At 42.0% G+C, this 72,089-nt stretch overlaps 2 protein-coding genes and 2 long non-coding RNA genes across 10 annotated transcripts; 2 read left to right on the top strand and 2 right to left on the bottom strand.

Annotated features, from left to right (window-relative positions):
* Window positions 1–3,925: 3,925 nt before the first annotated feature.
* LOC129857819 (regulator of chromosome condensation-like) lies at window positions 3,926–12,871 on the top strand. Of its 2 annotated transcripts, none has more exons than XM_055926428.1 (10): window positions 3,926–4,215; window positions 5,065–5,196; window positions 5,388–5,581; window positions 6,855–7,034; window positions 9,062–9,158; window positions 10,758–10,880; window positions 11,031–11,174; window positions 11,560–11,679; window positions 11,809–11,961; window positions 12,120–12,871. In XM_055926428.1, exons 2-10 carry the CDS (start codon window positions 5,121–5,123, stop codon window positions 12,293–12,295), a joined length of 1,263 nt encoding a protein of 420 aa, XP_055782403.1. In that variant the 5' UTR covers window positions 3,926–4,215; window positions 5,065–5,120; the 3' UTR covers window positions 12,296–12,871. The 2 variants fall into 2 exon arrangements, with proteins under 2 accessions (XP_055782403.1, XP_055782402.1); XM_055926427.1 differs by having other exon boundaries at window positions 3,927–4,211.
* A 4,572-nt stretch (window positions 12,872–17,443) lies between these two features.
* On the bottom strand, window positions 17,444–50,773 carry LOC129857816 (transcription elongation factor A protein 3-like). Of its 6 annotated transcripts, XM_055926420.1 has the most exons (21): window positions 50,514–50,773; window positions 36,810–36,872; window positions 36,472–36,577; window positions 36,256–36,364; window positions 35,637–36,140; window positions 35,411–35,554; window positions 32,601–32,687; window positions 32,217–32,306; window positions 30,960–31,091; window positions 30,711–30,779; window positions 29,117–29,173; window positions 28,667–28,777; window positions 26,530–26,598; window positions 23,836–23,898; window positions 23,601–23,675; window positions 23,327–23,487; window positions 23,050–23,105; window positions 22,694–22,849; window positions 21,159–21,305; window positions 20,838–20,909; window positions 17,444–20,710 (listed from the first exon to the last, which is right to left on the bottom strand). In XM_055926420.1, exons 1-21 carry the CDS (start codon window positions 50,580–50,582, stop codon window positions 20,702–20,704), a joined length of 2,349 nt encoding a protein of 782 aa, XP_055782395.1. In that variant the 5' UTR covers window positions 50,583–50,773; the 3' UTR covers window positions 17,444–20,701. The 6 variants fall into 6 exon arrangements, with proteins under 6 accessions (XP_055782395.1, XP_055782396.1, XP_055782398.1 ...); XM_055926421.1 differs by lacking the exon at window positions 35,411–35,554 and having other exon boundaries at window positions 50,514–50,770; XM_055926423.1 differs by lacking the exons at window positions 35,411–35,554; window positions 35,637–36,140 and having other exon boundaries at window positions 50,514–50,760.
* Window positions 50,774–51,548: 775 nt separating this feature from the next.
* Window positions 51,549–54,250, top strand: LOC129857820 (uncharacterized). The gene is made up of 3 exons (XR_008759944.1): window positions 51,549–51,956; window positions 52,398–53,711; window positions 53,905–54,250. It is a non-coding gene; the product is annotated as an uncharacterized LOC129857820 (long non-coding RNA).
* Window positions 54,251–54,606: 356 nt separating this feature from the next.
* Window positions 54,607–56,286, bottom strand: LOC129857821 (uncharacterized). Its single transcript, XR_008759945.1, has 2 exons — window positions 55,331–56,286; window positions 54,607–55,114 (listed from the first exon to the last, which is right to left on the bottom strand). It is a non-coding gene; the product is annotated as an uncharacterized LOC129857821 (long non-coding RNA).
* Window positions 56,287–72,089: the final 15,803 nt, after the last annotated feature.

Genomic DNA, 72,089 nt, shown 5'->3' with positions numbered 1-72,089 from the left:
CAAGGTAGGTTTTCTAATTCGATAACCGCTTCTCTGCTCCTAGCCTTCAGTGCGCACCTGCGTTCGCGTAGCAGGTATTGCGCGCAGACGACGGTCCTGACACCGCAAGCTCCAACTCCAGAAAGGTGAAGAAAAAAATAAAGGCCTTCTCAATCTGAAATATTTGTACAAGTAAAATAGAGACTGAGATCTAAAAATAATAGTTGTTATATACAGCATCTACCTTCACATAAAAAGTATTTGCTTCTGTAAACAGGATCAGGGTCATTAAAACATGGAAACTCTTAACTCTGATCTCAAGGATCACACATACAAACGGACAGACGGATTGGCTACCAAATCTGATAATACTTTTGGAATATAATAATACTTGCTTGGTATATGATTTCCAGTCTCTTGAAATACTTTGCAAATGCAACTTATTTCGATGTGAAACTGAAATGGTCCATTCATTCCTTTTCCATAGTCGCTCTTATCCTGAACAATTGCATACATTTTCGTATTGGTCTCATGTTGAATTGAACCCACAACCCTAGCATTGCAAGCGCCATGCTCTACCAACTGAGCCACATCATCACAATCCACTACTTGTCTCAATGTACTCAAATACTGTATTGGGCATTGTTTTTCTTCATGGTGATGGAAAGTCTACATGTACAAACCTAGATGACCAGCCTATGTACAATACAGTAATGTACATTTACATTAAGTGGGTTGTAAGAATGGTAAATTAATACCCTACTAAAGGTGTTTGTTTTCCATGTTATTTGATCAAGAAAAATATTTAATTTGATGTGGATGTTTTGTGTCTTTGCCCATAACTTTTCACCTTTTGATGTAAATGTTTGAGGACAGAGTTTTGTTCTTTCTGGATGCCATTAGAATGACAATTGCAGAGAAAGGAACAGGGCAACAACTTTTACAATTCCAACTATTGAATCCTGCAAGATACTGTTCTAAATTATACAACTACCCTTTTCGCCAAAGCTGAGATGCTGAATTTTTTGGGGGGCCAGCCTTGTTGCCCAAGTCTACATTGGTAGCTAATACTAGTAAAGGCCCAATGCACTACTTTTGTGAAAAAATAAAAAATAATAATATATAGCATTTATCAATATAGCTAATACAGTATATATACACTGCTCAAAAAAATAAAGGGAACACTTAAACAACACAATGTAACTCCAAGTCAATCACACTTCTATGAAATCAAACTGTCCACTTAGGAAGCAACACTGATTGACAATAAATTTCACATGCTGTTGTGCTAATGGAATAGACAAAAGGTGGAAATTATAGGCAATTAGCAAGACACCCCCAAAAAAGGAGTGATTCTGCAGGTGGTGACCACAGACCACTTCTCAGTTCCTATTCTTCCTGGCTGATGTTTTGGTCACTTTTGAATGCTGGCGGTGCTCTCACTCTAGTGGTAGCATGAGACGGAGTCTACAACCCACACAAGTGGCTCAGGTAGTGCAGTTCATCCAGGATGGCACATCAATGCGAGCTGTGGCAAAAAGGTTTCCTGTGTCTGTCAGCGTAGTGTCCAGAGCATGGATGCGCTACCAGGAGACAGGCCAGTACATCAGGAGACGTGGAAGAGGCCGTAGGAGGGCAACAACCCAGCAGCAGGACTGCTACCTCCGCCTTTGTGCAAGGAGGTGCACTGCCAGAGCCCTGCAAAATGACCTCCAGCAGGCTTCATGACATCCGGCTCAATCCTCAATCTGGCCCTGCCGATACGAGGAGATGTACCGCACCGGGCTATGCACACGTACAGGCAACACCATGCGCTCTACTGCGTAACACGGTGTCTGCTCGTACTCTCGCTCTCCACGGTAAGTACAGGGAATAGGCGCAGGTCTCCTACCTGACTTCGCCACACTCCCTTTTAGCCTCCCCCCAAGACATTTTTGGGGTTTCTTTTCGGGTTTCCAGCCACTTCTCCTTGCTGCCTCCTCATACCACCGCTCCTGGGCTTTAGCTGCCTCCCTCTCTTCAAAAGAGCGGCGATATTCCCCTGTCTGAGCCCAGGGTCCTTTTCCGTCCAATATTTCCTCCCAAGTCCACGAGTCCTGTTTTTTTGGCCGCTGCTGCTGGTTCCTCTCACGCTGCTTGATCCTTGTTTGGTGGGTGGTTCTGTAACGGTCATTCTTCTCCTCTTCGTCTGAAGAGGAGGAGTAGGGATTGGACCAAAGCGCAGCGTGGAATGTGGACATAAATGTTTATTAAAGTAAAGACGAAACACGAAAACACTTCAACAAACTACAAAACAAATAAACGATGTAGTAAACGATGTAGACAGACCTGGACTTGAGAACTTACAATATACGAAGAACGCACGAACAGGAACAGACTACATACACGAACGACAACGAAACAGTCCCGTGTGGTGCGACATAACAAACAATGTGAAACAACCTACCTATATATGGTTCTCAATCAGAGGAAAACGTCAACCACCTGCCTCTGATTGAGAGCCATACAAGGTCAATTAACACTGACACTTAACATAGAACAAACAACACAGACTGCCCACCCAGCTCACGTCCTGAACCACTAAACACAACTATACAAAAGGAAAACAAGGTCAGGAATGTGACACTATGCCTCAGTTGCCAGTCTGGGCCTAAGCCTGTGTTCCTGGTCTCGACCCAGTATCTCTTTTATGAATGACTTCGGATAATTCCAGAGTGTACCAGGCATTAGATTTACCTTTAACCCTTAATTTTTTTAAGGGATTATCATTATCCACAATAGTATTGAAGACATCTGCAAAGAAGCTCAAAGCTAAATCTGGTTCAGGGACAGCTGACATACAATCAAAGTCACTAAAATAAAGATTGTGTAAAAAAGCCTGTTCACGGAAGTTTTTGAAGTTTCTTTGTGATGACACAAGGCTTAGATTTGTGTATTCTCACATCTCTAACATGGTCACTAATGTCTTGGGGGCGAAGACACCAGTAGAAACATATTTCTCTTTTCTCCTTTTCCTCCTTTCGTAGCGTTCTTTCCTTTCCTACCTTCTTTCCCAATCTAAATGTTCTCTCCCCCTTCCCTATCCTTATCTCCTTACCTTTCCTAGCTCCTTTTCTCTGTTCTCTTTTCCTAGCTACCTTTCTTCCACTACATCCCTTTCCTCACCTCCATCCCTATCTACCTTTCCTATATTAATTTAATTATTCCTTTTATTTCCTCCTTTTCTTTCCTATATTCCTTTTCTCGCTCTCTTTCCTACCTTCCTTTCCTTTCCTAGCTTCCTTTAGAGAAGCACCTGCTATCAATATGCTTTGTATCCCACATTTACTCAAGTGTTTCCTTTTTTTGTGGCAGATATCAACCACGACCAGTAGGTGAAAGGAAAGGAAGAAGGAATGGAAGTTAGGAAAAGAGGAAATTAAAAGAAGCTATGAAAGAAGGAAATTAATACAGGAAAGAAAAGGAGGTCACGTGTATGTGGTAGAGATTAGCCACAGCCAGTAGATGGCGATAGTATTTGTTTTAGTGACAGGCTAGTTTAAAGCTGCAATATGTAACTTTTGGGGCAAACTGACCAAATTCACATAGAAATATTAGTTATAGATCTGTCATTCTCTCATTCAAAGCAAGTCTAAGAAGCGCTAGATCTATTTTATGTGCGCTATTTCTATGAGTTTTTGCTTCTTTTACTTTGAGTTTTGTACATCGGCTTCAAACAGCTGACAATACGATATTTTTTTGTTTGTTATGGAAAATATATTTCACAGCGGTTTAGCTCGTACAATGATTATCTACACTAGAAGTGCTTGTTTTGTCACATAAACGTATTAGAACTATTTTAATTTTAGCAACCAGGAAATGGCGGAGCGATTTCTGTGTAGCAGCTTTAAGACCTTGATCAGATTGACAGCCATTGCAGCATAATCGATTCTGCAGTCAAACTGTTTTTAATGGATATGTGTGCAACAAAAGTTCAATATTTACCCTTTGCTACTATTTCTGTCAAGTCTATGCATACGTTAAGACTGCATTCGTTTTTACTTAACGGTACGTTCTAAATAGTACATACAGTGTGCAGTAATAGGCAAGACAGATGTCTAACACGGCCGCTGTCTCTTTAAAAATTGATGGGGCGTGGTCTGTGTGGAACAGTTGTAGATTGGGATAGCATACAGTACACCGCACGAGTGTTGCTTCGTCTCTGTCAGCTACCAAAGTGATCCACGGTACAGGCAAGTATGTCGGTATTTCATATTTTTACTTGGGGGGAAACGCGTATATCCTGTTTATCTGCGAGATGTTTAGTTATTTTGATTCGTGTTGTCGGATATGTTCATCCATGTACCAATGAATCAGCTAGCAAGCTAACTTTCAGATAGCGTTAGCCAACTCCTGTTAAATGTTTGCTAGCCTTCCCTTTCAAAATGTAGCTAGATAGTGTTAGCCTTGTGTTAAAATAGCGAACATGATAACACACTTTATGGTTTAAACAAACACATTTTCCAAATGTTAGCCAGCTAACGTTAGCTAGATAAGTTAACGTTGTCATTGCAGTCACTGGCGCTTGTGTGCGAACATTAACTTAGTTCTAGCTGACTAAGTTCTGTATTTACTTTAACAATGTACGTTACACCAGTATAACAAATGTACCGACAATTGAGGTCAGTACTAGCTATAGCCATCACCATATTATTGGGACGTGTATCAACCACATGGCTAAATTTAACAGGGTGGTTGTTTGCAGCCGAGAACAACTAGCTATATTATTGTGCGCCTTTTCGGTTGTAACGTTGCATACCACCCTACTCTTGTCCAAGTCTCGCTGCACGTACATCTTGTGGAACAGCTGTCCGCACTGGTTAGGCTAGCCATTGAATGAATAATAGATAGTCCCTGACATCTGTTCAAGTCCAAAACCACACTGCCCTCTTTCATAGGTCACATTTATTTTGTAACTGATATCCTACTGCAGCAATATTATTGTACCCCAGTATTGGAACTGTTATCTGGAATAGTTCTTCCTCTAATTACCTTCCTAAAACAACTGTTTGCTATATTAAATGCAGTCATTTTCTGTCCCTACAGGCTTGTTTCCCCCTCAAGTCTTCTCACACTAGTTTTGTGCAGGGTCTGTTGCAGCCATGCCTGCAAAGAAGGCTCCTAAGAGACAAAAGGAAAGTAAACCAGAGGACGTAAAGGATCCTAAGAAAGTTAAAGGTAAGCCACGGACTAACTCCATTAAGCCAATGTGAAGTCTATTGTGAGATGTTTGATCTCTTTGTCAAGCCGACTACTTGAACACACCCTAGTATGAGTCCTTTTGAAATAAAATCTTCATCAGTGTCTCTGCTTGTTCATTTTGCCGTTTTCATAAAGATACTACAGTTTGGATTAAACAATACTGTTAGTGTCAGTTTCCCACAGCAGCCATGGGGAGGAGAAGGGTCTGGTTCTAGTGCTGGGCCAAGGGGACGTAGGACAGCTGGGTCTGGGAGAGGACATAATGGAGAGGAAGAGGCCAACCCTGGTGACACTGCCTGAGGGTGTGGTGCAGGTGGCGGCGGGGGGCATGCATACAGTCTGTCTCAGTGACACTGGAAATGTGAGTGAAGGCGGCAGATCCAACTACAACTGTCAAGATACTGCATCCAATTTCAGTAATCCAGATTAACCATGCTACTGGTCTTTAAAAGCATGCTCAATTGAGAATATTAAGTGCTTTTTAGTTCAGGCCCTGTATTCATGAATTGTCTCAGAGCCGTGTTTATTTCTTCAACAATTACAAAAAATACTCGTCAATGACTTATTTTTCCTGACAACCAAGTGACGATAACGAGATGCGATGCCCTGAAGAAAAACAATAACTGTTAAAATATTTTTCATTTTAGATGACATTTGTAACGAGATCAGAATTCCACGAAATCTTGTGATTGTGTCCAATCATGAGCATGCATGCCTTTGTGGAATTTAATGCAATTCTCTGAGGTCTTTCAGTTGCGTTGGCTGATTTAAGCTGATCTGTCTGTCTCTATCACACACATCTACCAGGAGGTCACTCCAGTCACTTCTCTTTTTTGAGAACCCTTCAATTGTAACTAACCTCAACTAGAACCACACTCTTACTTTCATATAGGCTATTTTTGCTTTGATTACATCAGAAGCTCTTATTTTGTGCTCTGTTATTCATCTGTGATGCTCTCGCGTGCGGCAAATGCGAGGACCGTTGCTTTTTCCTGATTGGAAATGCTAAGGCTATTTGCTAAAATGTTAGGAGTACATTAATCATTTTGGCATTGTTGGAAAGCTCAGGTTTTCACACTTAAAAAAAAAAGGGGGATTACTGTTATTTACCCACATCACAAGGTTGTGATGGGGAGAAAATGTGAGTTGTATGGGCCTACGTTGTTTAACCTGTAGGCAAGGCTTTGTAGCCAATATGATAAATAATGGCTGGCATTGTAACCAATCTGCCACAAGCAACGTTGCCAGCTATGTGGGAATAGTAGGCCTATTTGGACAAGGCTATCTTAATGTGAACATTTATTGAAGTTGGAGGTAAATATGAATTCTTTCATGGGGGAAGAAATGTAGAGTAAAATGTGACGAACTACGAAAGAGGATATTTCTAAACTGCCTGATGGCTAAGACTACAAAGCTAAATCTAAAAGGACTGTCAAAATTAACACTGGCTCATAGTGCTGATCTAGGAAAAGGTCACCTCACTTTTATTTAAAAGGCAAAACTGATCCTAGATCAGTACTCCTACTTGGGAGATACTTTGTGAATATACATGCTGTACTAAGATTAATCTGGGGCTGGGAAATCGTATCTTAATGAAATATGACTTAGTAACAAGATGCTTGTCACTGGTGTAGATCTACACGTTTGGCTGCAATGACGAGGGTGCTCTGGGTCGAGAGACTACAGATGAGGGCTCTGAGATGGTGCCAGGGAAGGTGGCCCTGGACAAGAGGGTGGTTCAGGTGTCTGCTGGGGACAGTCACACAGCTGCACTCACAGATGACGGTGCAGTATACATTTGGGGCTCCTTCAGGGTGAGTAGGGGACAGGGTTTACCGCTGTCAAACACCCTGGAAACTGTTGCACCATTCTGTTACTCAAATAATCTTAAATTGACTTGCATTTGCATCTGCCTTTAACTAATCAAATGGAATACAATTTTATTTGTCACATGCTTTGTACACAACAGGTGTGGACTAACAGTGAAATGCTTACCTATGGGCTTTTTTCAACAATGCAGAGAAATAAATGGAAAAAATAATAGAAATGAACATGTAAAAGTAACAAATACACTGAGTAATGATAACTTGACTATATGCACAGGGTATCTGTACCGAGTTGATGTGCAGGGGTACGAGGTAGGCATGTACAGTTGAAGTCGGGATGTTTACATACACCTTAGCCAAATGCATATAAACTCAGTTTTTCACAATTCCTGACATTTAATCCTAGTAAGAATTCCCGGGTCTTAGGTCAGTTATATCACCACTTTATTTTAAGAATGTGAAATATCAGAATAATAGTAGTGATTTATTTCAGCTTTTATTTCTTTCATCACATTCCCAGTGGGTCAGAAGTTTACGTACACTCAATTAGTATTTGGTAGCATTTCCTTTAAATTTAACTTGGGTTAAACGTTTCGGTTAGCCTTCCACAAGCTTCCACACAATAAGTTGGGTGAATGTTGGCTCATTCCTCCTGACAGAGTTGGTGTAACTGAGTCAGGTTTGTAGGCCTCCTTGCTCACACATGCTTTTTCAGTTCTGCCCACAAATTTTCTATGTGATTGAGGTCAGGGCTTTGTGATGGCCACTCCAATACCTTGACTTTGTTGTCCGTAAGCCATTTTGCCACAACTGGAAGTATGCTTGGGCTCATTGTCCATTTGGAAGACCCATTTGCAACCAAGTATTAACTTCCTGACTGATGTCTTGAGATGTTGCTTCAATATATCCATAGTTTTCCTGCCTCATGATGCCATCTATTTTGTGAAGTGCACCAGTCCCTCCTGCAGCAAAGCACCCCCACAACATGATGCTGCCACCCCTGTGCTTCACGGTTGGGATGGTGTTCTTCAGCTTGCAAGCATTCCCCCTTTTTCCTTCAAACATAACGATGGTCATTATGGCCAAACAGTTCTATTTTTGTTTCATCAGACCAGAGGACATTTCTCCCAAAAATACGATCTTTGTCCCCGTGTGCAGTTGCAAACTTTATGGTGGTTTTGGAGCAGTGGCTTCTTTCTTGATGGGCGGCCTTTCAGGTTACGTCAATATAGGACTCGTTTAACTGTGGATATAGATACTTTTTGTACCTGTTTCCTCCAGCATCTTCACAAGGTCCTTTGCTGTTCTGGGATTGATTTGCTCTTTTCGCACCTAAGTGCGTTCATCTCTAGGAGACAGAATGCGTCTCCTTCCGGAGCGGTATGACAGCTGCGTGGTCACATGGTGTTTTATACTTGCGTACTATTGTTTGTACAGATGAACGTGGTACCTTCAGGCGTTTGGAAATTGCTCCCAAGGATGAACCAGACTTGTGGTGGTCTACAATGTGTGTTCTGAGGTCTTGGCTGATTTCTTTTGATTTTCCCCTGATGTCAAGCAAAGAGATACTGAGTTTGAAGGTAGGCCTTGAAATTCATCCAATTGACTCATATTAGAAGCTTCTAAAGCCATGACACAATTTTCTGGAATTTTCCAAGCTGTTTAAAGGCACAGTCAACTTGGTGTATGTAAACTTCTGATCCACTGGAATTGTGATACAGTGAAATGTCTGTAAACAATTGTTGGAAAAATTAATTGTCATGCACAAAGATGTCCTAACCGACTTGCCAAAACTATAGTTTCTCAACAATACATTTGGAGTGGTTGAAAAACGAGTTTTAGTGACTCCAACCTAAGTGTATGTAAACTTCCGACTTCAGGAGTACATGCACTGTATAACTAGGAATAAGGTAACAGATAACAAACAAAAGCAGCAGCATATGCCACCTATCATATACCAATTTCAGGTAACCTGCAATTCTCACTAATTTCACACATTGTCCCATTTGCGTTAGGATAACAGCGGAGTCATTGGTCTACTAGAGCCCCTGAAGAAGGTTACTGTGCCTGTCAAGGTCCCCATGAAAGGGCCTGTGATGAAAATAGCATCAGGTGAGAAAAGGGAGATCTGTCCCTAAGCTTTAACCTTTCTAGGACACACATTCCGCTAGCGAACCCCCCCCCCCCACACACAACATTCCGCTGAAAAGGCAGTGCGGGAAATTCAAAAATATTTTTTTGAAATATGTAACTTTCACACATTAACAAGTCCAATACAGCAAATGAAAGATAAACATCTTGGCAATCTACCCATCGTGTCCGATTAAAAAAAATAAAATAATGCTTTACAGCGAAAACACAACATGATTACGTTAGATTACTGCGAAGTCCAAAAAAAACAGCCATTTTCCCAGCCAAAGAAAGCAGAAATAGAGAAAATGAATCACTAACCTTTGATCTTCATCAGATGACACTCATAGAACATCATGTTACACAATACATGTATTTCTTGTTCGATAATGTGCATATTTATATCCAAAAATCTTAGTTTACATTGGCGCCATGTTCAGAAATGCCTCCAAAATATCCGGAGAAATTGCAGAGCGCCACATCTAATAACAGAAATTACTCATCATACACTTTGATGAAAGATACATGTTTTACATAGAATTAAAGATACTTGTTCTTAATGCAACCGCTGTGTCAGATTGTTTTTTAAATTTACGGAAAAAGCACACCATGCAATAATCTGAGACGGTGCTCAGATATAAATAACATTTCTCCGCCATGTTGGAACCAACAGAAATACGAAATTACATCATAAATATTCCCTTAGCTTTGATCTTCATCAGAATGCACTCCCAGGAATCCTAGTTCGACAAAGTGTTTTGTTCGATAAGGTCAATTATTTATGTCAAAGTAGCTACTTTTGCTAGCGCGTTTAGTAAAGTCCCACAAACGTAGGACGAAAACTTCAAGAAGTTATATCACAGGTCGAATAAACTTGTCAAACTAAGTAGAGAATCAATCTTCAGGATGTTGTTAATGAACTTATCCAATAACGTTCCAACCGGAGCATTCCTTCGTGTCTGTAGAAGTAATGGAACGCAAGGCGACATCATGTGGAATGCGTGTGACCAGGAACTGGCAATACCACTGACTCATTCCCTCTCATCCGGCCCCACAACACAGTATAAACTTCATTCAACATTCTACAGACGGTTGACATCTAGTGGAAGGCGTAGGAAGTGCAAACAAATCCATATCTTCCTGGGATTTGAATAGGCGACGAGTTAAATCAACCAGCCTCAGAATTTCCATATCCTGTTTGGAAGTTTGCCTGCCATATGAGTTCTGTTGTACTCACAGACATAATTCAAACAGTTTTAGAAACTTCAGTGTTTTCTATCCAAAAGTAATAATAATATGCATATATTAGCATCTGGGACAGAGTAGGAGGCAGTTCAATTTGGGCACGCTTTTCATCCAAAGTGAAAATGCTGCCCCCTATCCCCTAAAAAGTTAAGGTTTCTCTGCAGAAGTTCTGCTTTCCCGGAGGTCTTGACCACATTCAATAAAAGTATAATGATTATAACTGACTTGATTCCTTATTCTGCAGGTCAGAGGCATGTTTGTCATACAGCTACCATATAGTTTCTTGCTCAATGCTGCCCTGGTTATAAGACAATATTCATAACCTCTGACCCCCAGGTAATGACCACTTGGTGATGCTGACCGCAAGCGGTGACCTCTACACATCTGGCTGCGGAGAGCAGGGGCAGCTGGGAAGGGTGCCGGAGCTCTTTGCCAACCGAGGGGGCAGGAAAGGGCTGTGTATGTACCAACTGAAACCATTTACTTCTGACAGTATTCATTCAGCTGTAGTTTGGGTGTGAGCACTTGTATGATAAATGGATATCTGCACAATTATTCTCTGTTTTGACTGCTGTGGGTGACAGGACATGTGTTTCTGTATGATTACAGTGCGGTTGCTGATACCTCAGATTGTGAAGGTCCAGTCTAGGGGCAAGGTTCACTTCACAGATGCCTTCTGTGGGGCTTATATGACCATTGCTGTGTCAAAAGGCCACGTCTATGGATTTGGACTGTCAAACTACCATCAGCTTGGTGAGGGTTAGATAAAAATGTATTTGATAACCTTCAGATATACTGTAACAGAACTTGGTTTATCCTTCAAATTTATCATCCAATTTGAGCTTATTTCATCTTCAACTATAGGTTTCCATCCACTTGGCAAGGTTTTCATGGGAAATTTAAAGATCTTTATAAAGAATATGCACATTTTTACTTTATGGTTATATCAGTATATGCGCATAAAGGAATTCCCATTGCCATTTTTTTTTTTATCCGACACGATACTTGCATAGAAAAAGGTTGGCTGGAAACCTGGTTATTTATGCACACTGAGTCTCTATGCTCTAGAATTGCAGTTGGGTGGGTTGGAGAGTGTCACACAGTAACTGTTGACCATAGACTTCTGTACTGTTTCCAGGGACCAAACTCATCAACACATGCTTTGTTCCAATAAAACTTACCTCCTTCAAAAACTCCACCATTAACTGGATTGGCTTCTCAGGGGGACAGCACCACACAGTCTGCCTCGACTCTGCCGGTAAGCGCATTGGGGCCCATCTTTTATTTTAAACACTCCTGATCAACTATGTCAGAACTTGGACTGTTCAAGAATCTGTCAACTGCATAGTGCAGCACAAATTGGGAAGATGTCTCTGTCCCCCTATAGGGAAGGTGTACAGCCTGGGTCGGGCGGAGTATGGGCGCCTGGGTCTGGGCCAGGGGGCAGAGGAGAAGAGCGAGCCAACACCTGTGGAAGGACTGGATCTAGCCCAGGTGGTGGCATGTGGGGCGTCGGTCAGCTATGCTGTCACCAAACAAGGTGAGGTCATAGCTAGTGTGTTTCTTCTCGTTTATGAAAAAATAAAAGAATTAACCGGCTGATGCTGTGCATGTCTACGTTATGGTGTGTAATTGGGATGGGAATGACTCCAAGGCCATTGTCTGTATATGGTCCACTGATGTGTGTATCTATTGCAGGGTCTGCATATGCCTGGGGTATGGGCACTAACCTCCAGCTTGGCACAGGTGAGGAGGATGACGAATGGAGCCCTGTAAAGATGACAGGCAAGCAGCTGGAGAACCGCATAGTACTGATGGTGGCCAGCGGCGGGCAGCACACAATCCTACTGGTCAAAGACAAGCAGGAGAGTTGATGTATCCTCAGGCAGGGGAAGGTTGCCCTTGTTGGTCTGTACCAGAAGGATCTGTGTTAAATACCTACATTTGTTTTTTTTGGCTGAATGTGACTTCCTGTGTTGAGCCAGGTAAGCCGGAGCGGGAACGTGGTGATGGGAAAGGGGCTAGTCTATGTTAGAGGGCTCTGATCCGTCCCGCTCAGTGCAAAAATCCTATAATGTATTTGGATGTGGTTCAGTAGATCGTGATCAAGCAAGATAAATCATTTATTTTTTATTTTTATCTAGTTTATGCTTAATTTTTTTAATGAGAATCTTTAGGATGCCAGTCTATGTTTGCGGGGGAAATAATGGACAAGCCTTTTAATGAAATCCAAGTCACAGCCTTTTAAGAATCCCATTTTTGTTCCAAGCAATAAACCCCTCCACGGCATCCGTAAGATGAGTACTAGTATTTCTTGTCAGCAAGGTCCTTTCATTTGAAAGTCTGGCCTAAGGTGTCTTGAACCATGTAGTTTAGACAGCTGTTTACTGTACCCCCTTGCACAATTATTTGCTGGTCCAATTTGGAAATAAAAGTACAATTTTACTGTTTTGATCTTTGTTTTGATTTGTGTACTGCAATGACAAACTTTGTTCAGGGGTTGGCGCTCACAATACAGTGAGGGCCCACTTAGTAGATGGCCATAGTGATGACTTGAGTACAACAGCCACACATTTATCAGTCCGCCAACATATCCAAGGCAGCCAACGTATAAGGCAGCCAACGTAAATTGAAATCACTTGAAGTTGCAAATGATTGTTCTGGGGCATAGATCAAAGCTACAGGCTACCTTTGTGCTAGTGAGAAGGGAAATGTTGCGTCCTTGGATTTTTCTACTGGCTTTCATCTGACTTAAGAATGTGGAATTTCTTAAAAAGCCCAGGTAGCTGCCAGTTCTCAAAGCTTTGAAATGCTAAAGAACCTCTTCTATGCACTTAATTGACGAGCATAGCCTCATCCCACTGTTTGTATCAAATGTATTTATATAGCCCTTCGTACATCAGCTGATATCTCAAAGTGCTGTACAGAAACCCAGCCTAAAACCCCAAACAGCAAGCAATGCAGGTGTAGAAGCACGGTAGCTAGGAAAAACTCCCTAGAAAGGCCAAAACCTAGGAAGAAACCTAGAGAGGAACCAGGCTATGAGGGGTGGCCAGTCCTCTTCTGGCTGTGCCGGGTGGAGATTATAACAGAACATGGCCAAGATGTTCAAATGTTCATAAATGACCAGCATGGTCAAATAATAATCACAGTAGTTGTAGTCATTGAAGAACAAATTCTTATTTGACATATTTTACTTTGTCAGCTCAGGGATTTGATCTTGCAACCTTTTGGTTACTAGTCCAAAACGCTAACCCCTAGGCTACCTGCCACCCATATTTAGCTTTCATATTCTAATTCCACTGATTTCAAAACTTGATCCTCCAGAAAGTGGAGAACAACACTTATGCAGCTTCACTACACAATACATTGTAAAAAAAGCCGTGTTCGACAGGATTACCAACACAGTCTGACGAGCTCAAATAGCCAGAAGACTTCTATATGGCAGACCAATCTGAACTCATCTCTCGGCATGTCCAGCCCACTCATTATCTCAGCCAATCATGGCTAGGGGGAAGGTTGCTCGCTTTTTCTGTGGCTTAAACAACAAAGCTCTTAATTTAACAATTTTATTCGTATTACTGATGGCATATTTGTTATTAAGGCACATGAAAGTTCACGTTTGAGAAGGCATTTCTGCCAAATAAAACGCATTTTGATTTAAAAAATGGGACTTGCGACATATGCCTGGGTTCATGAATCAGGTCACATGCTCTCAATGCAATTTGATAGGAGTGACGTCAAATCCAAAGTGGCTTCCCTTGATACTTTTTTGGTGAGCCAGGATCATTCGCTGTTGAGCACACTCAGTTTAGCTCAATGCTGATTGGCAATTATTTTATACTTTTTTTTATCAAGGGAGGCCAAATGCTTGCTGACTTCCTTTGCTTTCAATGCTACACGCGGCAACAATGTCATACTCTTTTGGACCAGACAGCATCAGATAGATGGCCTACACATACAGAGACAGAGGGGCACCGTTTTACTCGAATGCTTTCTCCTGTGAGATACAGTACATTCAGCCTCTTGTGAATTGAAGGAAAATTATGAAACACAGAGACGAAAGATATTAGTTTTTTTCTCTGTAAATGTTTTGTGGAAGCCTGGCTTCCCTTGGCATCCATGAATACACACCACTGAGGCTATGTGAGAGATTATAGACCTGCAGTCAGTGTCCAGATTTCAGTTTCCATTTAACACATCGGAACAGCAGGCTACAGTTCCCATGACGTGCCATCGGTCTATTTGAAGTCCCCATCTTGTGACTGTCAAATTTGTATAGCGCCTCACAATCATCACACATAACACTGCTATCTGTCTTTTACCACTTCACCAAATCTTTCCAAAACATTACTTTTCTGGCCCTCGTTTTATTTTCCACTCTCTGTATACACCCTGTATTACATGCCTGTATTTTGTTTGCCCACACTAGAGTTGAGCTTACCCCTCTATTCTGCCCTCAGTGATGTCCAGTCCCTAATACACACTCATCGACTTGGTTAGTTCCCACACAGACACTGTTAAAACACAACTGAGACTTTTGCGTTAATCATGCATTGATGTAATTTGGAAAGAATTTGAGCTACACGGATTTTAAATTGGGATTAAACCTTTAGACTTCATACTACTAATTCCATTTCCTGTCCTCTATAGATTGCGAGAGAGCAATTTGAGAAATTGAGAGTGAAAACTTGACAAAGACATGTAACTATTGTTGGTGGACAATTTGATGCTTTCAAATACATGTTTCTTAGCTTATGGTTCTATATTTTTTTATTCATTTTTATTTGTGGCAATGATATTCTGCTCGACCAAAGTCACACTTGCAAGCCCTCAAGTTTGGCCTGTCCGCTCGCGGGACACATCCTCTGCTCTCCGCAAAATTTCTGTGCTCCCGACTGGTCTGTATTCTGTCGGCTTTCATCCTCTGCTCTCTCGACTCAAGTGTTTGCTCAATAGCACCATCTCGCTCACAATAGACAGGCTGCTTTGAGGCTATACGTGTGATGTTTATAACTACAAGGGGCTGTAGAAAGAATCTATGAACAACATGATTTCTTATATTTGGTCTGTTGATATTTCATGTCTGTCTCCTAATCCTGTAATGTCCTGTCAGGCTACCTTCCAATGTCGTACTTAGAATGCATGACTTCATTCTTTTTTATTTATTTATTTTTTTATCCCATTTTCTCCCCAATTTTTCGTGGTATCCAATCGCTAGTAATTACTACCTTGTCTAATTGCTACAACTCCCGTACGGGCTCGGGAGAGACGAAGGTTGAAAGCCATGCGTCCTCCGAAGCACAACCCAACCAGCCGTACTGCTTCTTTAACACAGCGCGCCTCCAACCCGGAAGCCAGCCGCACCAATGTGTCGGAGGAAACACCGTGTACCTGGCCCCCTTGGTTGGCGCGCACTGCGCCCGGCCCGCCACAGGAGTCGCTGGAGCGCGATGAGACAAGGATATCCCTACCGGCCAAACCCTCCCTACCCCGGACGACGTTATGCCAATTGTGCGTCGCCCCACGGACCTCCCGGTCGCGGCCGGCTGCGACAGAGCCTGGGCGCGAACCCAGAGACTCTGGTGGCGCAGTTAGCACTGCGATGCAGTGCCCTAGACCACTGCGCCACCCGGGAGGCCCTTTCATTCTATGTAAATATTGAAACAGAGCCTCAGTGAATTTGAAAATATTGTTTTTCCTATTAATGATACGAGACATTACAAAGAGTCAATGATTTAAAAAGCCTAATTTCACATAGCTGGAAACGTGAAAAAGGCCAGATAAAAAGGGATGGATCAAAATGTACATAATGGGTACCTGGAGGAAAATGGGGAGGGTTTAGTAATTTTAAAAATTTCAGTCAATGGGAGGGTTTAGTATTTTTTAAATTATAGTCCAGGGGAGTGTCATGTAACTTGTAATACATGAATTTTCAATATTTCTCAGTGTTTAAGAATTAGTTGCTTATTAGGCTTTATATAGATGTGTGCCCGATGCCGCCCATTATCTCCGATTCTCAGCTTTGGTCAGCGATGCTATTTAGTATGGCTTCAATCAAATGACCCATAGCCTACAGGCTACAAAGTGCATGCTCGGAGAGGCACAAAGCAAAGTTATATTTCTAAGATTTCTGCTGGGATGGTGTAAATACAACTAGGCTGCATTACACACTGCAATGAATATTTCAACCCTGATTCCCAGCCTGCTCTGCTTTTGCTGATCAAAAACGTTGTATGCTGCCTAACCAATGGTTGTGCTGTGTAGACCTACGGCGGCAGTTCAGGAGGCGAGTCAAAGGTTCTATACATTTGTTCATTTTATTAGGCCTATTCCAAAAAATGCACGCAGACTAGCCTATAGCCTGTTCAGTTTGAGAAGGAGAGCGCAAAGAGAAGGAGGACCAGAGGTCAACTTTGCCAGCTTGCTACTAGTATAATTGATTTTATTAAAAACAATAGGTTTCTCACCCATGATGTATTTATCAGACATATTGACCTCACAATAAGCCAGATTCAAGTCATTTAAAATGTGGTGCTGAAATGGACAGCTCATGGTGCTGAAAGTAGGTCAATTCGAGTAAGCATAATTACTTTAAACCGTCTTCATTTTAATTAGACTTTACTAACAACAAAAGGGCTTTGTGTTGGAGCCTCCTCCTTCCTATTTAAGAAATAAGAGTTAGGCCTACTTGTTTGACAGATGAAATTAGGCTAGACTGCTATATCCATAGATTTGTCAGTCAATTCCTCTAGCCACCATGTACTCTTTAAATAGCTTACCTCAGTGCCAGTAAAGGGCTGTTAAGTTAAGACTAGAATTGAGGGGGTATGACAGAGTATAACATAGCCTTTCATTAAAGAAAATGGCATAAAGCACAGGCCTACTCTGTGTTTAACTTAAGATTTTGAAAATAAAACGGATCTGATTAAATAAAGTGATCTAAAACAACGCTTTTGTCAGCGATGCTTTGCTAGAAACAAGCTGTAAAATACACGAGAAAGAAGTGACTCCGATGCATGTGGGGATATCATTGTTTAGTTTATTTAACATTCAGAGGCTGATCTACAACCTTCTATAGCCCAGGAGACAACATTTACTTTGCTTGGGAAGTAATCTAATTCTGGCACTATCAATTGATTAAGCTATTCACTTTCTGTACAATAGAAGATGTTTAAACATAGGCAGCTTTTAGGGAAACACTTGTGACCTTCTCTCATTGGGTTGAGCCAAGGAAGAAGAGTAGCCAGCATGTAAAGCTTACATTTTTCTGCATTGGTAGGCCTACTTTGTCTGGGTTGGAAAGGTAGGCCTAACTTTTGAAAGTACCATCCTCAGATTCCAAAGGATATCTCAGATTTAATTATTATTGTTATTATTATATTCATTGCAAACAAGACACACTGATTTGGCATTGGAGAAATATGATAAGATGAACACATAGGCGTAGCTCGGTAATTTGTGTGGTATTAAAGATTCTGCTAATGTGTTAAATGTCTATAAAATGCATTTTTTTTGATAGATTCATGCAATGTTTTTACTATGAAGGAGATCTTTCCACCCCTACTCTTGTCCATGGTGGTCTGCGAACCCACAACCTGCAGCCCTGTGAGCTATCAAAATTCCTGCGATGCCATGGTTAAAGCACAAAGAAAAGTTTCTAAAACTGCATATCTAAAGCTCTGTTCTGTCCAAGAAGTGAGGGTAAACAGTAGACATGTTCTCTGCTATCCACTTTATACTTTAATTATTATTTTGGGTATAGGGGAGGGTCACTTGTTTGTTTTTTTAAGCGTTAAGTAAAATATATTTTGCTGAAGGGCTATCCATTTTCATTTCAGAGGTCCATTTCTCTCCATGTAACCCTCATTATACAGTACCAGTCAATAGTTTGGACATACCTACTGATTCAAGGATTTTTCTTTATTTTTTTTTTTACTATATTCTACATTGTAGAATAATAGTGAAGACATCAAAACTATGAAATAACACATATGGAATCATGTAGTAACCAAAAAAGTGTAAACAAATCAAAATATATTTTAGATTCCATAAAGTAGCCACTCTGCCTTGATGACCGCTTTGCACACTTGGCATTCTCTCAACCAGCTTCACATGGAATGCTTTTCCAACAGTCTTGAAGGAGTTCCCACATATGCTGAGCACTTGTTGGCTGCTTTTCCTTCACTCTGGTCCAACTCATCACAAACCATCTCAATTGGGTTGAGGTCGGGTGATTGTGGAGGCCAGGTCATCTGATGCAGCACTCAATCACTCTCCTTCTTGGTCAAATATCCCTTACACAACCTGAAGGTGTGTTGGATCATTGTCCTGTTGAAAAACAAGCGCAAACCAGATGGGATGGGGCATCACTGCAGAATGCTGTGGTAGCCATGCTGTTTAAGTGTGCCTTGAAATCTAAATAAATCTCAGACAGTGTCAGCAAAGCACCCCACACCATCCCACCTCCATGCTTCACAGTGGGAAACACACATGCAGAGATCATCCGTTCACCTACTCTGCGTCTGGAACCAAAAATCTCAAAAATTGATTCATCAGACCAAAAGACAGATTTCCACCAGTCTAATGTCTGTTTCTTGGCCCAAGCAAGTCTATTTTTATTGGTGTCCTTTAGTAGTCGTTTCTTTGCAGCAATTAGACCACGAAGGCCTGATTAATGCAGTCTCCTATGAACAGTTGATTGAGATGTGTCTGTTATTTGAACTCTGAAGCATTTATTTGGGCTGCAATCTGAGGTGCAGTTAACTCTAATGAACTTATCCTCTGCAGCAGAGGTAACTCTGGGGTCTTCCTTTCCTGTGGCGGTCCTCATGAGAGCCAGGTTCATCATAGCGCTTGATGGTTATTGTGACTGCACTTGAATAAACTTTCAAAGTTCTTGAAATTTCCGTATTGACTGACCTTCTTGTCACAACACAACTGATTGGCTCAAAGACATTAAGAAAGAAACAAATTAAACAAATTACCAAGGCACGGCTGTTAATTAAAATGCATTCCAGGTGACTACCTCATTAAGCTGGTTGAGAGAATGCCAAGTGTGCAAAGCTGTCATCAAGGCAAAGGGTGGCTACTAAATGTTTATATATTTTTTGGTTTACTACATGATTCCATATGTGGTATTTCATAGATTTGATGTCTTCACTATTATTCTACAATGTAGAAAATAGCAAACGTAAAGAAAAACCCTTGAATGAGTAGGTGTGTCCAAACTTTTGACTGGTACTGTAAATAACATTCACTCTCTAAATGATATGTCATTTGCAAGTGGGTGCTGTTACAGGATACATGTTTCTTCCTCGCCACTTAGTGGTACAGTATATTGACATTCCATTTCACCTGTTGTTCAAACACAATTTGACAATTACATAATTTGATAAATTAGCATAATTTCAATACTGTTTACTCATTCAATTATGCTTCAAAGCAATACATATGAAAATAACCAACTCCACTTATTCATAAATATTTATAGACATTTTAGCTGCTCTTTGAAATGTCAGAGCAAAACCCACAAATGACAAATTGTTTTTTGGTCTTTAACTTATCTAGAAAAATGAATTATATTATTCCCTGAAGCCCAAACTGAAGACCAAACGGTGACAATAAAACCTCAGAAGTTGGGGCTTGAGATATTAACAATAAATATGTCTTAATTGAAATGGGTTGCATGATAAGCTTTCATACTGTATTTCTGATTTGTTCTGTGGTCTTTGCAGATTTAAATAGAATATACCCCAAAAAATGAAGATGCATTTTTGTTGTCTGTGAAATTCATAAAAGGCATCTCCTCAGCACCATTGAATTACCTGTGTTCAACTAGGACAGATTAAATGACACAGCCATCAATCTGGAGACTCTCAACAAGTCTCTTACACAAATGTTTTCAACTCCCATTAATTTATAATTATTTTTTAAATGAAAACTTTATTTAACTAGGCAAGTCAGTTAAGAACAAATTCTTATTTACAATGACGGCCTAGCCCGGCCAAACCCAGATGACGCTGAGCCAATTGTGCGCCGCCCTATGGGACTCCCAATCACAGCCGGATGTGATACAGCCTGGAATTGAACCAGGAACTGTAGTGACGCCTCTTGCAATGAGATGCAGTGCCTTAGACCGCTGCGCCACTCGGGAGCCCATCTTAAAAAGTCCATTATAAATCGTAAATATTCATTTTTGTAAAATTACTCATTGCGAAACATTATAACCCTTCATAGAAAAATGTGGTCTGCAACATCGTCATTGGAGCTGGGCCACATCAGCAGAACTGGAATAGAAAACAAATTAATATTAGTAAATGTATAGATTATTTATGTCTGTGGACCATTGTTATGCCTCAGAGACACCACTGTATGTGCTGGGCTTTATCTGAATTGGTGAGGGAAATGTCTCACCTTCCAGCGGTTCCCGCACTCGTTACACAGAACAAAAGTAGTCATAGGCTCATCAGCGCTGCGGGTCTGCATCTACACACACACCCCAAGAAATACGAAGGCAGCTTTCATACAACAGCATAGGCTGTATCCACTGTATCTCACTGTGTAAAATGGAACTGGAACTGGTAGAGCGAACAAAATAAAACTCATATTGGGTCAGTATGTAGAGCATATGTATGTTTTCAGTGCAGTGAGCCGTGTGTATCTGTTTAAGTAAAATACAGTATATACTTGGTAATAAGCAGAATAGGGTGTGTATGCAGAGTATGGTATGTTTACCTGGTTGTAGGTGCAGTTCTTTTTGTTGCACTTGCTGCACTGAAACAGGTCAGAAATGGTACCGCTGGTTTTGGACAGCTGGTGTTCCCTAATGGCCTCCTTAGTCAGATTGTTCCTGAGCTGCTTCAGCTCATCACTAGCCATCTCCTAGATAGATCGATAGATAGATAGATAGATAGATAGATAGAGTTGAAGTCGGAAGTTTACATACACCTTAGCCAACTACATTTCAACTCAGTTTATCACAATTCCTGACATTTAATCCAAGTAAAAATTCCCTGTTTTAGGTCAGTTAGGATCACTACTTTATTTTAAGAATGTGAAATGTCAGAATAATAGTAGGGAGAATGATTTATTTAATATTTTATTTCTTTCATCACATTCTCAGTGGATCAGAAGTTTACATACACTCAATTAGTATTTGGTAGCATTGCCTTTAAATTGTTTAACTTGGGTCAAACGTTTCGGGTAGCCATCCACAAGCTTCCCACAATAAGTTGGGTGAATTTTGGCCCATTCCTCCTGACAGAGCTGGTGTAACTGAGTCAGGTTTGTAGGCCTCCTTGCTCGAACACACTTTTTCAGTTCTGCCCCCAACTTTCTATGGGATTGAGGTCAGGGCTTTGTGATGGCCACTCCAATACCTTGACTTTGTTGTCCTTAAGCCATTTTGCCACAACTTTGGAAGTATGCTTGGGGTCATTGTACATTTGGAAGACACATTTGCGACCAAGCTTTAACTTCCTGACCGATGTCTTGAGATGTTGCTTCAATATATCCACATAATTTTCTTCCCTCATGTAGCTACCTATTTTGTGAAGAGCACCAGTGCCTCCTGACTGCTGCGTGGTCCCATGGTGTTTATACTTGTGTACTATTGTTTGTACAGATGAACGTGGTACCTTCAGTCGTTTGGAAATTGCTCCCAAGGATGAACCAGACTTGTGGAGGTCTACAATTTTTTTCTGAGATCTTTGCTGATTTCTTTTGATTTTCCCATGATGTCAAGCAAAGAGGCACTGAGTTTGAAGGTAGGCCTTGATACATCCAGAAGTACACCTCCAATTGACTCAAATGATGTCAAATAGCCTATCAGAAGCTTCTAAAGCCATGACATCATTTTCTGGAATTTTCCAAGCTGTTTAAAGGCACAGTCAACTTAGTGTATGTAAACTTCTGACCCACTGGAATTGTGATACAGTGCATTATAAGTGAAATAATCTGTAAACAATTGTTGGAAAAATTACTTGTGTCATGCACAAAGTAGATGTCCTAACCGACTTGCCAAAACTATAGTTTATTAACAAGAAATTTGTGGAGTGGTTGAAAAACGAGTTAATGACTCCAACCTAAGTGTATGTAAACTTCCGACTTCAAATGTAGTTGGATAGACGAAATCTCTGAGGGAAATTTGTCTACGCTACTCAATATTTTGGTAGGTGCTTGACTTTCTTGACTCTCTTTGATACAACATCTTAGGAATATGTTAGAGGCAGGAGTGGGTCATGGGTTGATATGACAGAAGTTTACAGTACCTCAGCAGACATGATGGCGAAGCGTCTCAGCTCGATGCCTCCAGCCAGGACGTTCCTCCGCAGTCCAGGGTTTTTGGGGTCCTTCAGGTTGCTGATGCGGCTCCGCACCCTGTTTTTATACTTCATATCTGTGGATCCCATCTCTGTGTAAATATGTGCAGCGGAGGATAGTTAAGGAAGCGTTCATCACCGTCTGACTGATATATCTAACGGTGACAATAAAAGATCAAACAAATATAACATTTGTTATATTCAAAGCCAAGAGAGCAAATAGCAGTTCATCAACACACTGCAACCTGAAACCAACCCAAATTGGTAAAATACTTCAGAAACACATGCAGATTTAAAAGGATATGATCTTCAATCTCTGCTGCCATGGAGTCACAGTTTGTCCCAAATTCTTTGAAGTTGTCTGAGGAGATAAAACTGAGGATATTACGTTTCCTCCTTTTCATCTACAAAATCTATCAAGCTGTGTGTAATGTAACCATTAGTAATTTCCATACTGTACTGTATGTGTGAATGAATGTGCATTGAATGAGTCACTTAATGTGTAGATTGATCTCTTTTATCTCTGTGAGTGTCTGTACTTGTACTCCGAGTCATTCAGTTAGTGGCTGGTCTTTTCCCCACCATCTGTACGTAGAGCAGCAGCCAGCATCTCAATGCACTTGTCCCTGATGGTTTCTCCAGTGGCAAGGCAAGGGGACAGGGGAACCCCTGCTGAGCTGAAGGAGGGGGACATGGGACTGGTGGGGGTGGAGGGGATCTTTGGCATCTCTGGTTTCCCTCTCCTGGTCATCGTATACACAAGCCAGATAGCATATACGTTAATCAAGAGTTTAAAATCTGATCCATATTGATTTCAGTAGTACAGTAGATAGTATTTTCCAGTTAAAAAGGGTACCGTTCAATACTGTCCGTTGAGGACTTTCTCTGCAGAGGGCCATTGTGAGAGGACTTGGAGCCATGAAATTCTTTCCTGAAACAAACACAGAGACAGAAAAAGCAATGTAGTGAACTAACATCCTTATCTTAATGTGCTCCATTATGCAATAAATAAAAAGGCCTTAATGAAGCAGTAAAATAAATAAGGAATGGAAATTTGCTTTTCTATCTGCATAAGAAAGGGGCCCTCTTACGTCTCGCTAGAGAGCTTCTTAGCTGAGGGTGAGTTGCTAGTCTTGGAATCCACAGAGTCCCTCCTAAAGAGAGGTAGTAAATGAGGAATGATTTGAAAGTGAGAAAAGGGGGTTACTACCCACTGATTGATTCAATGTAATTTCAACAAATAAAATAAAAAATCCATGTGACAACTTTGTCAAGAATGTGGAAAAAGTACACTTTTTTTCATCCACATTTTAACTAAAATGCAATGACATGGCTCGCTTGCAGTGGTGTAAAGTACTTGAAGGAAAAGTCCACCCCAAAATGTGTCTTTTAGTATTTGTTTCATCAGCCCATTGTTGGTAGTCCCAAAATATTTTAATAGTCATAATATGACACAGAATGCATCATACAGGCAAGATTGGTTTCAGAATAGAGCAAATCAAGTTACAGAACTTTCAAAATGCAGAAATGCATTTTGCTTCATATGACGCAAGATTGCTGTATTTTGAAAGTTGCAAAACGCAGCATCATATGATGCAAAAACCATCATACAGGCTAGATTTCTTAGTCCATTGTTGATGTAGACCCAAAATAGTTTGTATGTCAGCAATCAAGATTTCAAGATGCCTGATTCTTGTATTTTTCAAGTTACGTATCTTGAAAACTTGATTGCTGACATACAAACTATTTTGGGTCTAGATCAACAATGGACTAAGAAATCTAGCCCATATGATGGTTTTTGCATCATATGATGCTGCTTTTTTCTAAATACAGCATTTTGAGTTTTTCTTTAAGTAAAAATACATACCGGTAAGTAGTTTTTTGGTGGTATTTATACTTTACTATTTATACACTGAACAAAAATATAAATGCAACATGCAACAATTCAAAATATTTTACTGAGTTACAGTTCATCTAAGGAAATATGTCAATTGAAATGAATAAATTAGGCCCTAATCTATGGATTTCACATGACTAGGAATACAGATACACTTCTGTTGGTCACCTATACCTTTAAAGAAATGTTGGAGAGTAGATCAGAAAACAATTCAGTATCTGGTGTGGCAATCATTTGCTTCATGCAGCGGGACACATCTCCTTCGCATAGAGTTGATTGTGGCCTGTGGAATGTTGTGTGGCCTGTGGAATGTTGTCCCACTCCTCTTCAATGGCTGTGTGAAGTTGCTGGATATTGGCGGGAAATGGAACCCGCTTTCGTACACATCGATCCAGAGCATCCCAAACATGCTCAAATGGGTGACATGTCTGGTGAGTATGTAGGCCAAGGCAGAACTGGGACATTTTCAGCTTCCAGGAATTGTGTACAGATCCTTGCAACATGGGGCCGTGCATTATCATGCTGAAACACGAGGTGATGGCGGCAGATGAATGGCACGACAATAGGGCTCAGAATCTCGTCACGGTCATTGATAAAATGCAATTGTGTCCGTTGTCCGTAGCTTGTGCCTGCCCATACCATAAACCCACCACCACCACGGGGCACTCTGTTCACAACGTTGACATCAGCAAACCGCTCACCCACACAATGCCATACACGCTGTCTGCCATCTGCCCGGTACAGTTGAAACAGTTGAAGTCGGTTACGTTGCCAAACTGCAGTCAGGTGAAGACCTTGGTGAGGACGACGAGCACGCAGATGAGCTTCCCAGAGAGTTTCTGTGCAGAAATTCTTCGGTTGTGCAAACCCACAGTTTAATCAGCTGTCCGGGTGGCTGGTCTCAGACAATCCTGCAGGTGAAGAAACCGGCCGTGGAGGTCTTGGGCTCACATGGTGAGACTTGGTCTGTAGTTGTGAGACTAGTTTGTTGTACTGCCAAATTCTCTAAAATGACTTGAGGTGGCTTATGGTAGAGAAATGAACATTCAATTATCTGGCAACAGCTCTGGTGGACATTCCTGCAGTCAGCATGCCAATTGCACGCTCCCTCAAAACTTCAGACATCTGTGGCATTGTGTTATGTGACAAAACTGCATATTTTAGAGTGGCCTTCTATTGTCCCCAGCACAAGGTGCACCTGTGTAATGATCATTACTTCTTGATATGCCACATGTCAAGAGGATGGATTATCTTGGCAAAGGAGAAATGCTCACTAACAGGAATGTAAACAAATTTGCGTACAGAATTTGAGGGAAATAAGCTTTTTGTGTATATGGAACATTTCTGGGATCTTTTATTTCAGCTCATGAAACATGGGGCCAACACTTTACATGTTGCTTTTAGATTTTTGTTAAGTATATTTTTGGCAACTTAATCCACTACATCCCTAAAGAAAATAAGCACTTAACATACATTTTCCCTAGTACCAAAAAGTACTTGCTCAGGCAGGACAGAATAATGGTCCAATTCACACACTTATAATGCGTTGTCCTCCCTACTGACTCTGATCTGGCGGACTAACTAAACACAAATACTGCATTTTGTAAATTATGTGAGTGTTGGAGTGTGCCCGTCTGTCTAAAAAAATCTACTAGCATTTACTTAAGTATGACAATTGAGTACTTTTCCCACCACTTTTCGCTTGTTATGTAGATTTCATCTTGATGTCACGTTATTTGGCTATTCAATCGAATATCAATTAAAACTAGATGCTGACGGATGTACTTCGCCCACTGGGTAGCTCATGGCAACGTATTATGGCATTTAGCAGTAATGACCAGAGAAGTGTCAGTCATAGTATTGAATCTGAATGAGAGCCAGTACCTACCTGTCTGATTTGGAGTCAGTCGAATGACGTTTCACAGAATGGCTGGGCTTGGAGTCAGTGGAGTCCTTTCTACAACAACGAGAGAGAGAGGAAAACATGTCACCTTGTGACACTGCTGTCTGTTCATCTGAGTGAGTGTTAGATATTGAGAGTGACGAGGTAAAGCTTTAAATTATATCCTGTTTTTACTTTCATTTGACCATTTTACTACTACTACTCCCAACTGATCAGCAACAGCAGTGGTAACTCCCAGGTACTGTTCTCTACTGTGAGCAAGCTCCTTAAACCTGTAAACAACTCTGCTACCTCAGCCTCCCCAGAACGGTGCAATCAATACCTTCGCTTCTTCCAAAGCAAAATGGAAACATCAATGACACCATCCTGTCCTCTCCAGCCACTGTAGTTGATCTACACAGTCCTACGCTCCCTGAGTCAAGGTTCTCCATGTTCACCAGTCACTGCAGCTGATGTAACCAAGCTGGTTAGAACAAAAAGGCTCATCACTTGCTCCCTTTACCATATTCCCACCTCATTTGTCAAGACCTAGTTACCTGCTCTGGAGCCTTTTTTCACAGACAATCATTAACAAGTCCCTCACCACTGGATGTGTCCCTCCACAGCTCAAACTCGCCACAGTCACAACAGTACTTAAAAAGCCTGGATCTGACCCTGACAACCTCCAGAACTACAGGCCTATCTCCAACCTGCCCTTCCTGAGTAAGCTCCTCAAACGTGCTATGTCTAGCCAACTCCAACAACATCTTGCCACTCACAACCTACTCGAGCCCTTCCAGTCTGGTTTCAGACACAGATACTGCCTTGGTAAGGGTCACCAATGACCTCCTCATGAATGCAGACTCTGGGGCTGCCAGCATCCTCATACTGCTGGACCTCAGTGCAGCATTTAACACAGTCAGCCATGCCATTCTGCTGGACCGCATGGAGAAGCTACTGAGCCTGTCAGACACTGTCCTGGACTGATTCAGGTCCTAAGATCACTGATCCGCCAGGGGGGGTCCCTGAAGGCTCGGTCCTAGGGCAACTACTGTTTTGGATCTACATGCTGCTACTGGGAAACATGGACTGGGCTTTAACTTTTATGCTGATGACACTCAGCTGTATATCTCCACAAACACTTCCAATGCCACTGCATTCCTCGTCAGTTGCCTGTAGCACATCAAAGTGTGGATGCACCGGAGTTTCCTGCAGTTAAACTGCAAAAATACAGAGGTCGTCCTGATTGGCACTCGCATCGTCGATTAAATAGGCAGCTACAGTCTCAATATTGATAGTGTCAAGGTCCTCCCCTCCAGTGAGGTTTGCAATCTGGATGTGATATTTGACAGTCAGCTCTCGTTTTAGGCCCACACCAGTGTTTCCAAAGTTACATTTTTCCATCTATGGAACCTTGCCAGGTTACGACCTATACTTTTACAGCCTCCAGCTGAGCAACTCATCCACACCTTTATCTTATCCCGTCTGGACTATTGTAATACCCTGTTTGTTGACAAATCTGACACGTGCCTAAGAAGGCTACAATATGTGTCCTCACCCACAACTCCCCCATGAGCACATCACTCCAGTGCTGTTCAACCTCCACTGGCTCCGCATACGCTCACACATTGACTTTAGAATCCACATCTACCAAGCTATCCACAACTCTGGACCCAACTATCGGTCTGACCTCACACTCCCTTCGCTCCTACAGGTCCATATCCCTTCAGCAGTCCCATAGCAGACAAAACAACTATGGGTGACAGGGTTTTCAGTGGCGCGGCTTCTCGGCTGTGGAACGCACTTCCAGCTTCCAGTCACTGTCAGGGCTGCAGCCTCTGGCCTTGCTTAGCTAAATAACTGAGCTGTTCACAAAAGCTTTCAATGACCTATGTTACTTCTGTTCACCGGATCGGACGACACCTGTATATAGCATTGATTGTTTTCTGCTTTTATTATAATACTTTTTTTCAGTGCCTTGGGTGTGTGAAAAGAGCTTAATAAATTCAAATATTTCTTTAATTATTTTCCTTCAAAGTTCACATCATACAGGTTTAAAAGTGAGGTCAACAAGTGTTTTTAGAGTGAAGTTCACTATATCCACCAATTAATGTGTACAGAATATGATCCTGCTTATGCAGACCTGTCTTTCTTGCCATCCAGACTTGGCCTTTTAGAACGTTTTGGATTGGAATCTGAGGAGTCCAGACTCTGCCTTTTAGCAGGTTTTGGTTTGGAATCTGACAAATCCTTTCTGAAACAGGAAACATTTGTATGCATGTAACATTTGCATGTATTGCAGCCATAGCTGATTGGCAAAAAGCACACAGCAGTCAGGGAGCAGGCATGCTTGATCAAACAGCCTCACCAGCAGAGGGCAGACTAGATGACAAGGTGGCGAAGCACTGACAAATATACAGATATTATTTCCCTAATGAAGACCTCTGCTCCAATGAAGGGGTTAACAAACAATTCTCTAATATCACAAAATACACAACCACAACTCATGTCAGTGGGATTCAATTTAAACAAGCACATAGGCCCACATGCAGTGTATAATTATGCATGCACCTGTGGACTATGGCTTGCCAACCTTTCTTTCTTGGCATCAACAGATGTTTTTTTGGGCACTTTGCTATCGGAGTCTTTTCTGCAAACGGAGAACGGTTAGCAGTGCTTTGCAACTGTTGTCATAATAATCTTAATCTAATTTAACAAAATTACATTATTATCATCATCCGCATTTACAGAATGTCATGATAAATACAGTGCCTTCGGAAAGTATTCAGACCCCTTGACTTTTTCCACATTTTGTTTTGTTACAGCCTTTCTCTAAAATGGATTAAATAAAACAATTTCCTCAGAAATCCACACAGAATACCCCATAATGGCAAAGCGAAAACAGGTTTGAGAAATGTTTGCAAACTTAAAAACAAAAATACCTTATTTACATAAGTATTCAGACCCTTTGCTATGAGACTCGAAATTGAGCTCAGGTGCATCCTGTTTCCATTGATCATCATTGAGATGTTTCTACAACTTGATTGGAGTCCACTTGTGGTAAATTCAATTGATTGGACATGATTTGGAAAGGCACACACCGGTCTATATAAGGTCCTGCAGTGGACCGTGCATGTCAAAGCAAAAAACAAGCCATGAGGTCAAAGGAATTGCCCGTAGAGCTCTGAGACAGGATTGTGTCGAGGCACAGATCTGGGGAAGGATACAAAAACATTTCTGCAGCATTGAAGGTCCCCAAGAACACAGTGGCCTCCATCATTCTTAAATGGAAGAAGTTTGGAACCACCAAGACTCTCCCAAGAGCTGGCCGCCTGGCCAAACTGAGCATTCGGGGTAGAAGGGCCTTGATCAGGGAGGTGACCAAGAACCCGATGTTCACTCTGACAGAGCTCACGTCTGGAGGACACCTGGCACCATCCAGCGGCAGGGACTGGGAGACTAGTCAGGATCGAGGTAAAGATGAACGAAGCAAAGTACAGAGAGATCCTTGATGAAAACCTGCTCCAGAGCGCTCAGGACCTCAGACTGGGGTGAAGGTTCACCTTCCATCAGGACAACGACCCTAAGCACAAAGCCAAGACAATGCAGGAGTGGCTTCGGGACAAGTCTCTGAATGTCCTTGAGTGGCCCAGTCAGAGCCCAGACTTGAACCCGATTGAACGTCTCTGGAGAGACCTGAAAATAGCTGTGCAGCAACGCTCCCCATCCAACCTGACAGAGTTTGAGGGGATCCGCAGAGAATACTGGGAGAAACTCCCCAAATACAGGTGTGCAAAGCTTGTAGCGTCATACCCAAAAAGACTCGAGGCTGTAATCCCTGCCAAAGGTGCTTCAACAAAGTACTGAGTTAAGGGTCTGAATTCTGATATATTTTTTTATTCTTAATAAATTAGCAAACATTTCTAAACTCGTTTTTGCTTCATCATTATGGGGTAGATTGATGAGAGAAAAAAACTATTTAATTGATTTAAAATAAGGCCGTAACCTAACAAAATGTGTAAAAGTCAAGGGGTCTGGACACTTTCCGAAGGCACTATATAACAGGAACAATTAACTGACTGTTGAGTACTATATTTATCATGATATTAGGAACATGTACTGAAAAGGCTAAACACAATTGAGCACACTCAACATGAATGAGGTAGTATAATTTACAGATCCCAGACCTATCTTTTTTCACATGGTCAGAGGACGTCACCTTCAGAGAAACGGGTTTGTAATCTGACGACTCTTCTCTGGGTAGCAAACAGCAAAGAAAGTGATGTTTGAAACAAAAAAATGCATTGTATCGAAATGAATAGAATCCATTAAGCATATCTGTCAATAGGAGCAGTTCAACAATGTCACAGAGAACAAACATCGCTGACACTCAAAAGTAACCACACAAAAAAAAAAACATGCAACATCACAGCGACCTCTCCTTTTTGACTTCCACTGACGGGCGCTTCACATGAGGGGGAGGATGGAGATGGAGAGGAAGAGGAGCAAATGGAGCATTGGGGTCCGGAGGCTCTTTTCGAACCACAGAAATCCGCAGAGGCTCTTTTCTAAATGTAAAATATTATTTTCAATCACTACTATTCATCATTACTATCAATACTATAGTAGCAAACTCATGTTTCAAGTTTTATTAGTCGTATATAGGGAATACACATGCACCATCCAACGAAACGCTTACTTGCAGGCAGTGGTGTAAAGTACTAAAGAAAAAAATACTTTAAAGTAGTACTTAAGTAGTTTGAGGGTATCTGTACTTTACTATTTATATTTTTGACAACTGTTACTTTTACTTCACTACATTCCTAAAGAAAATTATATACTTTTACTTCATACATTTTCTTTGACACCCAAAAGTAATTACATTTTGAATGCTTAGGAGGACAGCAAAATGGTCCAATTCACACACTTATCAAGAGAACATCCCTGGTCATCTCTACTGCCTCTGATCTGGCAGACTCAATAAATACAATAGCTTCACATGTCTGAGTGTTGGAGTGTGCCCCTGGGTATCTGTTAAATTATTATTATTTTTAATTGGTGCCGTCTGGTTTGCTTAATATAAGATAATTTAGGATAATGTATAATTCAACTTTTGATAACTGTTTTATTTATTTAACTAGCCAAGTCAGTTAAGAACAAATTCTTATTTACAATGATTGCCTACCGGGGAACAGTGGGGTAACTGCCTTGTTCAGGGGCAGAACGACAGATTTTTACCTTGTCAGCTCAGGGATTCGATCTAGCAACATTTCGGTTACTGGCCCAACGCTCTAACCACTAAGTTACCTGCCACACCAAGTAAATATACTTTAGTATATTTTTGCAATTACATTTACTTTGATACTTAAAGTATTTGGTTTTAAATATACTTAAGACTTTTACTCAAGTAGTATTTTACTGGGTGACTTTTACTTGAGTCATTTTCTATTAAAGTATCTTTACTTTTACACAAGTACGACAATTACGTACTTTTTCATCACTGCTTGCAGGTTGCTTCTTGACAATGCAACAACAATAAGAAGTAATAAAAGATACGAATACGAACGAACAAAAAGTAGAATAAAATACACATTTTTAACATAAGTATAATACAGGAAGCACAATATATACTGTAGTCCAATATGTCTTATGAAATAAATCTAGATTACGACAGAAGAGAAGCTGACTCTAACCTCTCCTTCTTGACCTCTGCTGCAGTGGGCATAGAAGGATGAGGATGAAGAGGAGGAAGCAGGGAATTAGGGTCAGGAGGATCTTTTTTCCTAAATGAAAAACCAACAAACTAAATAATCCATTGCGATTCTGAAAACTTAAGTCATTTTCTGTGTATCGCTGACAGTTTTCACCAAAAAAGGAAGAACATGCACATAGTTGCAATGTTTTTGACTTTGCTGTGCTGTATAATGTTTAACCTATGATAACAAAACAAAGAGTAAAACAGGGATTTCAGGGCAGTTTTCACTGTGTCTGATAAAACAGAGGTAGGTGATGATCGAACACAAACTATGGACCATAGTACACAACTCAGTCTATTCACAAACAGCATGCCCTCTGACCTCTCTTTCTTCCCCTTCACTGAGGAACGTCTGGACGGAGGGGTGGGACGAGGATGAGAAGGAGACAGAGTGTCTGAAGAATCTCTCCTGAATGGAAATCGAAATATTCCAAATGAAATCTGAGAAGAAAAAAAATCTATCCAGAACTAATACAACTAGCACAAATCGAATGATTAAGGAAAGCATGCATAATTTACCATGATCACACTGTGCACCATGCAGAAGTGGGTGCTGGGTAAGTCACTCTTCAAATCACTACCCACTGGGCACAAACTGATTTAGTTGTATTCTTTAACGTTGATTCTTGGTTGAAATTGATAAATTAATCTAACATCAATTATTCATTTGTAAACAAACTGGAAATAAAGCCAGACTAAGTCAGTGGCACAAAATACACATGTTGATGTTCAAATGTTGATATTCGGTTGAGTTGACAATCAAACGATTCAAGATCACTTTTGCAATACAGTTAAGGCATTTTGTCTCCAACTAAATAAAAAGTTAAAGAATAGGATTAGGCCAGTGGCTTAGATGAAACTATCCAAGCATTATATATCCTTTAAATGTTGATATTTGATTGTGTTGACAACCAAACAATTCAATATGACTTTTGTAATACAAACTAAAGTAACAGTATTTATTCAACCATTTTACTGCAGTGGGCAAAACAGGGTCACACAGAGTGTTTCAAATCTCCTTTGAAACAAAGGTATACACCTCACACACATGGTTATGGGCTTAGAAAAAGAAGACACCTGTACCATGTCAGATATATACAGTTGAAGTCGGAAGTTTACATACACTTAGGTTGGAGTCATTAAAACTTGTTATTCCAACCACTCCACAAATTTCGTGTTAACAAACTATAGTTTTGGCAAGTCGGTTAGGGAATCTACTTCGTGCATGACACGAGTCATTTTCCCGACAATTGTTTACAGACAGATTATTTCACTTATAATTCACTGTATCACAATTCTAGTGGGTCAGAAGTTTACATACACTAAGTTGACTGTGCCTCTAAACAGCTTGGAAAATTCCAGAAAATGATGTTATGGCAAAGGACCTTGTAAAGATGCTGGAGGAAACCTGTACAAAAGTATCTATATCCACAGTAAAACGAGTCCTATATCGACATAACTTCAAAGGTCGCTCAGCAAGAAGCCACTGCTCCAAAACCACCATAAAAAAGCCAGACTACGGTTTGCAACTGCACATGGGGAAAAATATTGTACTTTTTGGAGAAATGTCCTCTGATCTGATGAAAAAAAGATAGAACTGTTTGGCCATAATGACCATCGTTATGTTTGGAGGAAAAAGGGGGAGGCTTGCAAGCCGAAGAACACCATCCCAACCGTGAAGCACGTGGGTGGCAGCATCATGTTGTGGGGGTGCTTTGCTGCAGGAGGGACTGGGGCACGTCACAAAATAGATGGCATCATGAGGAAAGAAAATGATGTGGATATATTGAAGCAACATCTCAAGACATCAGTCAGGAAGTTAAAGCTTGGTCGCAAATGGGTCTTCCAAATGGACAATGACCCCAAGCATACTTCCAAATTGTGGCAAAATGGCTTACAGACAACAAAGTCAGGTGTTGGAGTGGCCATCACAAAGCCCTGACTCTGACCCTAAACTTCTGACCCACCGGGAATGTGATGAAAGAAATAAAAGCTGAAATAAATCACTCTCTACACTATTATTCTGACATTTCACATTCTTAACATAAAGTGGTGATCCTAACTGACCTAAGACAGGGAATTTTTTACATCGATTAAATATCAGGAATTGTGAAAAACTGAGTTTAAATGTATTTGGCTAAGGTGTATGTAAACTTCCGACTTCAACTGTAGATGTATAAAATGTATAATTTTATACATTTATTTTTTTGGTTTGCATCCCAATATGACATCACAGAAGACTGAAATATAACAAACCCGTTTGACATTGAAACACCGTATATATAATTCTATTTGTTTATTAATTTTGAAATGATGAAAAATATTAATAACATTCCACCCATGTGGTCACTAGGTCATTTGACTGCATGAAAGGGCTACGATGAGTAACACATCTATGGCCACATGTTGAGACTAGCCTACTGTAACTATAAATGTCTTCTTATGTAATCATAGAAAGTGTGCATGTTCAAGATAGCGTGCAAAGGTTGCCGTTCTGTGGAGGTATTCACAATTGCTATAATAATCTGTGCAGAATCTCTACAGCATTGAACACTTGCACAATGTACTTGTAATGTTATCTCAACTGCAATCCAGGTAATTTGGTAGTGCAATTAGATGAAGCACAGTGATAAAACATGAAGTTGTTTTATAAATACCTGACATTGTTTTCACCTTTTGAACTTTGTTGTGCTTTTAAAATGATTGAAAGCACACTGAGAACACATTTAAACGAGAACTAAACCAATCTAACATTGTTTTCCCATTGGAATTGAGATATGCTTTTAGATGGTTGCAAGCATAGTGATAACGCATTAGTAATTCAACAAACCTCCGGCTGACGTTTTGAGTGGGTGAATAAAGTTTGAAATCTCAATGATCAACGTCTCCACCAAATATTACCCACATTTCCACGTTGAAATGACGTGGTGTGCCCAGTGGTATGCTGTATGAACAAGTCAGTTAAACAACAAGGTTAGTGTGCAATCCATTTCAAGGGCGTCCAATATAAACATCTCAAACTATACCCTTATATCTGTACAAACCACTCATCATTCAGCAATGCACCAAAGCATCTGAAAGTAATACAGAAAAGTTCCATGCGTAGACACCAGAGTATCTAACCATCCTGACCTCTCTCTCTCCTTCTTCACCTCTTTTTTCACCCCTTTATTCACCTCCCCAGACATACGTCTGACAGGGGGAGGAAGGCGGGGTGGTCGGGGGGGGCGAGGAGGAGAGTAACAAGCGGGGTAAAGATCATCCAAGACGCTTCTCCTGAAAACACAACACATCCCTGAGGCCCAGCCTTTGTCCTCTCTAGACTGTATGGAATCAAATTAACAGAGGCATCTCTCACCTCTCAAACCCTTGTCTGTGGTTTTCAACAGGTCTCTCTTGTCGGGGTTCGTACATTGGTATCTCCTTTCTGCGTTCCTCTGTGTGTCTTTCCTTTCTCAGTTCATCTGCAAAACGCTCCCTTCTGGGTTCGTCTGTGTGGCTCTCATTTTTGGGTTCTTCGAGATTACTTTTTTTCTTGGGTTCTTGCACATGTCTTTCATTTTTTGTTTCATGTATAGGTACATGTCTTTCTTTTCTGGATTTTTCGAAGTGTCTCTCCTTTTTGGGTTTTTCTAAGTGTTCTACATGTCTTTCTTTTCTGGCATCTTCTGTATGTTTTCCATTTTTGGATTGTTCTGCATGCCGTTTGTTTTTGAATGCCTCTGTATTTCGCTCCTTTTTTAGGTCAACAGCTCTCTCATCTTTTTTGTGTTCAACATTGTGCTTCTCTTTTTGCCATTTGTCAGAGTATTCTTCCTTTTCAGATTCAGGATCTGAATCAGAAACATCCAGCCTCTTGTGACTATAGCAAAAAAACACAGACCACACCAGATACCGTATCTTCCCCTTTTCTATGTTTACATTTTTGCATTCACACGCAGGCAATGGTTTGAGTGAGTGTGTGTGTATGCACCTACCTGGTGTCTTTCTCTAAGGGGGACCTGACTGGAGACGCTGTGGACTTGTTGGAGTCAACCCCATTCTTCATCTCATTGGGCCTCTCAGTACTCTGAGTACGTGCAGCATCTAAGGGGCAAAGAGGGTTGAAAATGATGTCTCTACATACTGTGTATACTGTAAAACACAACTTCAGACAGCTCCACTTTCTAAAAGACAGTCTCCTACAATCCTACCCAGCAGTCTCTTCCAGTCCTTGATGAGGATCTTGGCCAGGGAAACGACCTCGTCGTCTGTGCAGTGCTTCCTGATTCCATTCACAGACATGCCGATCCTCGTTTCCTATTCAGCGGAAAGAATGGTTTGTTGCATGTGATCCTTGAAATAATGAGATCACACTTATCATTTGGAGTAGGCATAACTATATAATCCATTCCCTGTTTGTGGGGAAATTGCACTGACTGCACTGTATTCCCCATGCATTTGATATTTAATATTGAATGTAGAAGTAGCCTAAAATATTAAACTTCTGTACACCTAAATAATACATAACAGGATATTCCTGGTCCTCTACCTGCAGAAGTTTCAGCGTCATGTTGAAGCTCTTCAGTTCATTCAGCAGGTCCAGGGCACCGTCCTATATACACAAACATTGAGATGATGGTATTGGAAGTTGTAGCCAACAGGCAGAGGAGCAGAATTATTTATTTTCATTACATATATAGTACCAGGGGTGCAACTTTCACTGGGAACGGGGGGGACATGACCCCCCTCATTCTGAAATTGCATTTTTGTTACCCCCCAGTTTTATCATTGCATTGTGATACAAAAAGCGGCATTGGTGTGCTTTAGGACCATGCGGACGACTCAGAGTGGTCGGGTAGGCTGTTTGGTGGTTTTAACCAGCTGGATTTAGGACCGTGCGGAGACAACAAAGCATGCGAATAGAGGCAGCTGTTGTATGTGTGTTGCGCTTTTTTTCTTAGTTGTAAAAGCAAGCAAAGCAGAAACAGGCTACTCTTTATTTGACTGATGTAGCTGGCAAGGTAACTGCTGTTTGACTTAACAGAAAAAAAAGTATTTATTCCCAGAGCTGAGCTAGTACTGTAACTGACATGTAATGTTAGCTAATGTTTCATCCCCTCTCGACTGAAGTTCTGTCTGAAGTGAATGAACTAACTTAGCTAGCTTGCAAGCCATCTAGCTAGCTAGTAGCTACCACAGCCAGTTCAGCCTAGCTACCTGTCAGGTAGCAATATCTAACAGCTATTGTGCAAAAATATTTTCTAGCTTTTGTTTTGTCTTGTTTCAACAGAAGTAAATTAACTTGGCTCGTTTTCGCCAGTTGATGTACCATTAGAGCCAGCCAAAAGTTGGCTAATGTTAAGATATTATTTTTTCCCCAACAGTCAGTATACAGCAGCAATGAAACGTTATTGATCTGTCAGTTTCCCTATGTAATTCCCTACTTTTGACACTGACAATAATAAACAGCTCTAGAGGCTTCACTGTCATGGTGCACAGTTAGGACACAACACTATTCTCATCATATCTTAGCAGTATCAGATGGTGACAGATGTCCCAGCAGGGTCAGACAACCAGGGACGACCAGTCTACGGAGCTCAGGTGAATTTTACAGTATATTATAACAATCAATGAATGGATACAAAGTTCCATCTTGTGTTCATGGGTAGTCTACAGTCTGGGATCTGGGAATAATGGTAATTTAAATTATTGAACCATTGATTCTATTCTTGGATAATATAATGTATGAATGTACACCAAGTTAATTGTTTGTCATGCCTCATCTGAGCAGTATAAAATGGTGACAGGGGTCTCGGCAAAGTCAGGCAACCAGGGAAGACCAGTCTGTGACGGCACTAGAGGTCGACCGATTAATCGGAATGGCCGATTAATTAGGTCCAAATTTCTTTAGCCTCCTGAGGTTGAAGAGGCTCTGCTGTGCCTTTTCCACCACACTGTCTGTGTGGGTAGTCCATTTCAGTTTATCAGTGATGTATACGCCAAGGAACTTAAAGCTTTCCACCTTCCCTGCGGTCCCCTCGATGTAGATAGGGGGGTGTGGACCCTCTGCTGTTTCCTGAAGTCCACGATCATCTCCTTTGTTTTGTTGACGTTGAGTGAGAGGTTGTTTTCCAGGCACCACACTCCCAGAGTCCTTACCTCCTCCCTGTAGGCTGTCTTGTCATCATTGGTAATCAAGCCTACTACTGTTGTGTCATCTGCAAACTTGATAATTGAGTTGGAGGCGTGCTTGGCCACGCAGTCATGGGTGAACAGGGAGTACAGGAGTGGGCTGAGCACGCACCCTTGTGGGGCCCCAGTGTTGAGGATCAGCAGAGTGGAGGTGATGTTTCCTACATTCACCATCTGGGGGCGGCCCGTCAGCAAGTCCAGGACCCAGTTGCACAGGGCGGGGTTCAGACCCAGGGCCTCAAGCTTAATGATGAGCTTGGAGGGTACTATGGTGTTGAATACTGAGCTATAGTCAATAAACAGCATTCTTACATAGTTATTTCTCCTGTCCAGATGGGATAGGGCAGTGTGCATAGTGATGGCGATTGCGTCGCCTGTGGATCTATTGGGGCGGTAAGCAAATTGAAGTGGGTCTAGGGTGGCAGGTAAGGTAGAGGTGATATGATCCTTGACTAGTCTCTCGAAGCACTTCATGATGACAGAGGTGAGTGCTACGGGGCGATAGCCATTAAGTTCAGTTACCTTTGCCTTCTTGGGTACAGGAACAATGGTGGCCATCTAGAAGCATGTGGGGACAGCAGAATGGGATAGGGAGAGATTTAATATGCCCGTAAACACACCAGCCAGCTGGTCTGTGCATGCTCTGAGGATGCAGCTAGGGATGCCGTCTGGGCCGGCAGCCTTGCGAGGGTTAACACGTTTAAATGTTTTACTCACGTCGGCCACCAAGAAGGAGAGCCCACAGTCCTTGGTAGAGGGCCGCATTGGTGGCACTTTGTTATCCTCAAAGAATGTGAAGAATGTGTTTAGACTGTCCGGAAGCAAGACGTCGGTCTCTGCGACGTGGCTGGTTTTCCTTTTGTAGTCCCTAATTGCCTGTAGTCCCTGCCATATACGACTCGTGTCTGAGCCGTTCAATTGCGACTCCACTTTCTCTATACTGACATTTAGCTTGTTTGATTGCCTTGCAGAGTGAATAACTACACTGTTTATATTCTGCCATATTCCCAGTCACCTTGCCATGGTTAAATGAGGTGGTTTGCGCTTTCAGTTTCGCGCAAATGCTACCATCTATCCACGGTTTCTGGTTAGGGTAGGTTTTAATAGTCACAGCGGGTACTACATGTCCTATACACTTCCTTATAAACTCAGTCACCGTATCCGTGTATGCGTCTATATTATTTCCGCAAGCTACCTGAAACATATCCCAGTCCATGTGATCAAAACAATCCTGAAGGGTGGATTTTGCTTGGTCAGACCAGCATTGAATAGTTTAAAGCACGGGTACTTCCTGTTTGAGTTTCTGCCTATAGGAAGGAGGAGCCAGATGGAGTTGTGGTCAGATTTGCCGAAAGGAGGGTGGGGGAGGGCCTTGTAAGCATTCCAGAAGTTTGAATAGCAATGGTCGAGAGTCTTAGCAGCACGAGTAGTACAGTCAATATGTTGATAGAACTTTGGCAGCCTAGTCCTCAGATTTGCTTTATTAAAATCCCCAGCTACAATAAATGCAGCCTCAGGATATGTGGTTTCCAGTTTGCATAAAGTCCAATGAAGTTCTTTGAGGGACGTCGTGGTATCGGCTTGAGGGGGGATGTAAACGGCCGTGGCAATGACAGAGGAGAATTCTCTTGGGAGATAATACGGTCGGCATTTGATTGAGAGGAATTCTAGATCAGGTGAACAAAAGCACTTGAGTTCCTGTATGTTCCTAGAATTACACCATAAGTCGTTAATCATGAAACACACCCCTCCGCCCTTCTACTTCCCGGAGAGATATTTATTCCTGTCTGCGCAATGTACTGAGAATCCTGCTGTCTTTACAGACTGACAGAGTATCCTGAAAGAGCCATGTTTCCGTGAAACAAAGTATGTTACAGGCCCCGATGTCTCTCTGGAAAGAAATCCTAAGCTCATCAACTTTGTTATCCAAAGACCTTCCTACTGTGTCTTCTACTCTACTTCCCATTCTCTTTGCTGATGATACCAATTTGATTTTATCATCACACAGCCATTTTTATGAACTAATTAATGAAGCCAACTCAGGCATGGCCCAATTTTCTGAATGGTACAGATAAACAATTCAATCTTCAAAATGTAAAAAAAAAAATCTAACTTCATTGTATTCACTAGCAAGAATAAGAAATATTGTAAAGAAAAAGAGCCAGAATCTCAATTGGTGGGAATGAAATGAAAAAAGTCACATCCACTAGATTCCTTAGAGTTCTAATTGATGAAAAGTTAAATGGAAAGATCATATTCAACTTGTCAGCAGCAAAGTGAAAAAATCTGTTGGTATCTTCAGAAAGATTAGTGGTTTGGTTCATCAGGCTTGCTTCCTTACTCTATACTATAGCTTAATTTACCCATATCTCATTTACTGTAATATTGTCTGGGCCAGTACATAGGCCTCCATCCACACAAATTACTCATCATATTCTTCCAGGTTAATTCTGAAATCCATCTATATAATGGTGTATGGTGAGAACCTTGACCCTTCCCACTGCCGCACCTCACATAGTCAATTCTCTATCAGATACAGAGGTACCATACTCTGGATTAGCTGTCTGAATCGCCGTGTCTCCAGCTCGCCCAGCTACTCAATGGATCCAATGATCACTCGGCTACGCATGTATGTCAACTCTGACAACCCGGATGTACTAGACGTGTCTGAATTCTGGCTTAGTAAGACCACCAAAAACCCTGAAATTTCCATCTCTAACTATAAAATGTTCTGACAAGATAGAACTGCCAAAGGGGGTGGAGTTGCAATCTACTGCAGAGATAGCCCGCCTGTCTTACTGTCCAGGTCTGAGCCCAAACAATGAGCTTCTACTTTTAAAAATCCACCTTTCCAGAAACAAGTCTCTCACCGTTGCAGGCTTACTATAGACCACCTTCTTCCCCAGCTGTGCCCTGGACACCATATGTGAATTGATTGCCCCCCATCTATCTTCAGAGCTCGTGCTGTTTAACACCCTGGCCATCCTACAATCTAAGCTTGATGCCCTCAATCTCACACAAATTAATCAATGAACCTACCAGGTACAACCCCAAATCCGTAAACACGGGTACCCTCATAGATATCATCCTAACCAACCTGCCCTCCAAATACACCTCTGCTGTCTTCAACCAGGATCTCAGCGATCACTGCCTCATTGCCTGTGTCCGTAATGGGTCTGTGGTCAAACCACCACCCCTCATCACTGTCAAACGCTCCCTAAAACACTTCAGCGAGCAGGCCTTTCTAATCGACTTGGAAGGATATTGACCTCATTCCGACAGTAGAGGATCCCTGGTTATTCTTTAAAAGTGCTTTCCTCACGACCTTACATAAGCATGCCCCATTCATAAAATGTAGAACCAGGAACAGATATAGCCCTTGGTTCACTCCAGACCTGACTGCCCTTGACCAGCACAAAAACATCCTGTGGCGTACTGCATTAGCATCGAATAGCCCCCGCGATATGCAACTATTCAGGGAAGTTCGAAACCAATATACACAGGCAGTTAGGAAAGCAAAGGCTAGCTTTTTAAACAGAAATTTGCATCCTGTAGCACAAACTCCAAAAAGTTCTGGGACACTGTAAAGTCCATGGAGAATAAGAGCACCTCCTCCCAGCTGCCCACTGCACTGAGGCTAGGAAACACTGTCACCACCGATAAATCCATAATAATTGAGAATTTCAAGAAGCATTTTTGCATGGCTGGCCTTGCTTTCCACCTGGCTACCCCTACCCCAGTCAACAGCCCTGCACCCCCCAAAGCAACTTGCCCAAGCCTCCCCTATTTCTCTTTCACCTAAATCCAGATAGCTGATGTTCTGAAAGAGCTGCAAAATCTGGACCCCTACAAATCAGCCGGGCTAGACAATCTAGACCCTCTCTTTCTAAAATTAGTCGCCGAAATTGTTGCAAACCCTATTACTAGCCTGTTCAACCTCTTTCGTATCGTCTGAGATCCCCAAAGATTGGAAAGCTGCCGCGGTCATCCCCCTCTTCAAAGGAGGAGACACTCTAGACCCAAACTGCTACAGATCTATATCTATCCTACCCTGCCTTTCTAAGGTCTTAGAAAGCCAAGTTAACAAACAGATCACCGACCATTTCGAATCCCACCGTACCTTCTCCGCTATGCAATCTGGTTTCCGAGCTGGTCATGGGCGCACCTCTGCCACGCTCAAGGTCCTAAACTATATCATAACCGCCATCGATAAGAGACAATACTGTGCAGCTCTATTCATCGACCTGGCCAAGGCTTTCGACTCTGTCAATCACCACATTCTTATCGGCAGACTCAGCAGCCTTGATTTCTCAAATGACTACTTTTCAGACAGAGTTCAGTGTGTCAAATCGGAGGGCCTGTTGTCCGGACCTCTGGCAGTCTAACACAATTTTTTTCAAAGGTTTACTAAGGGTTGGTAAAAGGCTGATTGGTTGGATATTTTAGACAATAAAAGGTTGCTTTACTATTCTTGGGTAGCATAATGACTTTTGCTTCCCTGCAGGCCTGTGGGTACACACTTTCTAGTAGGCTCAGATTGAAGATCGGGCAAATAGGAGTGGCAATATCGTCCCCTATTATCCTCAGTAAATTTCCATCCAAGTTGTCAGACCCCGGTGGCTTATCATTGTTGATAGACAACAATAATTGTTCTACCTCATCCATACTCACTTTACGGAATTCAAAATTACAATCCTTGTCTTTCATAATTTGGTCAGATATACTTGGAAGTGTAGTGTCAGCATTTGTTGCTGGCATGTCATGCCCAAGTTTGCTAATCTTGCCAATGAAAAAAATCATTATTCTATTTCGCAATATCAGTGGGTTTTGTAATTAACCTTCTCACACATGAGTTCCAAATATTTCTAACGGTCACCACAGCGCGAGTTGTTTTATGCACGTGATGTCAGAATGCACTCACTGATCCAAAATGTGATTATTACGCAACAGGACAGTTAACACGCGCTGCCTGCTAATTATCTATAGGCTGTGTTTCAACTTGTCAATTTCAAATGATTCTTTAACAAGTTGTACCTACTAACAACAGTTTGTAGAGGTGTGTTCCGCCTCCTCTTTGATTCACATAGAAGTAGTACATTTCAGCGTTGCGGACAATTTATGTTTGAGGCTTTACTGAGCCGGATAAAATTCTCTCTTCCAGGAGAACCCACCGCACTTCACTTATGTTTGAACATTTTCTTGCTGGCGCTCGCTTTGCCTTCCTTCTTGTTTTCCTTTCACATAATAACTTTGGACATGTGTGCGTTCCTATCAAAAGTAAGTTCCTTATTTTCTGTACATCGTGTTGTCGTTTCGACTGTAGGTGCATACAGTATGTATATCCTCATTACACACCACAGATCAGTATGTATGTATGGAGCATAATGTATTTACAGTTTTATTCACATGTTTTCAATTACTGGTGACAAATAATGCATTACGATTATTGCATATATTGTAATGGACACCTATGATCTGTATAAAATACTTTTTTGAAGGTTGTACTGATTATAATGAGCTAAGCTATTTGCCAGCTATGTGTGGCGCCATGTTTGTTGATATTATACAATGTATTCTGGGTGTCAAGTAATCTGCCAGACCAAAGATGTTATAATGAGGTGAAGGAATGGTTCACTCATCTTTCAGGTAAACTTCCAGAAGTGAATGAAGGGAAGTGGAGGATCGTAAACGACACACCCCCTTCAACATGCATACTATAAACAGACGAAAACTCATCTTGTCTCCTCTTATCATCTTTGGTTGATGCGGAAAAAAAAAACATGGCGGCGCGCACATACTACCCATCGTCGGATTACTTTTGATTTCGAGAAAGTGTTTTACTCAATTATTTTCAATCAATGTTGTGGTAACCCGTGATGTGATTAATTATAAATAGTAATTTATATTAGCTAATTCATATTGTAGTTTCTGTCAGCCGAGAGATATAAAAATATGACCGCTTGTGTTATGTCAATCTTTCCTCAGTTAGTGCTACGACAAATGTAGCTTACATTTTTCCGGTTTGGATGATTGTGTTTGCTGTAGCTACTTCTGTGAATGTCTTAACATTGCATCCAAAAATAAACTGTTCACATTCTGGACATAACTTTGTAAGGACTTTGTTTGTGCAAAATGTTTCTGAAAAAACTGTGTGGCCAGCTCAAATGCTGATTGTTGCGTCATTGGAAACTGGCCTTTCAAAAGAAACTTTCTAAATAAGTGTTCTAATCACACCGGTGTGATCGTCCGCTACAGGGACCACTGTAGAATGATCACACCCGTGTGATGGTACGTGTGAAAGGGTTAAATTAGTGGTTACTCCTCATTACGCACCACAGACCAGCAAATATTCATTACATCATCAACCTAAGAATCACTACAGAACGTATCATACACTATATTATGCCCATCCTTTGGAACTTTGGTTTTTCTAGATATGGCTTCTATATTGTGATCACCACATCTACTGGATTTGGATACTGCTTTAAAGCAAATTTCTGCAGCATTAGTAAAGATGTGATCAATACATGTTGATGATTTCATTCCTGTGCTGTTGTAGGTTGACTGAACCGGAACCAGGTTGCAGGCACTGTTTACAGTTTGAAGCTTTTTCTTCAGTGGGCAGCTGTATTGTTGTCAATCACTTGTTTTCTTTGGTGCAAATAAACTAAACTAAAACATAAACATATTATCTATGTGCAGCAAACACTTGACAAGCCAGAAGCTTCAAGTTGTAAAACACAAAAGGAAACATATTTCAATATGTTATGCTCTTGTGAAGGCTGGCAGAGTTCTGGCATAGAGTATGTTCTTTTATGTCTACAGATTCTCTCTTCTCCCTGTTTTTGTTGGCTTGGAAATGTTGATAATTGAGCCTTATCAGAAGAAATTGTGTAACCTAGCATTTATAGTGGCTAAGAAATGCATTGCCATTAAGTTATATATTACTAGATTTTATTTTTTACAAGATTATGGCTATACTGTGCAACTTTCAAAAGGTCTGAATGCCTTATATGGAATACTGTATGACAAAAGGAGTCTGTATTGAAAACATGCCCACATCAGGGGAGATACCTATTTAGGCAATCCCTAGCTACTGGGCTGCTCAGTCCTGGCCCTGGGGGTCTGCCGTACTGTTGGTTGTAACAATGGCCTTGGCCTAACACACCTGAAACAAATAATGAATTTTTCACTAAGATCTAAAGCTGAGTGGGGTGTGTTGGGTTGGGGCTCTGCAGGGCCGTGGACCCCTAGGGGCAGGAGGGGGCGATCCAGCTATATTGTGTGCAAGTAAAAAGAGCTCTACAGTACTATTAGGCCATGATATGAATTATAGTGCCCTCTGTAATTATTGGGAGAGTGAACAATTTTTTATTATTTTGGCTCTATACTCCAAAAGCTTGGATTTAAAATCAAACAATGACTACGAAGTTAAAGTGCAGACTGACAGCTTCAATTTTAGGGTATTTTCATCCACATGGGGGAACCGCTTATAAATTACAGCACTTTTTGTACATATCCCCCCAATTTTGGGGGAGCAAAAGTATTTGGGACAAATCCCCTTATATGTGTATTAAAGTAGTAAAATGTTTGGTCACACATTCATAGCATGCAATGACTACATCAAGCTTGTGACTCCACACATTTGTTGGATGCATTTGCTGTTTGTTTTGGTTGTGTTTCAGATTATTTTGTGCCCAATAGAAATTAATGTTAAATAATGTATTGTGTCATTTGAGTCCCTTTTATTTAACCTGTTTGGGCTGCAAGGGGCAGTATTGAGTAGCCAGATAAAAGGTGCCCATTTCAAACGGCCTCGTACTCAATTCTTGCTCGTACAATATGCATATTATTATTACTATTGGATAGAAAACACTATCTAGTTTCTAAAACCGTTTGAATTATTTCTGTGAGTCAAACAGAACTCATTTGGCACAAACTTCCTGACCAGGAAGTGGAAAGTCTGAAATCGATGCTCTGTTCTTCTTCCTGCCTATAAATGGGCACGAGACCTATTAGTATACATGCACGTCATACACCTTCCCCTGGGTGTCAAGAGGCTGTGAGAGAAGAAATGAGGTGATTATCTTGGTCTGAGATGGAACACATCATCTTGGAATGATGTGTCCCCCATTTTCGGTACTCTGAAGAGCGCGAGGTGGACAGTGGGAATGCCTTTTGTTTAGCTGTCGTTATAGGCGACTACAATCTCCGGCTTTGATTTTATTTGATACATGTCACCATATCATCGTAAAGTATGTTTTTTCAATATACACTGCTCAAAAAAATAAAGGGAACACTTAAACAACACAATGTAACTCCAAGTCAATCACACTTCTGTGAAATCAAACTGTCCACTTAGGAAGCAACACTGATTGACAATACATTTCACATGCTGTTGTGCAAATGGAATAGACAAAAGGTGGAAATTATAGGCAATTAGCAAGACACCCCCCAAAACAGGAGTGATTCTGCAGGTGGTGACCACAGACCACTTCTCAGTTCCTATGCTTCCTGGCTGATGTTTTGGTCACTTTTGAATGCTGGCGGTGCTCTCACTCTAGTGGTAGCATGAGACGGAGTCTACAACCCACACAAGTGGCTCAGGTAGTGCAGCTCATCCAGGATGGCACATCAATGCGAACTGTGGCAAAAAGGTTTGCTGTGTCTGTCAGCGTAGTGTCCAGAGCATGGAGGCCCTACCAGGAGACAGGCCAGTACATCAGGAGACGTGGAGGAGGCCGTAGGAGGGCAACAACCCAGCAGCAGGACCGCTACCTCCGCCTTTGTGCAAGGAGGTGCACTGCCAGAGCCCTGCAAAATGACCTCCAGCAGGCCACAAATGTGCATGTGTCAGCATATGGTCTCACAAGGGGTCTGAGGATCTCATCTCGGTACCTAATGGCAGTCAGGCTACCTCTGGCGAGCACATGGAGGGCTGTGCGGCCCCACAAAGAAATGCCACCCCACACCATGAATGACCCATCGCCAAACCGGTCATGCTGGAGGATGCTGCAGGCAGCAGAACGTTCTCCACGGCGTCTCCAGACTCTGTCACGTCTGTCACATGTGCTCATGTGCTCAGTGTGAACCTGCTTTCATCTGTGAAGAGCACAGGGCGCCAGTGGCGAATTTGCCAATCTTGGTGTTCTCTGGCAAATGCCAAACGTCCTGCACGGTGTTGGGCTGTAAGCACAACCCCCAACTGTGGACGTCGGACCCTCATGGAGTCTGTTTCTGACCGTTTGAGCAGACACATGCACATTTGTGGCCTGCTGGAGGTCATTTTGCAGGGCTCTGGCAGTGCACCTCCTTGCACAAAGGCGGAGGTAGCGGTCCTGCTGCTGGGTTGTTGCCCTCCTACGGCCTCCTCCACGTCTCCTGAAGTACTGGCCTGTCTCCTGGTAGCGCCTGCATGCTCTGGACACTACGCTGACAGACACAGCAAACCTTTTTGCCACAGTTCGCATTGATGTGCCATCCTGGATGAACTGCACTACCTGAGTCACTTGTGTGGGTTGTAGACTCCGTCTCATGCTACCACTAGAGTGAGAGCACCGCCAGCATTCAAAAGTGACCAAAACATCAGCCAGGAAGCATAGGAACTGAGAAGTGGTCTGTGCTCACCACCTGCAGAATCACTCCTGTTTTGGGGGGTGTCCTGCTAATTGCCTATAATTTCCACCTTTTGTCTATTCCATTTGCACAACAGCATGTGAAATTTATTGTCAATCAGTGTTGCTTCCTAAGTGGACAGTTTGATTTCACAGAAGTGTGATTGACTTGGAGTTACATTGTGTTATTTAAGTGTTCCCTTTATTTTTTTGAGCAGTGTAGTTTCATCAGATTATTGAAATTTTTTCGGGAGTTTTGCCGTGTTCCGTTCTCTTCCGTTTGTTGACATGGAGAGCTTTGTGCCACTAGGCTAGCGCGCTTGCTTAATGAAGAGAGAAAGTTGCCGTTCTAAATCCAAACAACGATTGTTCTGGACAAAGGACACCTTGTCCAACATTCTGATGGAAGATCAGCAAAAGTAAGAAACATTTTATGATGCTATTTCATATATCTGTCGTAGTCGTCGGCGCCCAAGTGTTTCTGGCTATTGTGGTAAGCTAATATAACGCTACATTTCTTTTCCGCTGTAAAACACTTAATAAATCTGAAATATTGGCTGGAATCACAATATGCCTGTCTTTCATTTGCTGTACACTATGTATTTTTCAGAAATGTTTTATGATGAGTAATTAGGTATTTGACGTTGGTGCCTGTAATTATTATGGCTGCTTTCGGTGCAATTTCTGATTGTAGCTGCAATGTAAACTATGATTTATACCTGAAATATGCACATTTTTCTAACAAGACATATGCTATACAATAAATATGCTATCAGACTGTCATCTGATGAAGTTGTTTCTTGGTTAGTGGCTATTTATATCTTTATTTGGTCGAATTTGTGATATCTACTGATGGAGTAAAAAACTGGTGGAGTAAAAAAAGTGGTGTCTTTTGCTAACGTGGTTAGCTAATAGATTTACATATTGTGTCTTCCGTGTAAAACATTTTAAAAATCAGACATGTTGGCTGGATTCACAGTTGCTTTCATATGCTGTATTGGACTTGTTAATGTGTGAAAGTTAAATATATATATAAAAAAAAAACTTTGGAATTTCGCGCCCTGCACTTGAAGTGGCTGTTGTCATAAGTGTACCGACGCCGGGCTGCAGCCATAAGAAGCTAAATAAGAACATGTTTCTAAACACTTCTACGTGAATGCTGCCATGATTATGGATAATCCTGAATGAATTTTGAATAATGATACATGAGAAAGTTAGACGCACAAATATCATACCCCCAAGACATGCTAACCTCTCACTATTTTTGGGGGGGTATGATATTTGTGCATCTAGAACTTTCTCACTCATCATTATTCACTATTCAATTAGGATTATCCATTCATGGTAGCATCCACGTTCATGTAGAAGTGTTTAAAAATATATTATATTCTTACAATGAAAGTGACTGCAAAAAGGGTCATATTAGATTGTGTAGAAATGCAGGAAATGAGCTCTAGATGCCTAAAAATTCTGAGGGAGGACCTCCAGACCCCCCACCAGGTTATGTCCCCCTACTTCTAAAACCAAAGTTGCACCCCTGTGTTGACTTGGAAGAGCAGGGTGATGGTGGGACCATAGTATTCTTTCATTCATGCTGCAAGCAGGGTTTGTACTGTAGTTAGCAGGTCTACTGTAGCTGCTGCACATGTTTCTACAGTCTGTTTTTAAGGAGCATGGTATTATTGAATTCATGCTGCAGGCAGAATTTGTACTGTAATTAGTAGGCCTATCGTAGCTGCTGCACATGTTTCTACAGTCTGTTTTTAAGTGATCACACTTAAAATTACAATTGACGTGTAATCAATGTAATCAATTGTATTAATCATAATTACAACCAATAACAAACTGTGATATTATAATAACTACTAAAAAATATTGTAATAGTAATGTAGCCCAATTGTCAAAATAGTTGTGTTTATGTAGTCTACAGCAGGCGCTGTTAATAAGGAAATGAATTCAAATGTATCAGTGAACGACTTGCATTCTACAATCCGCAAAAACAGCACTGCACAATTGGCCCATACTAACAACAAACAGGCCCATAGTACACCACTGTCACGACCTTGCGTTGTTTACGTTCGGTTCCATGCATGGAAGTTGTCGAATACCAGTATGCTTTAAGTCTCACACTTTTGCATTAGTAGTTTTATTCAGTGTGTGTGTATATCGCACGGTCTTGCTTAATAGGCTAAATCTGGACAATTCTGTGCCAAACACCTGTTCAGCATTTGCTACTTGAACAACTGTTCCTCTCGGGACAGTGCACAACTTTTTAAAGCACAACCTCGAAATGTAAAACTTTGTATTAATGTAGATAACTATAAAATGGAATACGTCATTGCAAATTCAAAATAAAGCATGTATCTACACATCATTTCATAAATTTGTCTGCACGAGGTGACAGAAAAACATGCGACATAAAGAAAGGTGTCAAAATACATTCTCACCGTGTTATTTCTAGACACCATCTTGTCCAGCTTTTTTGCTATCCGAATTAACTCCTCTTCTCGCGTCATAGTTTATGCATGCATTAAACGTACAATAATATATATTATGTAAAATGCTATATAATAAAAAATACGAAATGTAAACGTTCATCCTACGTAGATAGAACTTTACGTTATGGCGCGATCCATGCCATTCAGCGAAGGGGCGTGTCCTCAAGTTACAGGCAGAAGGACAGTTGTCGGATCGTCTGACCATCAGGTCAAAATGCCCATGAGACACATGGCAACAGCTAAATATAGACGTTGCTATGGGTCTGACACTAATATCGTCTTTATATGAAAAATATTGAATAACTTCAAAACGTACTTTAATACAATGGGCTATGCAAACTGTTTCGGAGGACTTTGGAGTGAACCCCAATGACAATGGGCCTTGCGCAATAGAGCTCACCAGTCTGTAGTCCTAAACACCTGAAATGAGTTACTCTGGTTCGTTAAGCAATTCTTATAGGGGAATTAATTGGGAAATAATGGGGTTTTGGGATAAACGTCGAAAATAAGGTCTAAGGTTAACACATCTTATATGTTTTGTTCTATGAGATAAAGTATATAAAGCCTTCATAATTCATAAATGTCATGATATTTATGTCCTTGTTTTGATTACATACATGCTTCAAAATTCACAAGAAGTGACGTTAGCTGATGACATTATCTCACAGAACAAAACGTATATGATCGCTTAACTCTGTGTTAACCACAGACAATTTTTTTGTCTTTTATCCCCCAAAAAACATCAACTTTCCCATTACTATTGCTCTCTACAGTTGCGTATCCAACCACACAATAAAATATCCCACTCTGTGTGTCTACACTTTAGTTTGAAGATATAATAAATAATTGTTATATGATATACTTTAGAAGTAAACCATGTAGCCTAATGTTTGATTAATACAGTGAAATATGGCAATCATTTATATATGTTTTAGATGACAAACAGGGGGCGCTGTTTTGAAGCCATCGCGCCTCCATCTTGGCAATCCCCCCAACCAGGGACGTCACTTGAGATTCATGGATGGGGGGCTAAACCTCTTTTAGGGGTGTCTGGCATACTCCCTGTCCGTTTATTGTTAGCTAGCAGTCTCAAGCCACAGAAGTAGCTAACATTAACTGAAATGTTAGCTACACGTAGGCCTAACCATGCATGTACACTAGATAGTGGTAAATTGACGCGTGCCGCTTGCCATTGTGACTCGGTTGTGGGCGTGCTGGCAGCATATAGCAGCTTTTCGATTGTGCGTCAAGAATTCAGCATAGCAAGTATGTATGAAGGTCTGGTTATTAAATGGGTACATAGCTCAATAGTAATATCCTCTAAAACGCTCTGGTGACAAACAAACTTTGCTGCCTTGTTTCCATTTATCTACATGGCTGGGATAACCTAATGTAAGTAAATACATTTTTTTTTAATTAAACGACGTATTATTAGCAAACTAGCTACAGTGCAGGCTAACTCAAATGAGCTGCTAAATGAACAGCTAGTTATCTAGCCAACGTCACATACTGTATAGATAGCTGGCCAAGTGAATTAAATATCAACAGCTAACTAACCTCATATTAGCTCGGTATCTTGATCTATTTATCACTGTAAAAAACGAACTCAAAATGCATTTTGTAGGTAACTAGCTAACAGCCATGGAGGGTGAAGGGATAGCAGCCCCAACTCAAAGTGAGAGGGTAGGCTATTCTGGATAGGGCAGGTACTTTTGTGTAGTTCCTGTCCCTAGAAGTGAGGACAGAGATAATAGTAATAACATAATTACTATAATAACATAATATTCAGTACGGTATAATTTGACTATAATGAAGTCTGTTTCTTGTCCTCAGATAAAGAGAGCTATGAAAGCCTGTCTACATATGAAGAGCAGTGGTTCTCAGTCCTGGGGTCTCAAAAGGGGTGTACATTTTTGTTTTTGCCTTAGCACTGCACAGCTGATTCAGTTGATCAACTCATCAAGCTTCGAGTGGTATTTATGTATTAATTTATTAATTCTTTGATATGATCCTGTTATTGTCACATGCTATACATGCACATGTGTGTGCCCATGCATCTTGATATCCATTGTTTTCATGAGTTGAGAAAATAAGGTATTTAAAGCGACAGTTTTCTTCAGGAATCCTGGTGTGGCCTCACCTGGTGTCCACACCACACTAAGTGGCTGCAGAGTATTTTATGCTGAAAAACATGAACGGACACGAGGACAAACAATATAGCGTAGTTATAGAAATAATGAAGTGTCTCCATGGTTGGCCCTCCTGCCTATTCTTTGAAGGTGTTAGAAGCTACAGTTATACACCCGAGTCTGTTTACTGCACAACACCATCCATCAATCAGATTGATACATGAGTGTGTGGGTTATAGGGTGTCTAATTGTTTAAAAAAAATAATCAATATGGGTGATTTAAAATAGCCTGTTTTGTTTTTGTACAGACATCACACCCTTAGCTAAACAGCACCCTCACCTAAGAAGTACAAATCAATGGGAGAGAAACTGTGAATTTAATAACAGCAGTTGACATAGCTAAGTAAACGGAATAATACTCTTATTGCAATGTGAATGGCTCTTAAGAGCCTTTGGTTGTGCATCGTGTAGTCTATGGTGTTGCCAGGGAACAGCACCCTCTTCGAAGAAGTAGGAGGTGAAGATCTCCCGCACATGGATTGCCTCTCTTGCTGCGTTGTTGGACCCAATCCTTAACATCCCGCAGAGCAGCAGACTTCTACTCTGGCACACGGCGACAAGCTGCAGATCCCCTCCTGGTCCTTGTGTCCATCCTCATTAAGTTATGCAGGACACAGGTAGCCTTCACACACCTGAATTCCCCCAGGAGGCAGTCCCAGATGGCCCTGGTCACCCAACCTTGCGCTGCCCTATATGTTAACTGTAGGCAATCGTTTTGAAGGAATCTCCAGTTACAAGGTATCTGTAGTAATATGGAAGACAATGTAAATATTAGACTTTTACATCACCGGGTCATTGTGGATTACTAAAGTATAATATACCTTATAACAATAAGTCACTCTCCTTCACTTCATCCCTTTCTCCTCTTCTCGCTAAATCCTCTAGGTTATATCAGCTGTGTCGGTGAACCCCTCCTGCATCTGAACTGGCTACATAAGAGGGCACAGCATGATCAGAGGTGAGCGGTCACTTGGTCAGGTCAACAGGAAGTGTTGTAAAAGAGATGCTTTACATTGAAATATAGATAAAGTAGTCCCAGAGTTAATGATCCAAGGTCAGTTTTGCATTTCACCACCTGATTGATGACTAACAACATTAGAATAAAAACAAGGCTTAAACATGCTCTCTCTCCATCTGTCTCTCGTCTGCAGATATGTTTTGATGTGAGAGATGTTGCCAACCCCCAGTATTATCATCGCCATCTCACCCGCTTTTAAGATGAGTATCTCTCGGCAGCCCAAAGGTTATGTAATTGTGATGAACTGAGAATATTTAGGTAGCATTGTGATTCATTAATCATATGCTGCCTTCCCTGCTCCTATGTTTTACCTCTTTCTCTGTCTTTTACACCTCTCCCGCCACCTCTTTCTTCGTCTGTTTGTGCATTGAAGTACAGATTGAACTTGTATTTATAATATTACAATTATAATATTTATAATGCATGTATTTATAACACTTGGATAATGAGCCTTTCAATAAAGCATTTTACATTCTCTACTGGTTGAAATTAAGTCTCATTTGATGAAATACTTTACCTATTCTGTGTTTATCAGATCAATGCAGATGAAGGGCATTAGATATTGAGATGAACCGGTTTTAGACTATTTACATGATGCATAGGAAGTGTAGTGTACCGTTTTTCTGTATATATGAATTACAAATCAGCTTTTAACTATTTAAATCATGTTTCTAGTCTATTAGTTTCAATGTGTAACCATTGATGTCCCAGGACCAAGATTGGTAAACCCTGTTGAAGTGTATAATTGTAATACATACATGCAGACACAGTCATTCAAAGACTGGTAGTTGATACTCCTGGTATTGGATATGACTGAAAAATAATCTCAAAGACATTCATATCTGAACTGCACATTTATTTGCCAAGGTAGAGTACATGATCAGTGAATATATTAAAATGTACAGGCTACAATGTGGGGATCTCATGTATGGTAATAACTACATGTATATACGACTTGCATCCTTGGCACAAAGTTATATTCTACTCAATCCATAGGCTTCATTGATGTCATTCAGACTGTTATGAAGTTGATACAACTGGCTATGATAGCTGAGGTTCATAGCTAGGTTCTGAACTAATATGTATACTAAATGTTTGGGTCAATACACAGATCAGCTAGCTAGCTAGCTACACATCCATAGGCATACAGGTATTTGTATCCTCCACTGCACAATAAGCAAGAACATAGCTAGCTACGTTTTTTAATATCTGCATGGCATATCAGCAAGGCAAGCTTACAAAATTGTACATTCAATTTGCAGTAAATACTTAAGCTAGCTAGATTCTATACATCCACTGTTTCACAAGACGACAGCCTGGTTTGCTGGTTGTTTCAGGAGTCCCTAAAACATTAAACAACCATAATTACAATGTCATACTCTTGTCACAACACCCATACATCTAGTCAGCTAGCTGGCTAATGTTAGCTTGCTAAATCGCGATTTAAGTAAATGAACTTTTTATAATAAAAAACGTATGCATAATCGTTTGTCTCTACATTAACATATTCCTGTCAAATACATTTATTTTTGCATGATTCGTTATGACGTTATAATTACATGTGCTTCCATCCTAGTATTTTTGTCAGCCATCTTTGCTGAAGAAAAAATAACATTTACTAGGGCGTGCAGCAGCCTCTGCAGCAGCAGCCTCCCCCAGGTCCTAGTGCCTGCCCGATAAGATGCGATGGAACGGTTGACGGGGGGAAAAATAAATCAGAAAATATATTGATTTATTTAAGGGGGGGATAATTAATATTTTAGGGGGCTAAAATAGGCCTAGCACGTTGTAAAACATATTTTGGAAGCTTTAGAAATGGATTTATTAATGTCTACATTTTGTTTTGCCATGTTTATTCTATTAGACACCTTAATGCATTATTATAAATTATATTATGTGAGCTAAACATACAAATGCAAAATATATATAATTAAACAGTTTCCTTAAAGTATCATTTTTAGATAGAAAGTGTTTGACTGTTACTGTCCCCACTACAACAAGAAAAATACTTAAATACATGTCATTTTATCCTTACAACATTTAATTGAAATACTGTAGCCAATAGCAATCCAATGTTTATATACATCATTGAAAATGGCATAGGGCGCTATTCATGTGGTGATACACCTCCACTTTAACAATCTACACAGCTCTGACAGCTGCAAAAAAACAAACTAGTAGGTAGTACACAAGTGTACACACAAGTTGGAGCGTTTTCTAGTGTTCTCATGAATTTACTATGGGGGAAAGTTGGAGTCACTTTATTGCGCAGGAATGTTGGAGTCCCTTTATTGTGCAGAAGATGTTGCTCTGGTGTTGGGTTTCTCATCATGAGGACTATTTTGACAAAGTTGTGTGAGATGGGGTTGTATCTTTAGTTTTCTTTACAAACCTTTTCTGTCATCCAAATTAGTCGTTTTAGAGGATTTTACCTTAGATTGGCTTACCCCGGCCTCAGACCATTTTTAGAATATTTGTCTTTGCTTTAACCTGACTCCAGTTGCTTTGTTAAAGAGATGCCTCTCTCTAAACCGCTTCACACAAAGTGTTGATCACTGTCATTAAGGGAAAAATTGTCATTGGTCAAGCCAATTCCAGTCTATTGAATTGAGGGAATTAATACATAGCATACATCCCAATGTAAATTTAATTTCATGACCTGTGTATTTCTTCAAACTATGTTCAAATCGAAGCCACAGACAATGTTGCAACTTGCAATATAAATTTCAATGAATAGCCTGCACTGCTAAACTTTAGGAACCCATAGCCATTTAATTGGGGGGATATCAGCCTTTTGATCTGTGAACACACATAGTAGAGGGTAAACTCGAACTACCCCCTTTTTACCCTCCTTTGCCAAGTAAAGTTATTTGCATTAGATATACAGTTGAAGTCGGAAGTTTACATACACCTTAGCCAAATACATTTCAACTCAGTTTATCACAATTCCTGACATTTAATCCTAGTAAAATGCTGTGTCTTAGGTCAGTTAGGATCACCACTTTATTTTAAGAATGTGAAATGTCAGAATAATATTAGAGGGAATTATTTCTTTCAGCTTTTATTTCTTTCATCACATTCCTAGCAGGTCAGAAGTTTACATACACTCAATTAGTATTTGGTAGCATTGCCTTTTAAATTGTTTAACTTGGGTCAAACGTTTCGGGTAGCCTTCCATTTTGGCCCATTCCTCCTGACAGAGCTGGTGTAACTGAGTCAGGTTTGTAGGCCCCTTGCTCGCACACGCTTTTTCAGTTCTGCCCACAAATTTTCTATGGGATTGAGGTCAGGGCTTTGTGATGGCCACTCTAATACCTTGACTTTGTTGTCCTTAAGTCATTTTTCCACAACTTTGGAAGTATGCTCGGGATCATTATCCATTTGGAAGACCCATTTGCGACCAAACTTTAACTTCCTGACTGATGTCTTGAGATGTTGCTTCAACATATCCACATAATTTACCTCCCTCATGATGCCTTCTATTTTGTGAAGTGCACCAGTCCCTCCTGCAGCAAAGCACCCCCACAACATGATGCTGCCACCCCCGTGCTTCACGGTTGGGATGGTGTTCTTCGGCTTGCAAGCCTCCCCCTTTTTCCTCCAAACATACGATGGTCATTATGGCCAAACAGTTCTATATTTGTTTCATCAGACCAGAGGACATTTCTCCAAAAAGTACGATCTTTGTCTCCATGTGCAGTTGCAAACCGTAGTCTGGCTTTTTTATGGCGGTTTTGGAGCAGTGGCTTCTTGCTGAGCGGCCTTTCAGGTTATGTCGACGTAGGACTCTTTTTACTGTGGATATAGATACTTTTGTACCTGTTTCTTCCAGCATCTTCACATGGTCCTTTGCTGTTGTTCTGGGATTGATTTTCACTTTTTCGCACCAAAGTACGTTCATCTCTAGGAGACAGAATACGTCTCCTTCCTCAGCGGTATGACGGCTGCGTGGTCCCATGGTGTTTATACTTGCATACTATTGTTTGTACAGATGAACGTGGTACCTTCAGGTGTTTGGAAATTGCTCCCAAGGATAAACCAGACTTGTGGAGGTCTACAACTTTTTTTCCTGAGGTCTTGGCTGATTTTGATTTTCCCATGATGTCAAGAAAAGAGGCACTGAGTTTGAAGGTAGGCCTTTAAATACATCCACAGGTACACCTCAAATTGACTCAAATGATGTCAATTAGCCTATCAGAAGCTTCTAATGCCATGACAATTTTCTGGAATTTTCCAAGCTGTTTAAAGGCACAGTCAACTTAGTGTATGTAAATTTCTGACCTGCTGGAATTCTGATACAGTGAAATAATCTGTCTGTTAGCAATTGTTGGGAAAATTACTTGTGTCATGCACAAAGTAGATGTTCTAACCGACTTGCCAAAAGTATAGTTTGCTAACACGAAATTTGTGGAGTGGTTAAAAAGTGAGTTTTAATGACGCCAACCTAAGTGTATGTAAACTTCCGACTTCAACTGTACATAGACTGTAGCAGCCTATGATTTATACTCTCCTACAACTTTTCCAAAAGAGAGATGCACACTGCTTACAGGAGGTGCCGGCACCTCTTAAACCCTCACAGAAGAAGCCTGAAAGCCCAATGTCATCAACAGGAAGTTAGTAACCATCCTCCCTCAAACACTGTAGTAGCTATAGAAAAAATGGCATTGGTAGGCTTTTGGAACTAAAGAACAGTTAAATTGTTTGTATTTTCCACCACCGAACAAATACTGAATATACACTAGCGGCACACTTGTAATCTAAACATACATGGAGGACCAATTCGCTGGCCTGGATTTTGAATCATGTTGTCGATGTAAAAACTTGTCGGAGATGGACCTCATTCTTTTTAGAATTTATTTTTTCCCCAATACATTTGAATATGTTTCTTGTTTTTAGTTTACTCATCTGTTCATGCACTAGATTGGAATGCTAAGTCTGTTGCAAGTGGAGAAGGTAAGTGTAACGGATGTGAAATGGCTAGCTAGTTAGCGGGTACGCGCTAGTAGCGTTTCAATCAGTTACGTCACTTGCTCTGAAACCTATTAGTAGTGTTGCCCCTTGCTCTGCAAGGGCCGTGGCCTTTGTGGCGCGATGGGTAACGATGCTTCGTGGGCGACCGTTGTTGATGTGTGCAGAGGGTCCCTGGTTCGCGCCCGTGTCGGGGCGAGGGAACGGTTTAAAGTTATACTGTTACATAAGAAACATGTCTGTCCTCGCTGAATTAAGGACCAAAGCTGGTTCAAGAAAATGGTGATGAATAAAAAAGTATACCAGTTTCATTTAAGGACCAAAAAATTGGCAGCTGTGCCATACAGGTTGCAAAATAGTTGGGAAGAGATTTTCAATGTACCGATTCCATTGCACATGGTTTATGAACTAATATACATATTGACGCCGAATTCAAAACAATTTTTAAATTTAAATTATTGCACAAAATTCTTGCAACCAATAATATGTTATATATTTGGGAGGTACAACCATCCCACTTCGGCAGAGAAGAGACAGAATCATTAGATCACTTGTTTTGGTACTGCCCATATGTAGCTTGTTTTTGGTCGCAAGTTCAGGAATGGCTGAAGAATTGCAACATTTACCTGGAGCTAACTCTGTAAATATCACTCCTGGGTGATATGAAAAGGCATAGTCAATTGATTAATAATACTCTGAGCAAAACATTTTATCTTTAATTTACGATCTGTACAAACTATGCCTAAATTTACAAATACAAATCAAAAGGTGTTTGTTTGTGGATAGTGAATTGCATTTGTGGATAGTGATTTACATTGGTGGATTGGTACATATTTGTACAGATCATGATACACAAATACTAAATGCATGCTGTGTTCACAATACATTTGGCATGATATTGATCCCATAGACACCAGCCTCCCGATTGGATAATTGCTAACTGTGTGCCTGACCCTGAATTATCTATATAATTATTCTCATCCATTTGTATTGCTCTGGCAGACAAACAAGCCTTAGAGTAAAAAATATAACAAATCCTTGGTTCTCTATAGAACTTTCAGATCTTGTTATAACAAGAAATCAGGCCTCGTCCAAGGCTAGAAAAACGGATGCTGTAGCTGATTGGCAGCTTTTCAGGCAATTGAGAAATAGATGTTCTTCCTCAATCAAGAAAGCTAAATCATGCTACTTTCTAAGTTCTGTCTCAGACTCTGCTGGTGATCTGTCTAAACTTTGGAAAACAGTTTATGCACTGAAAACGCACAGAAATTAATCTCCCTCCCTGCCTAAGCAAGTTATGTCAAGGTCTAGCATCTTTACTGAGAAATTAGATAAGTGATGCTTTTAATGAACATTTTCTCTCTGCAGGACCTTTTATTTTAAGTAAATTGTGGTTTAATTGACCCTGGTCAGTCAATCAACTGTTCTTCTCTCTCCCAGCCTCTAGTTAGCATGATGGAAGATGAGTCAACTATTAGTGAATCTTTGTTTTCATTTCAACGACTCTCTACATGTGATGTGCTACATGCCCTGCTTAAAATGGATGAAACAAAATCCACAGGAGCTTATTTGCTTGATCCTTTCCTGCTGCAGCGTTCTGCTCACCTAATTGTAGAAGCATTGACACATACTGTATTTTTAACCAGACTGTAAAACTGGTTAGAGTTGTGGTTGAATAAAGGACTGTATCTGTGAGAAGGGGATTGGACAGAGATGGTGGTTGGAGATAGGATGAGAAGGACTGATAGTCAGTGTAGGGGCAATTCGACAGCCACCCAAATGGAACCATATTTTATTTCTATCTTAAGAATTTCCACTGTTTGATGGTGCCGGAGGGGAAGGCTGCCGTCCTATTGGCTCTTAACCAACTATGCTAATTTGTTTGATTTGTCAAGTTGTTTGTACGTCATTAACAACATACAGCTGGCGGGTTATACACTATCGGTGGGACAGAACAGAAGCATCTGGTAAGACACAGGGCAGTTGCCTATGCATTTATGTAAATACAGCTGGTGCATGATATCTAAGAAAGTCTCAAGGTTTTGCTCACCTGAGGTAGAGTATCTCATGACAAGCTATAGTCTACACTATCCACCGAGAGTTTTATCTCTGTATTTTTCGTAGCTGTCTACATACCACCACAGACCGAAGCTGGCACTAAAACCACACTCAATGAGCTGTATACCGCCATAAGCGAACAGGAAAATGCTCATCCAGAGGCGGCGCTCTTAGTGGCCGGGGACTTTAATGCTGGGAAACTTAAATCAGTTTTCGCAAATTTCTATCAGCATGTTAAATGTGCAGCCAGAGGGGAAAGAATTCTAGACCACCTTTACTCCACACACAGAGATGCGTACAAAGCTCTCCCTCGCCCTCCATTTGGCAAATCTGACCATAATTCTATCCTCCTGATTCCTGCTTACAAGCAAAAATTAAAGCAGGAAGCGCCAGTGACTCGGACTATAAAAAAAATGGTCAGATTAAGCAGATGCTAAACTACAGGACTGTTTTGCTAGCACAGACTGGAATATGTTCTGGGATTCTTCCGATGGCATTGAGGAGTACACCACATCAGTCACTGAGTTCCGAGTTCCGAGTTCCAAGGTGGCTTAGCAGTTCAGACGTCTTTTTCCGTATTGTCGTGTCGTGTCCTGTATATATATATATATTTACACCTTTTCTTCACATATCTTTAATTTATTTTATTATCCAAGAACTCAACTACAAAAGCTTTCCTGCAAAAGCTTTCCTGCAACCCGCTTCACCAATTACAATCAGTATTATTTACCTCAATCTGAAAATCCATCGTGGAAGATAGCCAGGGGCTAATTCAGAAGCTAGCCTGAAAGCTAACCAGAAGCTACTCCGATAGCTAGCCAGAAGCTAATCTGTAGCTGCCCCGAAATTAGCCGAAATTAGCCGGTTTGCTGGCTAGCGTTGGTGTTTCAGCTGCCCACGTTTTGCGGTCATCAGCTATTCCTTTAGCTCGATAATCTACCGGCACTTTTGTGCAACGCGACTCGGACCGGAGCATTCCGGGACTTTTTTCTCTCAGTTTCCCCGGATTCCAACCGCAGGCTCTGGACACTTGCACCTTGATTTCGCAGCTAGCTAGCTGCATACCGTGTGACTATTGGCTTACGTCGACCCCGGAGCAAACTCAAATCATGCTGGAGCTAGCCAGCTGAGGAGCTCCATCACCATCCGGACCCGTTTCTTTTGTTGCTGCTGCAGATACGGAACCCCACCGGGCCTTCACGACTGACTGCCGACGTTATCTGCCCGAGGGATTTATCCAACCGGCACCTCCGTCCCGACGTTACCTGAACGCTCATCTGAGGCCCGCTAATCGTTAGCTGTCTTATCGGCTGCTATCTGAACAAAACCCCACTACACGGAACCTACCGACGGAAACGCACGAGGTATCTACAAACAGACCTCCATCCTATGCTGCTACCGATAGCCATATACCCGGCCAGCTGTCTGGATCGCCACGACCCCAACCAACCTCTACTCACTGGACCCTTATTGATCACTCGATTAAGCATGCCTCTCCTTAATGTAAATATGCCTTGTCCATTGCTGTTCTGGTTAGTGTTTATTGGCTTATTTCACTGTAGAGCCTCTAGCCCTGCTCACTATATATCCAACCTCTCAGTTCCACCACCCACATATGCGATGACATCACCTGGTTTCAATGATGTTTCTAGAGACAAGATCTCTCTCATCATCACTCAATACCTAGGTTTACCTCCACTGTATTCACATCCTACCATACCTTTGTCTGTACATTATTCCTTTAAACTATTTTATCGCCCCCAGAAACTTCCTTTTACTCTCTGCTCTAGTAGCTCTAGGCGACCAATTCTCATAGCTTTTAGCCGTACCCTTATCGTACTTCTCCTCTGTTCCTCTGGTGATGTAGAGGTGAATCCAGGCCCTGCAGTACCTGGCTCCACTCCTATTCCCCAGGCGCTCTCTTTTGATGACTTCTGTAACCGTAATAGCCTTGGCTTCATGCATGTTAACATTAGAAGCCTCCTCCCTAAGTTTGTTTTGTTCACTGCTTTAGCACACTCTACCAACCCGGATGTTTTAGCCGTGTCTGAATCCTGGCTTAGAAAGACCACCAAAAATTCAGACATTTTTATCCCCAATTACAATATTTTCAGACAAGATAGAACGGCCAAAGGGGGCGGTGTTGCAATCTACTGCAAAGACTGCCTGCAGAGTTCTGTTATACTATCCAGGTCTGTTCCCAAACAATTTGAACTTCTACTTTTAAAAATCCACCTCTCTAAAAACAAGTCTCTCACCGTTGCCGCCTGCTATAGACCACCCTCTGCCCCCAGCTGTGCTCTGGACACTATATGTGAACTGATTGCCCCCCATCTATCTTCAGAGCTCGTGCTGCTAGGCGACCTAAATTTGAACATGCTCAACACCCCAGCCACCCTACAATCTAAGCTTGATGCCCTCAATCTCACACAAATTATCAATGAACCTACCAGGTACCACCCCAATTCCGTAAACACGGGTACCCTCATAGATATCATCCTAACAAACTTGCCCTCCAAATACACCTCTGCTGTTTTCAACCAAGATCTCAGCGATCACTGCCTCATTGCCTGCATCCGTAATGGGTCAGCGGTCAAACGACCTCCACTCATCACTGTCAAACGCTCCCTGAAACACTTCAGCGAGCAGGCCTTCCTAATCGACCTGGCCGGGGTATCCTGGAAGGACATTGATCTCATCCCGTCAGTAGAGGATGCCTGGTCATTTTTTAAAAATGCCTTCCTCACCATCTTGAATAAGCATGCCCCATTCAAGAAATTTAGAACAGGGAACAGATATAGCCCTTGGTTCTCTCCTGACCTGACTGCCCTTAACCAACAGAAAAACATCCTATGGCGTTCTGCATTAGCATCGAACAGCCCCCGTGATATGCAACTTTTCAGGGAAGCCAGAAACCAATATACACAGGCAGTTAGAACAGCCAAGGCTAGCTTTTTCAAGCAGAAATTTGCTTCCTGCAACACAAATTCAAAAAAGTTCTGGGACACCGTAAAGTCCATGGAGAATAAGAACACCTCCTCCCAGCTTCCAACCGCTCTGAAGATAGGAAACACTGTCACCACCGACAAATCCACTATAATTGAGAATTTCAATAAGCATTTTCTACGGCTGGCCATGCTTTCCACCTGGCTACCCCTACCCCGGACAACAGCACTGCCCTCCCCTCTGCTACTCGCCCAAGCCTTCCCCATTTCTCTTTCTCCCAAATACAGTCAGCTGATGTTCTTAATGAGCTGCAAAATCTGGACCCTTACAAATCAGCCGGGCTAGATAATCTGGACCCTTTCTTTCTAAAACTATCTGCTGAAATTGTTGCCACCCCTATTACTAGCCTCTTCAACCTCTCTTTCGTGTCGTCTGAGATCCCCAAAGATTGGAAAGCAGCTGCGGTTATCCCCCTCTTCAAAGGGGGGGACACCCTTGACCCTAACTGCTACAGACCTATATCTATCCTACCCTGCCTTTCTAAGGTCTTCGAAAGCCAAGTCAACAAACAGATTACCGACCATTTCGAATCACACCACACCTTCTCCGCTATGCAATCTGGTTTCAGAGCTGGTCATGGGTGCACCTCAGCCACGCTCAAGGTCATAAACGATATCGTAACCGCCATCGATAGGAAACAATACTGTGCAGCCGTATTCATTGACCTGGCCAAGGCTTTTGACTCTGTCAATCACCACATCCTCATTGGCAGACTCGACAGCCTTGGTTTCTCTAATGATTGCCTCGCCTGGTTCACCAACTACTTCTCTGATAGAGTTCAGTGTGTCAAATCGGAGGGTCTGTTGTCCGGGCCTCTGGCAGTCTCTATGGGGGTGCCACAGGGTTCAATTCTTGGACCGACTCTCTTCTCTGTTTACATCAATGATGTCGCTCTTGCTGCTGGTGATTCTCTGATCCACCTCTACGCAGACGACACTATTCTGTATACTTCTGGCCCTTCTTTTGACACTGTGTTAACAACCCTCCAGGCGAGCTTCAATGCCATACAACTCTCCTTCCGTGGCCTCCAACTGCTCTTAAATACAAGTAAAACCAAATGCATGCTCTTCAACCGATCGCTGCCTGCTCCTGCCCGCCTGTCCAACATCACTACTTTGGACGGCTCTGACTTAGAATATGTGGACAACTACAAATACCTAGGTGTCTGGTTAGACTGTAAACTCTCCTTCCAGACCCACATCAAACATCTCCAATCCAAAGTCAAATCTAGAATTGGCTTCCTATTCCGCAACAAAGCATCCTTTACTCATGCTGCCAAACATACCCTTGTAAAACTGACCATCCTACCAATCCTCGACTTCGGTGATGTCATTTACAAAATAGCCTCCAAAACCCTACTCAATAAATTGGATGCAGTCTATCACAGTGCCATCCGTTTTGTCACCAAAGCCCCATATACTACCCACCACTGCGACCTGTACACTCTCGTTGGCTGGCCCTCGCTTCATACTCGTCGCCAAACCCACTCGTTCCAGGTCATCTACAAGACCCTGCTAGGTAAAGTCCCCCCTTATCTCAGCTCGCTGGTCACCATAGCAGCACCTACCTGTAGCACGCGCTCCAGCAGGTATATCTCTCTAGTCACCCCCAAAACCAATTCTTCCTTTGGACGCCTCTCCTTCCAGTTCTCTGCTGCCAATGACTGGAACGAACTACAAAAATCTCTGAAACTGGAAACACCTATCTCCCTCACTAGCTTTAAGCACCAGCTGTCAGAGCAGCTCATAGATTACTGCACCTGTACATAACCCATCTACAATTTAGCCCAAACAACTACCTCTTTACCTACTGTATTTATTTATTAATTTATTTTGCTCCTTTGCACCCCATTATTTCTGTCTCTACTTTGCACTTTCTTCCAATGCAAACCAACCATTCCAGTGTTTTTTTAGTTTTTATTTTACTTGCTGTGTTGTACTCACTTCGCCTCCATGGCCTTTTTATATTTTTATTTATTTATACATATATCTGTTTGCCTTCACCTCCCTTATCTCACCTCACTTGCTCACATTGTATATAGACTTATTTTTTTTCACTGTATTATTGACTATATGTTTGTTTTTACTCCATGTGTAACTATGTGTTGTTGTATGTGTCGAACTGCTTTGCTTTATCTTGGCCAGGTCGCAATTGTAAATGAGAACGTGTTCTCAATTTGCCTACCTGGTTAAATAAAGGTTAAATAAATAAAAATAAAAAAATAAACTGGCTTTATCAATAAGTGCATCGAGGACATCGTCCCCATAGTGTCTGTACGTACATACCTCAACCAGAAGCCATGGATTACAGGCAACATTCGCAATTAGCTAAAGGGTAGAGCTGCCAAATTCAAGGGGGGGCCCTCCGACTAACCATCAAACAGGCAAAGCGTCAATACAGGACTAAGATCGAATCGTGCTACACCGGCTCCGACGCTTGTCGGATTTGGCAAGGCTAGCAAACTATTACAGACTACAAAGGGAAGCACAGCCGAGAGCTGCCGAGTGACACAAGCCTACCAGATGAGCTAAATAACTTCTATGCTTGCTTCGAGGCAAATAACACTGAAACATGCATGACAGCATCAGCTGTTCTGAGTGACTGTGTGATTACGCTCTCCGTGGGCGATGTGAGTAAGACATTTAAACAGGTCAACATTCACACGGCTGCAGGGCCAGATGGATTACCAGGATGTTTACTCTGAGCATGCGCTGACCAACTGGCAAGTGTCTTCACTGACATTTTCAACCTCTTCCTGTCTGAGTCTGTAATACCAACATGTTTCAAGCAGAGCACCATATTCCCTGTTCCCAAGAACAGTAAGGTAACCTGCCTAAATGACTCCCGACCCGTAGCACTCATGTCTGTAGTCATGAAATGCTTTGAAAGGCTGGTAATCGCTCACATCAACACCATTATCCTAGAAACCCTTGTCGCCTATACCTGGAAGTGGTCTTCAACAGAGCGGCCCAGGCTCTCTTCCAGGTACTGTGACAGCGGCGGATGAACATCTGGGCAGAGGGATTGCTGACTCCCTCCTCTTGCTCGGGAAGAGCGGAGGCTGATATCCCAAGGAACACTCGAAGGGCGAGAGACCCGTGGCAGAGCAAGGAAGGGTGTTGCGGGTGTACACAACCCATACCAGTTGCTGACTCCAGATGGTAGGGTTGGCGGAGATTAGGCAGCGAAGAGTCCTGGTTGGCTCGCTCTGACTGGATGTTGGACTGGGGGTGGAATCCGGAGGACAGGCTGGCCGACGACCCAATGAGCGTGCAGAACGCCTTCCGGAACCAGGATGAGAACTGCCGACCCCGGTCGGAGACCATTTCCACCGGGAGTCCGTGGATCCGGAAGACGTGCTGCACCATAAGCTGGACCGTCTCCTTGACCGAGGGTAGTTTGGGGAGAGGAATGAAGTGAGCGGCTTTGGAAAACCGATCAACGACAGTCAGAATGGCAGAGTTGTCCTCAGATGGGGGGAGACCCGTGATGAAATCCAGGGATCCAGGGACGGTGAGGGACAGGCAGTGGTTGGAGAAAATCCTCCGGAGCTTGCCGAGGAGTCTTGTTCTGTGCGCAGACCGTGCAGACGGCGACAAATGCGGCAACATCCAGAACCATAGTAGGCCACCAAAAGCGTTGGCGCACGAAGGCCAGGGTCTGACGAGAACCCGGGTGACAGGCAAGCCTGGTGGAATGGGCCTACTCCAGGACCGCGGAACGGAGATCGTCAGGCACAAACATCCGGTTATCAGGGTTCGGCTGGGACCACTGTCACTCCCGGACCTGTTTCCGGTTATAGCGGCAAGAAAGGGAATCTGGCTTGACGTTCTTGGACCCTGGCCGGTGGGAGAGGGAAAAGTTGAACCGGATAAACAGCAGGGCCCATCTTGCTTGCCTGGAGTTGAGGCACTTGGCGGTGCGGAGATTCTCCAGGTTTTTGTGGTCGGTCCACACAATGAATTGATGTTCCGCCCCTTCCAGCCAGTGCCTCCATTCCTGCAACGCCATCTTCACCGCGAGAAGCTCCTGATTCCCCCACATCGTAGTTCCTCTCCGTGGTGTTGATGCGGTGGGAGAAGGCGGCGCAGGAATGCAGCTTATGGTCCAGCCCCCACGCCGACATCCGAAGCATCAGCCTCCACCACGAAGTGACAGGAAGGGTCAGCATGAACCAGGATAGGAGCAGTGGTGAAGCGGTGTTTAATTAAGGTCCCGGAACACCCGTTCAGTGGCAGAGGACCGCATGAACGGAACCTTGGTAGAGGTGAGTGCAGACGGGGGAGGCCAGGGTGCTAAAACCCCAGATAAAGAGGCGATAAAAGTTGCCTAACCCCAGGAAGCATTGCAGCTGCACCCTGGATGTAGGCTGAGGCCAATCCACCACCGTTCTCACTTTCTCAGGCCTCATCTGGACACTCCCAGCAGAGAGGATGTAGCCCAGAAAAGGAATGGTGGAGCAATGGAAATCACACTTCTCCACCTTAACAAACAACTGGTTCTCCAGAAGGTGCCGGAGAACCTGTCGGACATGGGGCACGTGTTATTGGGGGAGTGGGAGAAGATGAGGATGTCATCAATGTAGATGAAGACGAACCGGTTCAACATGTCACAGAGAACATCATTCACCAGAGCCTGGAACACGGCAGGGGCGTTGGTGAGGCCAAAGGGCATGACCAGATATTCGTAGTGGCCGCTGGCCGTGTTGAAGGTGGTCTTCCACTCGTCCCCCTCTCGTATCTGCACCAGGTTGTAGGTGTTTCGTAGATCCAGCTTGGAGAAACAGTGGCCCCCTGGAGCGGCTCGAAGGAAATGAGTGGTAGCGGATAACTGTTCTTCACAGTAATGTCATTGAGTACCCGGTAGTCAATGCACGGGCGCAGGGTCTTGTCCTTTTTCTCCATGAAGAAGAACCTGGCGCCAGCGGAGAGGAAGAGGGACGGATAAATTCTGCAGCTAGGGAGTCCCCAATGTAGGTCTCCATAGCCTTGGTCTCTGGTCCCGACAGAGTACAGACGTCCCCGGGGTGGCGTTGTGCTAGGGAGCTAGGTAACAAAAAGAACATGATGAGAATAACTTACCTAACCATTTACTTTATTCTGTGTCATTTCCATGTAAAAGTACCCATGAGCACCAACATGTAAAGTTCATAGGAGCATGTCAAATTGTTCTGGAACGCTGTTTGGGTCTTTGCATGTCAAAAAGGATACATGTCAAATAACACTATTTGATGTGTCAAATAAGCTTGTTGACCAAGCCGGACCTGAATATGACTGCACATCAAGTAAAAATTTAACACGTTCATGAATTTGTACGTAGTTATTACACATTGATTAAACTATCACTCGTATTTCCTATGTCACAACGATTCACCGATACGTATACTATGATGCTGGTAAAGTTTTGTCTCGCGCACCTGCTGCTGCCGCACGAGCGCAGACATACTTCCCAAGCTCTGGACAGTGCTGGTTATTATTTTAAAAAGCTAGCTAGCTGATGGATGCAAACAATGTTCTTCCCCCAAAAACATAGCAAAACGACATCTGTTTCAGTAGCTAGGTGTCATCATCTAAAATACCCATAATTTATAACACAGTTCTTGTTTTATTAATGGTGGTCGGACCCACCTATGTGAAGCTATCCACAATAAGGATTAGCCACAATAGTGAAATTTGCAGTTTGTCTTCAAAATAAAAGTCATTGAAAGTGTGGCAAATGAATACAAATAGTGGAATCATGCCATAATGGAATAGATCATGCTAAATGAGTTTGGTATGTTCTTAAGTAAATTCAACAAAATACAATAATTTGTTAATTTTACAAACATGTGTTAATCACACTGGATGTATTAGACTTTAGAATTGCATTGGGGGCATACTTATTTCACTGTACAGCCTTACCTATGGATTGTGGATCAATGACATCGGGTATCAGTCTACTCAGTGACACCCAGAGAACATTAGCGTTGTAGCTCTTATTGCCGGACTCTGAAACCTGTCATGGAAATATTCAGTCAATAATATTTCTCAAAACCGGAACTTTTGAATTCAAATAGACTTTATTACAAAGTAACAAAGCCGAGCCGTCCCATGGACCAACTGAACTTTCCAGTCTCAGCACTCTCCTTTTATACAGTTGCTTAGTTTCCATTCTCTTATTGGCTCAGACATTAGGGTATAGGTTATATTGGTGGTATGATAGCAATGACACAAAAATAAACAGACATGCACACTCCTAATGTAAGTGCATGTCTAATGGTGACTATAACTGATTAACTAATGTGCCTGTCCAAACGCCTTCACAAGTCCAAGCCTATGGTGCCCATAAATTATTAACCAATGTTCTTGTCCAAAGGCCTTCACAAGACCCAGAATGACCAGGCCTGTGTTGATCCAGCTTTGCACAATCACATGGATTCTGCTTACATTCTGCTTACGCATGTCTAATGGTAAACCCTATATTGATTCTGCTTACTACTTCTAAGAAAACAGGATAAGTACTGGAAAATGTCCAATAAACCACTGTGAATTGAGCCACATTTATTGTGCCAGTCAACCTACTATGTGTATTGAATACTATTACAGAGGAAAAACCATATGACCTGGATGTTTTGGAGCCTGATAACTCTGAGGAGGACTTCGGGGAAAAAAGCACTTGTGTACTGAGTAGACTGATAACCTATTTCATTGATCCCCAATCCTTAGGTAAGGCTGTACAATGCAATATAAATGTCAATACAGACAATAGGCTGACTGGAGAGGTGAATTCCCACAGACAAAGTCCTGCAATAAGAGCTACTACGAAGCTAATATTTGCTAAACGTTTCAGTTGTGTTCTGTAGGTGTAACGAGTAGACTCATACTCCATTTCATTGCTCCACATTTCAACACTCCAACCTTGTGTCACGTTCCTGACCTGTTTTCTGTTAGTTTTATGTGTTAGTTGGTCAGGACGTGAGTTTGGGTGGGCATTCTATGTTTTCTGTTTCTATGTTGGTTTATTGGGTTGCCTGGTATGGCTCTTAATTAGAGGCAGCTGTTTGGCGTTCCTCTAATTAAGAGTCATATTTAGGTAGGCGTTTTCACAGTGTTCGTTGTGGGTGGTTGTCTCCTGTGTCTGTGTATATGTTTGCACCATACGGGACTGTTTGCGGTTTGTTCGTTTTATGTAGTCTGTTCCTGTTCATTGCGTTCTTCACGTTATATGTAAGTTCGTCGTTCAGGTCTGTCTGCATCGTTTATTTGTTTTGTTTGTTTATGCAAGTTTAGTTTGTTTTTCCGTCGTGTTCAATAAATCATGTCATTTCACTACGCTGCGCCTTGGTTCGATCACTACTCCTCCTCTTCTAATGAAGAGAAGGAGGACCGTCGTTACAGAACCACCCACCAAAAATCCAGAACCAAGCAGCGTAATGTCGAGCAACGGGAGAGTATACAGGACTTGTGGAGTTGGGAGCAGGTATTTAACGGAGAAGGACCATGGGCTAAAGTGAATCACCGTCCATGGGAACAGCTGGAGGCAGTTCGGAGAGCGGAGGAGAAGAGAGAGAGGAACCGGCGTTATGAGGGGAGGAGTCTTGCACGGAAGCCCGAAAAGCCCGTGAGTAACACCCAAAAATTTCTTGGGGGGGGGGGGGGCTAAGAGGTAGTGGGCCAAGGGCAGGTAGGAGACCTGCGCCCACTTCTCAGGCTAACCGTGGAGAGCGGGAGTACGGGCAGACACCATGTTACGCAGTAGAGCGCAGGGTGTCTCCTGTACGTGTGCATAGCCCGGTGCGGGTTATTCCACCTCCCCGCACTGGTAGGGCTAGATTGGGCATTGAGCCAGGTGTCATGAGGCCGGCTCAACGTGTCTGGTCTCCAGTACGTCTTCTCGGGCCGGCATACATGGCACCTGCCTTATGCATGGTTTCCCCGGTTCGCCTACATAGCCCGGTGCGGGTTATTCCACCTCCCCGCACTGGTCGGGCGACCGGGAGCATTCAACCAGGTAAGGTTGGGCAGGCTCAATGCTCAAGAGAGCCAGTACGCCTGCACGGTCCGGTATTTCCGCGCCACCTCCCCGCCCCAGCCTAGTACCTACAGTGCCTACACTACGCACTAGGCTACCAGTGCGTTTCCAGAGCCCTGTTCCTCCTCCACGCACTCTCCCTGTAGTGCGTGTATCCAGTTCGGTGCCTCCAGTTCCGGCACCACGCACTAAGCCACCTGTGCGTCTCCAGAGCCCTGTACACACTGTTTCTTCTCCCCGTACTAATCCTGATGTGCGTGCCCTCAGCCCGGTGCC

This window comes from Salvelinus fontinalis, chromosome 6 (genome assembly GCF_029448725.1).
Source record: "Salvelinus fontinalis isolate EN_2023a chromosome 6, ASM2944872v1, whole genome shotgun sequence".
Lineage (NCBI taxonomy): Eukaryota > Metazoa > Chordata > Actinopteri > Salmoniformes > Salmonidae > Salvelinus > Salvelinus fontinalis.
Note: the sequence above shows the minus strand (reverse complement) of the source record. Positions and strands in the feature narration are given on the sequence as shown.

Coding starts and splice junctions, on each gene's coding strand:
- LOC129857816 (XM_055926420.1), bottom strand. CDS start 50,582: ATGACGCGAGAAGAGGAGTTAATTCGGATAGCAAAAAAGCTGGACAAG. Junction 36,365..36,471: donor GGACTGGAAGAGACTGCTGG/GTAGGATTGTAG, acceptor TTTGCCCCTTAG/ATGCTGCACGTACTCAGAGT. Junction 23,488..23,600: donor TCAACGGACAGTATTGAACG/GTACCCTTTTTA, acceptor TACGATGACCAG/GAGAGGGAAACCAGAGATGC.
- LOC129857819 (XM_055926428.1), top strand. CDS start 5,121: ATGCCTGCAAAGAAGGCTCCTAAGAGACAAAAGGAAAGTAAACCAGAG. Junction 7,035..9,061: donor ACATTTGGGGCTCCTTCAGG/GTGAGTAGGGGA, acceptor CATTTGCGTTAG/GATAACAGCGGAGTCATTGG. Junction 11,680..11,808: donor AGTCTGCCTCGACTCTGCCG/GTAAGCGCATTG, acceptor GTCCCCCTATAG/GGAAGGTGTACAGCCTGGGT.